The 72,089-nt window shown below is 43.1% G+C and overlaps 2 protein-coding genes across 9 annotated transcripts in view; both read right to left on the bottom strand.

Annotated features, from left to right (window-relative positions):
* The window catches only part of abo.2 (ABO blood group (transferase A, alpha 1-3-N-acetylgalactosaminyltransferase; transferase B, alpha 1-3-galactosyltransferase) gene 2), a 29,139-nt gene extending 4,242 nt beyond the window's left edge, over window positions 1-24,897 (bottom strand). The window contains 6 exon segments of one of the 2 annotated variants that reach the window (NM_001017104.2): window positions 18-53; window positions 1,019-1,084; window positions 3,564-3,632; window positions 7,216-7,288; window positions 10,568-10,708; window positions 24,480-24,494. In NM_001017104.2, coding sequence (NP_001017104.1) covers window positions 18-53; window positions 1,019-1,084; window positions 3,564-3,632; window positions 7,216-7,288; window positions 10,568-10,598 — 275 coding nt within the window. In that variant the 5' untranslated portion in view covers window positions 10,599-10,708; window positions 24,480-24,494. 2 annotated transcript variants of the gene reach the window in all.
* A 2,841-nt stretch (window positions 24,898-27,738) lies between these two features.
* abo.1 (ABO blood group (transferase A, alpha 1-3-N-acetylgalactosaminyltransferase; transferase B, alpha 1-3-galactosyltransferase) gene 1) lies at window positions 27,739-66,373 on the bottom strand. Of its 7 annotated transcripts, none has more exons than XM_012968494.3 (9): window positions 66,322-66,373; window positions 48,312-48,481; window positions 43,390-43,529; window positions 36,630-36,696; window positions 35,474-35,533; window positions 34,602-34,673; window positions 33,908-33,943; window positions 33,187-33,321; window positions 27,739-31,133 (listed from the first exon to the last, which is right to left on the bottom strand). In XM_012968494.3, the coding sequence occupies exons 3-9, from the start codon at window positions 43,397-43,399 to the stop codon at window positions 30,449-30,451; spliced, it is 1,065 nt and encodes a 354-aa protein (XP_012823948.1). In that variant the 5' UTR covers window positions 43,400-43,529; window positions 48,312-48,481; window positions 66,322-66,373; the 3' UTR covers window positions 27,739-30,448.
* Window positions 66,374-72,089: the final 5,716 nt, after the last annotated feature.

The raw sequence follows: 72,089 nt of genomic DNA, 5'->3' as shown, positions 1-72,089 counted from the left end.
AAAAAAAAACAACTCACGGGGGTTTCAACGTCTCCGGCTTGGGGTACAACATCCTGCAATAAAAAAAGAAATAAAAAGGGTAAAATGCCAACTTGACCATAACTAATATCAATAATAATCAGGGGAAGTCATGAGTTTTTGAAATATGATTAGGTTGTCACAGGACAGGACAGAGGAATGTATGACGTTGACCTAGCAGTAAAGGGTTAACACACTGAGACTGATACCCCAGGGGGGGTACTTTTTCCCCCTCTTCTGCCCAGAAGCAGAAAAACCAGGGTCATTTTCTAGTCATAGCTGACAAAACGAACAAGAAATTGGGCAACTAAGGAGCTAATTGCTTGACACCATTCTATAAATGTTGCTAGGTAACAGCCAGCTTTTATGATGATGATGACATGAATTAATTATGTTCAAATCATTGATTATATAAGAAATGACCTATATTATATTCATTATTACTTGTTTAATGATGGGTTTTATAGACTGTAAACATGTTGATGTTCTCCATCATTTCAAGGTGGGGCTGTTTGTATTGCTTGATATGGAAATAAGCCTACTGTTACCAACTGTCTGGTTTTGAACTGGATAGTCTGGTTTTTACAGGCAGGACAGGACTCTGCCTTGATAAACACAACATCCAGCCAATCAGCTTATTGTCTGATATTCCAAACTCCACCCCCCATGTCACCCAAATTGCCCCCCAGTCTGGAGGAAGCAGACTACCTGGTACCCCCAAGGAATTCAGCTGCTCAGAAGACCTGATCTGGACCTGTTTTAGTCACACAAGTTAGGCATTTAACGTGCACGTCTTTGTTACCCTTTATATACAAGTTCTCAACGTCATACTTTGCTCCGTATTGCAAGGCAGATGATCACGTTTCTTCCCATCTCTTTATTCACAAATTGAAGAAAGCAAAAGCAAAAATAAAAAAACACTTTAGACAAGGAAATTGAAGGCAGCAGCCAGATTTGAGCTGATCTCACACCCCCACAGTTCACATGAATGTTACATTACCTCTCAAGTTTCACTTCCGTTAGCTGATCCAAACGTGAAGGAATGATACTAGCCGTAGCGTTGAGACTGTTGGGAAAACAGTGGAAGAGTATATACCCTGCTGTGTTCTGAATATGAAATGACTTTGCCATCGAGTTATGGCTGGTCTGATCTCACTTGAGTGTTCTAGAACCTAGTTCTTGATCTATCAACCTGGATTGTCAGGTTAGCAATGACTAAGGACCTTCTATTTATATTATAAGCTTAGACCCAAATTTTCTGGCCATGCAATCCAAACGTGAAGGAATGATACTAGCCGTAGTGATGAGACTGTTGGGAAAACAGTGGAAGAGTATATACCCTGCTGTGTTCTAAATATGAAATGACTGGGCCATTGAGTTATAGCAGGTCCAATTAGTGCAGGCAATTCATCGTTCTAACCTGGTCTGATCTCACTTGAGTGTTCTAGAACCTAGTTCTTGATCTATCAACCTGGATTGTCACATTAGCAATGACTATAAGGACTTTTTTTTTATATTATAAGCTTACTATGCTTAGACCCAAATTTTCTGGCCATGCAATCCTCAAATATACTCTTCTGCTTGAAACCAGCAAGTCATTACTAGTGTTCTATAGGTTACATCTTGGTGCAAAGCCCATGGGTCCAGTGTCGGACTGACCCACCAGGATACCAGGAAAACTCCCGGTGGGCCCAGGTGTCAGTGGGGCCTCCTACTCACCCAACCATTTGCCTTGTATGCCTATACAATGGCCATTACTCAATTCTAGATGAGAAGAAATGGAGGAAAGGATAGATAATAGTATGTAAAAAGAAGTAATTAAGACACTCATGAAAGTGAGTGAACAGTGAAGGGGAGAGTGGGCTAAGGTCTATGGTTTCTTGGTGGGCCCTTGGCACCCCCAGTCCGACACTGTATGGGTCAGAGGGTTCTGGCTGAAAAACAAGCATACACTAGTGATAAGCGAATTTTTTCGGCAGGCATGGATTTGCAGTGAATTTCCACATTCCGCCATTGGCGAATTGTTTTGCGAAACTTCTGTGAAAATTTGCAGCGGAAAAATTAGTTGTCGCGCGTCAAATTGAGCTTTAAAAAAGCACGTGGTCACAGCAAATTGTGCGTGGTTGCGTCAAATTGAGCACAGTCGTGGCAAAACTGGGAGCGGTTGCGTAAAAAGTGTGTGTTTGTGTCAAGTTGGGCGCGGTCGCATCAAAAAGCGCGGGCGACAAAAAAAAAAAGATGCTGGCTGCCAAAAAAGACGTGGGCGACAAAAATATTCGCGCGACAAATGCGTTTCGCGAATTTTTCACGGGACAGATTCGCTCATCACTAGCATACGCATTGGGCGTGCATTGGATTTAGGTCAGCATGGACCACTGAAGCGTAGAGAACCTATCAGAGAAGGTGCAAGTTGGCAAATCCCTCACCTATTACCGTAGGCTTTAAAATTGTTGATTTATATAGGTTTATAGCTATGGCTTTTAGTGCCTTATGAGATGAAGAAATATCTGTCAATAGTAATGGTGCCAAACACAGGCACGGGCAATATAAACATGATTGTCACCCAAAAACATATTTGTAAGCATGGGACAAATGCAAAAAAGTCCCCAGTGTGCCACATCATGAATCCAATAGATAATGTAGAGCCATTCAAGCAACAAATGTATTCATTATATTTTCTTGATTCAAATTCTTTGTTTGCAGGGTGAAACCATTGTATAAGGTTATTAATAATAACACTAATGTATTGAAATAGTAAAAGGAATAATAATACACATTTGCAACCATTACACACATATACATTATACAACACAGGTATCGGACCCCGATTATCCAGAAAGTTCCAAAGTACGGAAAGGCCATCTCCCATAGACTCCATTTTAATCAAATAATTCACATTTTTAAAAATGGTTTCCTTTTTCTCTGTAATAATAAAACAGTACCTGTACTTGATCCCAACTAAGATATAATTACCCCTTATTGGGGCAGAACAGCCCTATTGGGTTTATTTAATGGTTAAATGATTCCCTTTTCTCTGTAATAATAAAACAGTACCTGTACTTGATCCCAACTAAGATATAATTACCCCTTATTGGGGGCAGAACAGCCCTGTTGGGTTTATTTAATGGTTAAATGATTCCCTTTTCTCTGTAATAATAAAACAGTACCTGTACTTGATCCCAACTAAGATATAATTACCCCTTATTGGGGGCAGAACAGCCCTATTGGGTTTATTTAATGGTTAAATGATTCCCTTTTCTCTGTAATAATAAAACAGTACCTGTACTTGATCCCAACTAAGATATAATTACCCCTTATTGGGGGCAGAACAGCCCTATTGGGTTTATTTAATGTTTAATGATTTTAGCAGACTTTAGGTAGGAGATCTGAATTACGGAAAGACCCCTTATATAGAAAACCCCAGGTCCCCCACATTCTGGATAATGGGTCCCATACCTGTATGTGGGCTTTTTTTTTTTTTTTTTTTTTAATAACACAAATAAATTGTTAGAGATCGATCTTGAAATGAACATTGTGCAACTCACCTCTTTTCTTCTCCACAGAATATGATATACCTGTACTTAGGGTACCATTCTTGCACCTTCCAGCCATACCTAAAAAGGTAAAAAAAAACTTGGTTTTGACATTATAGAAACATTGTGGTAACAGTCACCCTACTATAGTTCCAGGGGTACCCAGGGCACAAATAAGCACTCACCCCAAATCCCCCCCTAACTGGCCTTCAGGCTGGGCCCCCTTAGCCCATAACAAGGTTACAGATATATAGAAACATTGGGGTAACAGTCACCCTGCTATAGTTCCAGGGGTACCCAGGCACAAATAAGCACTCACCCCAAATCCCCCCCTAACTGGCCTTCAGGCTGGGCCCCCTTAGCCCATAACAAGGTTACAGATATATAGAAACATTGGGGTAACAGTCACCCTGCTATAGTTCCAGGGGTACCCAGGGCACAAATAAGCACTCACCCCAAATCCCCCCCTAACTGGCCTTCAGGCTGGGCCCCCTTAACTCATAACAAGGTTACAGATATATAGAAAAATTGGGGTAACAGTCACCCCGCTATAGTTCCAGGGGTACCCAGGGCACAAATAAGCACTCACCCCAAATCCCCCCCTAACTGGCCTTCAGGCTGGGCCCCCTTAGCTCATAACAAGGTTACAGATATATAGAAAAATTGGGGTAACAGTCACCCCGCTATAGTTCCAGGGGTACCCAGGGCACAAATAAGCACTCACCCCAAATCCCCCCCTAACTGGCCTTCAGGCTGGGCCCCCTTAGCCCATAACAAGGTTACAGATATATAGAAACATTGGGGTAACAGTCACCCCCGCTATAGTTCCAGGGGTACCCAGGGCACAAATAAGCACTCACCCCAAATCCCCCCCTAACTGGCCTTCAGGCTGGGCCCCCTTAGCCCATAACAAGGTTACAGATATATAGAAACATTGGGGTAACAGTCACCCCGCTATAGTTACAGGGGTACCCAGGGCACAAATAAGCACTCACCCCAAATCCCCCCTAACTGGCCTTCAGGCTGGGCCCCCTTAGCCCATAACAAGGTTACAGATATATAGAAAAATTGGGGTAACAGTCACCCCGCTATAGTTCCAGGGGTACCCAGGGCACAAATAAGCACTCACCCCAAATCCCCCCCTAACTGGCCTTCAGGCTGGGCCCCCTTAGCTCATAACAAGGTTACAGATATATAGAAAAATTGGGGTAACAGTCACCCCGCTATAGTTCCAGGGGTACCCAGGGCACAAATAAGCACTCACCCCAAATCCCCCCCTAACTGGCCTTCAGGCTGGGCCCCCTTAGCCCATAACAAGGTTACAGATATATAGAAACATTGGGGTAACAGTCACCCTGCTATAGTTCCAGGGGTACCCAGGGCACAAATAAGCACTCACCCCAAATCCCCCCCTAACTGGCCTTCAGGCTGGGCCCCCTTAGCCCATAACAAGGTTACAGATATATAGAAACATTGGGGTAACAGTCACCCCGCTATAGTTCCAGGGGTACCCAGGGCACAAATAAGCACTCACCCCAAATCCCCCCCTAACTGGCCTTCAGGCTGGGCCCCCTTAGCCTATAACAAGGTTACAGATATATAGAAACATTGGGGTAACAGTCACCCTGCTATAGTTCCAGGGGTACCCAGGGCACAAATAAGCACTCACCCCAAATCCCCCCTAACTGGCCTTCAGGCTGGGCCCCCTTAGCCCATAACAAGGTTACAGATATATAGAAACATTGGGGTAACAGTCACCCCGCTATAGTTCCAGGGGTACCCAGGGCACAAATAAGCACTCACCCCAAATCCCCCCCTAACTGGCCTTCAGGCTGGGCCCCCTTAGCCCATAACAAGGTTACAGATATATAGAAACATTGGGGTAACAGTCACCCCGCTATAGTTACAGGGGTACCCAGGGCACAAATAAGCACTCACCCCAAATCCCCCCTAACTGGCCTTCAGACTGGGCCCCCTTAGCCCATAACAAGGTTACAGATATATAGAAAAATTGGGGTAACAGTCACCCCGCTATAGTTCCAGGGGTACCCAGGGCACAAATAAGCACTCACCCCAAATCCCCCCCTAACTGGCCTTCAGGCTGGGCCCCCTTAGCTCATAACAAGGTTACAGATATATAGAAAAATTGGGGGTAACAGTCACCCCGCTATAGTTCCAGGGGTACCCAGGGCACAAATAAGCACTCACCCCAAATCCCCCCCTAACTGGCCTTCAGGCTGGGCCCCCTTAGCCCATAACAAGGTTACAGATATATAGAAACATTGGGGTAACAGTCACCCTGCTATAGTTCCAGGGGTACCCAGGGCACAAATAAGCACTCACCCCAAATCCCCCCCTAACTGGCCTTCAGGCTGGGCCCCTTAGCCCATAACAAGGTTACAGATATATAGAAACATTGGGGTAACAGTCACCCCGCTATAGTTCCAGGGGTACCCAGGGCACAAATAAGCACTCACCCCAAATCCCCCCCTAACTGGCCTTCAGGCTGGGCCCCCTTAGCCTATAACAAGGTTACAGATATATAGAAACATTGGGGTAACAGTCACCCTGCTATAGTTCCAGGGGTACCCAGGGCACAAATAAGCACTCACCCCAAATCCCCCCTAACTGGCCTTCAGGCTGGGCCCCCTTAGCCCATAACAAGGTTACAGATATATAGAACATTGGGGTAACAGTCACCCTGCTATAGTTCCAGGGGTACCCAGGGCACAAATAAGCACTCACCCCAAATCCCCCCCTAACTGGCCTTCAGGCTGGGCCCCCTTAGCCCATAACAAGGTTACAGATATATAGAAACATTGGGGTAACAGTCACCCTGCTATAGTTCCAGGGGTACCCAGGGCACAAATACACACTCACCCCAAATCCCCCCCTAACTGGCCTTCAGGCTGGGCCCCCTTAGCCCATAACAAGGTTCCATCATGGCAGAAGCACCCCCTGTGCCCATATGACAGTGTAAGGCATTAGATTTCTCTATGGCTGAGCTGCAAGAGAGGCCTGTGGATGTGGTGGAACCAGTAGGACAAGTAAAGGAATATGCCCTGAAAGCATTTACAAATTGTGAAAATGTCTGCGACTTTGAAAAACTCAGCCCCGTTCCTTTTGTTGAAAATACCTGCCTTGGGGCCAGTGAATAAGTATTGTTTAAGGTTCCACTAAACACAGTCAACCAGGCCTGGCTTTGCTTAGACAGATAAAAGATGAATTAACACAAATGAGAGCAAATAATGGACAATAAAAACCAGGATTTCTGCTTAAGAGAACACACAGCGGATGCAGAAATAAATAGAAGTCACTCCAATAGGATGTCAGCTTCTCCCTCATCACACCCTAATGCAACCATACACGGGCAGATTTAAACTGCCAACTCGGGTCCTTCAGACCAGTTAGGTAGCTTATCTACCCATGTATGGAGCCTAATGACAGGAGGCCAGATGTGAATGGGTCAAGCTTGATTTTTCTAATGGGTTGAGGACCATGTCAGCTCATTGACGCGGCCAAATGAATGCATTAGCACAATATCCCCCACACAAGGTGGCCATATTGGGGGAAAGGTTTGCTCATTTGGTGAGGTCGCCAAATCTTATTGTGTATGACCAGCTTTAGTTTATACCTCTAGAGTTGTCTTAGATGTTGTCCTTACCTGCTAAATGCAAAGAAGGCAAAAACCCCACAAATGAGTAGGATGCTCAGTTTCTTAAGAGATATCTTCTGACCTGTAACAGAAAATGAAATCAGAACTTTGGATCTAAAACATCATCAGCTCCAACACGTATTATATGTCCAGATACCAATTTACAGCCAACTACTAATATGCCCACACATTGGTCACATCATGGCAGTGGATGTGGTCTGTGTAATTATACACTGGATATGGTGTGTGCAAAGGTTCTTCATAGGATTGGACTTGCTGGGCCTCTGAGGAATCATTAAGCAGCTCAGTTTGACCTACGACGTGGGTGCCCAACTTGGGCAAAGTTCTGCTAGGCTCTGAACTGCAGTACCAAGCTTCTCAAGGTTCAATGACCAGCCATTAATCTTAGCTCTTCACAGACCAAGACCTGGGTTGGGTCTTGAAACTAAGAAGCATGGCCAAGATACATCAACATGCGCCCGACTTTTCAATAATAAAGCTGAATACTCAACTGGGGCAGGGGCTAATTGGAATGTGATAGGGACCTTAGATTGTAAGCTCACTGGGGCAGGGACTGATGGGAATGTGATAGGGACCTTACATTGTAAGCTCACTGGGGCAGGGACTGATGGGAATGTTATAGGGACCTTAGATTGTAAGCTCACTGGGGCAGGGACTGATGGGAATGTGATAGGGACCTTAGATTGTAAGCTCACTGGGGTAGGGACTGATGGGAATGTGATAGGGACCTTAGATTGTAAGCTCACTGGGGCAGGGGCTAATTGGAATGTGATAGGGACCTTAGATTGTAAGCTCACTGGGGCAGGGACTGATGGGAATGTGATAGGGACCTTAGATTGTAAGCTCACTGGGGCAGGGACTGATGGGAATGTGATAGGGACCTTAGATTGTAAGCTCACTGGGGCAGGGACTGATGGGAATGTGATAGGGACCTTAGATTGTAAGCTCCACTGGAGCAGGAACTGATGGGAATGTGATAGGGACCTTAGATTGTAAGCTCACTGGGGCAGGGGCTGATGGGAATGTGATAGGGACCTTAGATTGTAAGCTCCACTGGGGCAGGGACTGATGGGAATGTGATAGGGACCTTAGATTGTAAGCTCACTGGGGCAGGGACTGATGGGAATGTGATAGGGACCTTAGATTGTAAGCTCACTGGGGCAGGGGCTGATGGGAATGTGATAGGGACCTTAGATTGTAAGCTCCACTGGGGCAGGGACTGATGGGAATGTGATAGGGACCTTAGATTGTAAGCTCCACTGGGGCAGGGACTGATGGGAATGTGATAGGGACCTTAGACTGTAAGCTCCACTGGGGCAGGGGCTGATGGGAATGTGATAGGGACCTTAGATTGTAAGCTCCACTGGGGCAGGGACTGATGGGAATGTGATAGGGACCTTAGATTGTAAGCTCACTGGGGCAGGGGATGATGGGAATGCGATAGGGACCTTAGATTGTAAGCTCCACTGGGGCAGGGGCTGATGGGAATGTGATAGGGACCTTAGATTGTAAGCTCACTGGGGCAGGGGATGATGGGAATGTGATAGGGACCTTAGATTGTAAGCTCACTGGGGCAGGGGCTGATGGGAATGCGATAGGGACCTTAGATTGTAAGCTCACTGGGACAGGGGCTGATGGGTATGTGATAGGGACCTGACAAATTATCCTGGTTTAGATCTTTTATACTGATTTAGGCTGTGGAGAACTCAGAAATCCAAATGCGAACGTTCCTGAGTGTTTCACGTTCCAGGCAGAATCATTCATCCACACTGCTGTTCTGCCTGAACGTAACGTGGCGATGAACATCCCAGTGTCCCATGGTTCTAAAGAGTAGTGTTGAGTTGTGACCCTTATTTATTTAGCCACGTGATTAGGCAATTACACCAACGTCTCGGAGGAAAATGTAAGCATTGCCAAATGTTGCACCGTCGCTCATTCAGCATCTGTTGCAGATGATGGAAACTTAAACAGAACCCCTTGATGAAGTTGTCAACAGACAACTCTAAGAAGTTATTTTCAGTTTGTTGTTCTAGTTTGCAGTTTACTGTTCCAGAGTTCTTAATCTGTGATGAGTTGCATGTCAAACATGTGCACACACCGGAAGGGCGAGGAGGAAAAAGTTTACCTTGAAGTTGCTTTTGGTTTGGTAATACCTTTCCCCTCAAGTTATCATGTCAATCATTCCTGCTACACTAGCACTGGTGGAAGAGGATGTCGGCATGGAACTATGAGGAAGAGCAGCCCAGGGACAGCATCTGACACAAGCAACTGGAATTCTGGGGGCTGCCTAACAACCTGGCACCTCTCCAAGTGATTTTGACCTTCCTCATTCTTCAAATTTGTGTTTTGCCCCTTAGACTGGAACAGGGGCCCTGCCTCAGGCAACAGCAACTTGCCATTTAACAGAGGAAGCAACAAGACACTCCTGGTAACTCAGAACTGAAAGCCTCCCCTCAACCAGCCCCAATGCAAAAAAATGAAACACAGAGAGTCAAGGATCAACTAGCCCACCTAAGGATAGAGTACGTTCTTCAAACGTAATGAAGACTTGGGGAGGTCCCCTACAACAAGCAGTATGGGGGTATCATACATGAAGTTGGAACTGTATTTATTCAAACCCTATCAATATCAATAATTCGTTGATATCTGGCCGAGAATTTGCAGGATGGAGGACATAGTCATCTTCTGCTTTAGGACAAGGGTGGCTGACCTACTGGAGGAACCCATTCTAAGCCAGAGACTCTGCTTTTTAATAGACACAAGATACGGCACTTTATTAGAGTGCACGAGCATCTGCAATTCCAACAACTCAGGCAACATACCCACCTCCTAAGTAATAGGGTAACCAAAGATAAAAGAGACCCAGTAGCTACTAAGGGATCTTAGATCTACACTCAGCACGAGAGCGTTCACCTAAAGCCCATAAAAGAAAATAATTTTATTGACTGTCCTGAGCTTTCCTGGAGATTTCAAAACCACTGGGTTATCCAGTAGTCACCCGAATGAATCTACCAGTAGAGAATGTGGTCAGGGCCAATAACCTCCAGGAAATCGGCACACTAGACTCTACACTAGACTCTACACTAGACTCTACACTAGACTCTACACTAGACTCTACACTAGACTCTACACTAGACTCTACACTAGACTCTACACTAGACTCTACACTAGACTCTACACTAGACTCTACACTAGACTCTACACTAGACTCTACACTAGACTCTACACTAGACTCTACACTAGACTCTACACTAGACCACCGACAGTTAACGGCTTATCAGTTAATGAATTGGGACTTAAACACACTTTTGTAACAGACATCAAAGACAGGCAAGCTCACCGCAATCCCGGCCATTGGCTGTGGTGGTCATCTTGCTTTCAGAAGAGCCTATTGCAGGTCGCCAAGACACAAACGTTCAGATCTCCTTCAACAGTCAGGGGAAGTCTTTGCATACGGCACCTCGCTTTCCCAGATTAAGACCTGAGGTGAAGAAACAATAAGAAAAAATCATTTTATCTGGAGTCTAGAGTAGAAGAAATCTAATGGGATAGAATACATAGGGGGTGAGTATAGGAGTATGAGCAATAATATGCAATGGTTTTTCATGAAAATCAGACATGTAGAAGATACAACAAGCTCCATAAATTAGTAAACCTGGTATTTCCCTTGTGGACAATCATTAGTGGCCTTCACCAGAGTTTGACCAGCACGGCTCGAAAAGGCACCCAGAAAAATATTATTTGCCGATACCTAGGTTTTCAAGGTGTACAAAAAAAATTCCTACCCACTTCTCTGAGCATTTTACAGCAGGCTGAGAAATGCCCAAAATTGGCCAAAGAGTCCATCATAAGTTTTAATGGAAGCCATCTTCTCATCCCCTCAACTCAAAGTTGTTCTATATAAGTATCCATGTGGTGTTACTCTAGGTCAAAGGGATTCTGGGAACAAATTCCTTAAGGCTCTTGGGTTTATCCTATAGGCTAAAGCTCACCCACTGGGTTTTTGAAGCAAAAGCCAGGATAATAGCTGATCAGATTCCCAACTACAGACCGGTTTCGCCCTTCTTGGGGCTCATCAGTGTAGTGCAGGGTTTTCTGATCAGCTTAGGTAGAGCCAGGAGTGCACTACACTGATGAGCCCCAAGAAGGGCGAAACCGGTCTGTAGTTGGGAACCTGATCAGCTATTATCCTGGCTTTTGCTGTAAAAACCCAGCGGGTGAGCTTTAGCCTATAGGATAAACCCATGTAAATGGGTTTATTTTTCGAAGAGCCTTAAGGAATTAGTTCCCAGAATCCCTTTTGAGTTGTTATTCTCGGCAAAGACCTATGGGTGCCTGTATATAATATACGGCTCTGCCAATGCCTTCTTTTAGGGTCTACTACTAATACAGGTGGAACCAGCACCGTTATCCATAACCATATTAGAGCCATCAATTTCGTTGGTCTGTTACAAGTTATAAAACCAAAGATCTGATTGGTCGAATCTATACCATACAACCAAGCTTTTTGGTGTATTTATAGCCATAATTGCCGACTCCTTATTTACACAAGTGTGATTATATATATATATATCCTGGTACCATACAGCTGTGCAAACACGCTAACACTGTGCTAACATTAAGCATAATGAGTGACCTGCCCTTCCATCTTGCTGTATTTGTTTCTTTTAGCTTTAGCCAACAAATGACTGATGACCAATTGTAAACAGCTCCTGCCTTGTGCCTCCATAAAGAATGAAAGACGTACGTTTGTGCAGAGGACACGCTTCTTGCTCAGCTGTAAATACTAAGTTACTTTGACTTGGTGGAGGCAACTTTTATTGACTGAATGAGACCAACGCCATCTTCTTCTAGATGACGATGGTCTACGTTGGTCTATGAACTGATGCCATTGCCAAAACAATCTTTAAGGTGCATTCAAACATCCAAGTACGGGCCACAAGGGACAATTTTAGCAGATTCATTGATTAATTGACAGAACATGGACAGCAAACTCAACTTATTTAACCGAGCAATCACAAGAGTCATGCATGGCTTGTAATAATGATACTGATAACTCCAGTGAGTTGCTATTTTCTTTACAGTGGAAGAAAACATACCTTCCCTTTACTCACTATATATAGAGGGAACACACTGTCCCCTATCGTAAAATATAATATGAGAATATATTTTGTATTTCACACCAATATTCATATTGGGGTAGGTACCAGGGTAGCAAATAAGCACTCACCCCAAATCTCCCCCTAACTGGCCTTCAGGCTGGGCCCCCTTAGCCCATAACAAGGTTACAGATATATAGAAACATTGGGGTAACAGTCACTCTGCTATAGTTCCAGGGGTACCCAGGGCACAAATAAGCACTCACCCCAAATCCCCCCCTAACTGGCCTTCAGGCTGGGCCCCCTTAGCCCATAACAAGGTTACAGATATATAGAAACATTGGGGTAACAGTCACCCTGCTATAGTTCCAGGGGTTCCCAGGGCACAAATAAGCACTCACCCCAAATCCCCCCCTAATTGGCCTTCAGGCTGGGCCCCCTTAGCCCATAACAAGGTTACAGATATATAGAAACATTGGGGTAACAGTCACCCTGCTATAGTTCCAGGGGTTCCCAGGGCACAAATAAGCACTCACCCCAAATCCCCCCCTGGCTTTCAGGCTGGGCCCCCTTAGCTAAAATAAGCACTCAGTCCTAATTGACATTATAGACAAAATTATTGGAGAATACCAGACATTCTAAGCCACACTGAATCAGAGAAAGGCTTAATTGTAGAGACTGAGAGTGCCACAGAGGACCAGGATTAAGAAAGATACTTTAACCCATGATTCTTTAGGTGGCGTGGAGTTAGAGGAGCCTGGCATGGTGCCTAGATGAGGTTGATGAGTGTTCATGGCAACCCAGATCCATGTGACTGGATTGCTGACGGGCCTGAATGACTGAATTAGACAGAGTCTATCCGCCGCTTGCGTGGTCAGTTCTAAGATGAAACTTGCCAAAGGACTCATTAAGCCTCTATACCTGCACCCAACAATGTACTTTCCCTCCTTTGCTTGTGCAGCTGTTTTCACTAGGAACTTATCTTCTGCTCCAGTGCTGCGAGTTTCCATAGATAACTAATACCAACACTTCTACAAAGCTAACTGTTATCTTGCTAGGGTGATTGGCAAGCTAATTTTGACATTACATCCTAAATGGATGATCTTGAGGCTTTAGATAGTGTTTGACTTTTAACTATATATTTATATAGTGGTTAATTTTTAAACATTGCACTTTGAGACCTTCAGAAGGGTAGAGGAAGTTGGAAGACGAAAGGCCTACTGAAGACTGCTATGGAAGACCAAAGGCCTACAAAAGACTGCTATGGAGGACCAAAGACCTACAAAAAACTGCTATGGAAGACCAAAGGCCTACTGAAGACTGCTATGGAAGACCAAAGGCCTACTGAAGACTGCTATGGAAGACCAAAGGCCTACTGAAGACTGCTATGGAAGACCAAAGGCCTACTGAAGACTGCTATGGAAGACCAAAGGCCTACTGAAGACTGCTATGGAAGACCAAAGGCCTACTGAAGACTGCTATGGAAGACCAAAGGCCTACAAAAGACTGCTATGGAAGACCAAAGACCTACAAAAGACTGCTATGGGAGACCAAAGGCCTACATATGACTTTAGCCTTATACTGACCCAATATGGAGTCATAAAACACATTTTGCAATGTTCTTCTTGTGGAGGTCATAGAGAGCCTTTATCAAGAGCGATTGTCCCTAGTAGATTGCCCACTAGAGGTGGATGAGGATATCCCATCAGCTTAGTTCTCTACTAGTATAAATATGCACAAATATGCTGATAAATAAGATGCAGAATATCCAGTGCCAATATGTGCAGCTATTAGCGTTCTAATGGAAGCCACATTCCAATGTAAAAAGAACTGGGGAGCAACAGGAGCATAAAATAAGTTAATGGGGTGCCTATTATGGCTGTGGTTGGCTATTTGGTAGTCCCTATATAACCTGGCAGCCTAAAAGAGGTTCTTTTTGGCAGTTCACTTGGTTTTTATGCAACCAGAACTTGCCTCCAAGTCAGGAACTGAAAAATAAGCACCTGCTTTGAGGCACCCAAGGGGTTGGGGAACCACTGGTTGGGGATCACTGGGATAGAGTAGTAGATTGAAGTAAAGCCTAATCATGGGGCTGCAGTTGAGAAGACTGTCCTACAGGAGTGTAAGCTATAGAACAGCTCCTTCCATTCAGTTCTTTCCCAGGACATATTTATCCTGAATCTGAAACAGATACTTACAAACAGGATAACAATGGTTATGACCATGCTGGATCCTTAAACACTATACAACATGTAGATAATCCTAATAATAATAAAAATTGCTTCTGTAGCGATAAGAGAGTAAATTAAAAACCCGAAGGACTGGGTTGGCCACATATTTGTGGTATACATACACATGAACATACAAGTCATAACACATCCAGGCCTCTCTCTGAAGTATCCTTGCTTATCTATGGTCTCCAGTAACCGGACTATAAAACACTAAAGGTGCCCATACACGCAAAGATCCACTCCCTTGGCGAGGTCGCCAAGCAAGCAGATGTTCTCCCGATAACCCCACCTATGGGTGGGTGATATCGGCAAATTCGGGTTGTTTGGCCCTGGGGCCAAACAATCAAATCAAGACGACGGGTATAGGCGTCCGTCGGTTTGGGGACAACACCAACCAGCCGATGCGGTCCCGGATCTGACTAATTTTTAAACCTGCCCGTTCGAGATCTGGACGATTTCAGATGTCCATTGGGCAGGCCCATCATTAGTGCCCATACACGGGCCGATAAGCTACCGAATCGGTCTAAGGGACCCATATCGGCAGCTAGAATTGGCCCGTGTATGGGGACCTTTAGGCTGGAAGTTGAAACTCAACAACTGAGCAGGGCAACACTGGTCTTTTCCCAGGTTCCTGTTTGGGCCAGAACGATTCTACAGTCCTAGGTCTGGCCGAGCATCTCATCTCTAGCTACAATCTGAATTCCACCAAAAACACTAACTGAAACCGCCAATGACGGGCCTTCTTCATGGCCTTGCCCAAGTCTGAAGATCACTAATCTATAAGCCATTGAGATCTCCGACACAGCTGATCACCCACTCGTAGATACCTTGTGCACTTTTGGCATTTGTAAAACTGCTATCTCCTGGTTTTATTTCTATATTTCTGGTCCAACTTGTAAAGCTGCTTTTTATGGTTCCACCTCCCTCATTTTCCCCTTGGCTATTCTTCTAAACCCTGTCTTTGTTTTTTTATTCATCTACACCGTACCTCAAACAATACCAGTTCCTTCTTTGGATTCCAGGGCCAACTTGTAAAGCTGCTTTTTATGGTTCCACCTCCCTCATTTTCCCCTTGGCTATTCTTCTAAACCCTGTCTTTGTTTTTTTATTCATCTACACCGTACCTCAAACAATACCAGTTCCTTCTTTGGATTCCAGGGCCAACTTGTGTATTCAGGTGAAATCAGGGTAAGACTGGGTCACCGGGCACTGGGAAAAAACCCAGTTAGCGCTGGCCCTGGTAGGCCCAGATCTGAACCCCTGTACTAAGCACAATTCAGCAGGAACAACCCCCTAAGTTTGCTCATAGCCTGTACAGAGAGATACCATAAAACTATGGCACATAGGGATTCCCCTGTACTAAGCACAATTCAGCAGGAACAGCCCCCTAAGTTTGCCCATAGCCTGTACAGAGAGATACCATAAAACTATGGCAGCATAGGGATTCCCCTGTACTAAGCACAATTCAGCAGGAACAGCCCCCTAAGTTTGCTCATAGCCTGTACAGAGAGATACCATAAAACTATAGCAGCATAGGGATTCCCCTGTACTAAGCACAATTCAGCAGGAATAGCCCCCTAAGTTTGCTCATAGCCTGTACAGAGATACCATAAAACTATGGCACATAGGGATTCCCCTGTACTAAGCACAATTCAGCAGGAACAGCCCCCTAAGTTTGCTCATAGCCTGTACAGAGAGATACCATAAAACTATGGCACATAGGGATTCCCCTGTACTAAGCACAATTCAGCAGGAACAGCCCCCTAAGTTTGCCCATAGCCTGTACAGAGAGATACCATAAAACTATGGCAGCATAGGGATTCCCCTGTACTAAGCACAATTCAGCAGGAACAGCCCCCTAAGTTTGCTCATAGCCTGTACAGAGAGATACCATAAAACTATGGCACATAGGGATTCCCCTGTACTAAGCACAATTCAGCAGGAACAGCCCCCTAAGTTTGCTCATAGCCTGTACAGAGACATACCATAAAACTATGGCACATAGGGATTCCCCTGTACTAAGCACAATTCAGCAGGAACAGCCCCCTAAGTTTGCTCATAGCCTGTACAGAGAGATACCATAAAACTATGGCAGCATAGGGATTCCCCTGTACTAAGCACAATTCAGCAGGAACAGCCCCCTAAGTTTGCTCATAGCCTGTACAGAGAGATACCATAAAACTATGGCACATAGGGATTCCCCTGTACTAAGCACAATTCAGCAGGAACAGCCCCCTAAGTTTGCTCATAGCCTGTACAGAGAGATACCATAAAACTATGGCACATAGGGATTCCCCTGTACTAAGCACAATTCAGCAGGAACAACCCCCTAAGTTTGCTCATAGCCTGTACAGAGAGATACCATAAAACTATGGCACATAGGGATTCCCCTGTACTAAGCACAATTCAGCAGGAACAGCCTCCTAAGTTTGCTCATAGCCTGTACAGAGAGCATACAAGTATGCCAGCATAAATGTAAACATTTTATAAAGGGACATTGTGATCTACAATAGTACAAAGGGATATCACAGGGGCCCTGCATAGGAGAGAGCTATATTCAGAGCGAGACAAAAAGAACAAAAGCTTGAAAGGCAGGAGGAAACACCAAAGCAAACACTAGGGCCCCTTCTCCAACTCAATTTCATTTTATCCTAAGTGGAGGCAGTTCCAGCCCCCTCAAATGAAAACTGGTTTAACACGTATATGGGCATAGATGGAAAGCCATGAAGCATATAGGGATACCTCCTAGCTCAGCAGGATTCTGGGAAATAAGGCTTTCTGCATGACAGCGACAACCACTACGGGGAATTTCACCCTTGATACAAGATGGTTACAAATGAACCCCGATAGGGCTGTTCTGCCCCAATAAGGGGTAATTATATCTTAGTTGGGATCAAGTACAGGTACTGTTTTATTATTACAGAGAAAAGGGAATCATTTAACCATGAAATAAACCCAATAGGGCTGTTCTGCCCCAATAAGGGGTAATTATATCTTAGTTGGGATCAAGTACAGGTACTGTTTTATTATTACAGAGAAAAGGGAATCATTTAACCATTAAATAAACCCAATAGGGCTGTTCTGCCCCCAATAAGGGGTAATTATATCTTAGTTGGGATCAAGTGCAGGTACTGTTTTATTATTACAGAGAAAAGGGAATCATTTAACCAATAAATAAACCCAATAGGGCTGTTCTGCCCCCAATAAGGGGTAATTATATCTTAGTTGGGATCAAGTACAGGTACTGTTTTATTATTACAGAGAAAAGGGAATCATTTAACCATTAAATAAACCCAATAGGGCTGTTCTGCCCCCAATAAGGGGTAATTATATCTTAGTTGGGATCAAGTACAGGTACTGTTTTATTATTACAGAGAAAAGGGAATCATTTAACCATTAAATAAACCCAATAGGGCTGTTCTGCCCCCAATAAGGGGTAATTATATCTTAGTTGGGATCAAGTGCAGGTACTGTTTTATTATTACAGAGAAAAGGGAATCATTTAACCAATAAATAAACCCAATAGGGCTGTTCTGCCCCCAATAAGGGGTAATTATATCTTAGTTGGGATCAAGTACAGGTACTGTTTTATTATTACAGAGAAAAGGGAATCATTTAACCATTAAATAAACCCAATAGGGCTGTTCTGCCCCCAATAAGGGGTAATTATATCTTAGTTGGGATCAAGTACAGGTACTGTTTTATTATTACAGTTTTAAAATTCTGTATTATTTATTAAAATGGAGTCTATGGGGGACGGGCTTTCCATAATTCGGATACTGGGTTTCCGGATAAGGGATCCGATACCTTTATCTATAACTATGCCAGCAGAACGTATTGCCCTGTACTAATAAGAATTATCCAGACGTCGGCTACTCTTCGGCAAACAATACGCTCTGCGGAGCTGGTTGAAAGGACTCGCTGGCACGTCAGATGTCAGAATGACCCATTCCGTTGATACCGGAGCTTTAATGTGTTACAGTGACAAAACCTGTTGTTTGAAGAAGGGATTAGAGGCAAAGCCTTGTGGGGACACACACAACAGTTGCAGGCAAGGCATAAAACATCAAATTTTGACCCTTTCACCACCAGCAGAAATAGAACATCTCCGGCAGAATATTTCATATATGCAGTATCAGCCAATGCTGTAGCACATTTGTTTGTTATTGGAGGAACGCATAGAACATAGTGGCCCCTGATCTGCCCCATACATCCCAAGCCCACCTCCTCGATGACCTGCAACTGTCAATGCCATCTGGTAGTCAGGGTTGGGCACCCACCCTAAGACCCCCTTGCTTGGCCTTGTTCTTGCCTGGGCTACGTGCTGGGCTAAATTGGACCAATCTCATTGCTGGCCCAGGGGCCAATGCAGGCCCATCAGGAAAGGACTGCAGAAACAGGCCGATGTGGTCCCCACCTGATGGGATCTCCTATCCTGCCTAAGAGATATCTTGCTGATTTTTATTGGTTGGGCAGACCCTCTACATTGGGCAGTTGACATCCAATAAAACATTAACTTGGTCTGGAGGGGCTGGACCACATCAGCCTGTTGCTATGGTACTCTCCCAGTGGGTCTGCATTGAGATCAGTCCCATTTAGCACATCTATGGCCATCGTACAAGGTACATCAGGGCTTAAGTAAGAGCAGTGGTTCTTTGGTTTAAAGGAAAACTATACCTCCCAAACAATGTAGGTCTCTATAAAAATATACCTCATAAAACAGCTCATATGTAAAGCCCTGCTTCATCTTAGTAAACCATTTTCAAAAAATACACTCTTATTAGAATGTGCCATTGGGTAATCCTACATAGAAAACTGCCATTTTAAGTACTAGTATCATATAATTCATGGTGCAAACAAACCAAAGGCACACATGCTAGGCCCCATCAGCCAATGAATGGGCAAAGTTCTGCCTTTTGCTCCCACACTACTTCCTGTTACAGTTACAGCTGCATCACTTCCTGTCAGCTGATCTCTGAGGGAACACACAGCCCAGCACAAAATGGCTGCTCAAGGGAAAATGTGTCAAAGGGAAATATTTACTGATATATATATTCTAGTTTGGTCAAATTATTTAATGGGATATTAAATATTTGTTGGATAAGTATTCATTCTGAGGGTACCAAATCTAGGACAGCAATTAAACGTACACCCCAAATGTCTTCCTGGGCTTCATGCTGGGCTTCATGATGGATTCTATCCATCGCTCACCCTCCCCTGCCTTCAGGCCGTGCATTCCCCCCCACCCCTGTTACTAATCCAAGCTGGGGTTCAAGAGGTCCACCAGGGCTGCCACTTGGGGTCCCCCCATCCCAGTCACAAGGTCCTACTCTGACACTGACACCTCTCCCCCGCACACCATGTACACACTTGTTGCGACATTGGGGGGAGGAGCACCGGCACCCATATTTGCAGGTGGGGGGTGGGCCTGGGTCAGTGGGGGCCACAGGGCCCACCAGGTTTTTTCCGGTCCAGTCTGATCCTGGAAACCACTGACCTAGATGGAGTCAGGGTCAGACTGGGAGGTGCGGGGCCCACCGGGGCTACTGCCCCGGGGGCCCCGCACCCCCCAAGTTACCTCCCTGCCGGACGCATCCCCTACAGAGCCCCTGCTGTGCACCCCTAACTCCCACCCAACGTCCTCCCCCGAATGCGCATATGTGAACGCATCATTGAGGACATCGGCGGCCAGGGGGAGCGGCAACAGGGTCGGGTCTGCGCTGCTGGGGTACACCAGGGCCGGGGCCCACCGGGTATTTTCCCAGTGTCTCTGCGGCCCATTCCAACCCTGGATGGAGTATATGATGAGAATATTAACAGTGGAGAACCAGTTCTCGCTTTCCCAATAGGCAGACAGAACGTCAGTAACAACCACAGCCAGACTTGGAACTATGGAAGAAGACTCACCCAAGCAAAACTGCCCTCTACAAGTGCAAATGACACCACAGCTGGATAAGGGCATGCGTTTAACCCTTTTCACAGTGGCTCTTTTTATTCGGCCGGTCAGGTTTCCAACAAACATAGGTCACAGGAGAAACCCACAATGTACAGTCTACGATGGTGGCACTCACATCTGTAGATTTTACTCCCGTAAAGGGTTAAGCCCTTGTAAAAGGAGTGGCGCAGTTGCGGAGTGGTGTTTTACCCACAACACCCGATTCATCCCATTCATTTGATCTAGAGAGACCTGTGCAAGTGCCTAGCCCCAGTAACTGCGCACAGGAATGCATCGCCGCAGCTGCAGAGCCATCGACAAACCTTACGCCCTCTTAAACCTGAGAGGTGGCGCCGAGTGTGCGACCGACACCTTTCTACGCAGCCATTAATCACCTGTGCTCTTTTCATGCCATAAATGTAGTCCCCATAGAGAAGACTCAAGTCAGTTAACTCCTGCATTCCTGTGGCGGTTGAATTCACAAAAACACTGGTGAAAACGTCAGTCATTGTGCTGTACCAGTGATCCCCAACCAGTAGCTCGGGGGCAACATGTTGCTCACCAACCCCTTGGATGTTGCTCCCAGTGGCCTCAAAGCAGGTGCTTATTTTTAAATTTCTGACTTGGAACCAAGTTTTGGAGGCATAAAGATCATGGCTACTGCCAAACAGAGCCTCCTATAGGCTGCGGGCCACACTGGGCTACCAAATAACCAATCACAGCCCTTACCCCCAAAAAGGTTGGGGACCCCTGTGCTATATCTTCATAGCCCATTAAAGAGGATTAGCAGCCTATTGTCAGTGTTTTGATATAACCGTAGAATAAACAGTGCGGGCACCGGTATAAGCCGCTCCAAAGAATGTTGCTCAAGTGCCAAAATCAGCTAAAAATAGGTTGAATTGAAATGGGCTTGTCAGTAAGGTTGCCACCCTGCTGCTGTTTGACGTAGCCGGCATTTTGCAAGCTAGGGCCAGTATTAAAGATTTACCAGCAATATATTTGCCGGGCAGCAACTCTACCAATAGATCCCCCCTACCCCTGACCCTCTCTGTGCCGATTACCCCCTTTTAAGAAGAGCCCCACTCCGCCCATTTACCAGCTCAGCCTGTCCATTTCCCTGCCCTATCCATCCATTTTCCCTGCCCTATCCATCCATTTTCTCACCCTATCAATTCATTTCCCCATCTTATCCACTCATTTCCCCACCCATCTCCAAATAAGATGTCACTCGCCCGCCCCTCAACCTGAAGGATTTTAATGGCAAAGAAAGGTGGCAACCCTATTTGCCAGGCCACGGCTACGATGGAGAAAGGGGCATATTTTATATACGGGGCGGGCAAAGCTGACTGAGCGCCCTAGGCAGCTGCCTAGGCCCCGCCCTGTCTAGGTCCCCCTCCCAATGCTCTGGCGCGCTTGGGGGGTGTGCAATGCAATGGCAAAGAAGGAGGACTAGGGGTAGGCAGCAGAGGCTCCTGCCTGGTGCCCCCTAATCATTGTGCCCTAGGCAGCTGCCTCTTCTTCCGACCCCTAGTTCCGGCCCTGTTTTATATTTGTAGTTGCCCCTTGGAAAGATCTGTCACAACATCATAAGACCACACAAAGAGCTGGACTGGGCTTCCTAGAGTCACCCAGAGAACCTGAAATACAGGGCCTTCCTTCACAGCAATATGATGTAGCCAGTAGAAGACATAATAGACCTAAAGTAGAGACAAGAAAGGGCACCCACTAGAGCTTGGGCGACCTACATAGATCTTCAGGTACTCTGGCAGCCCAGTCCCACCCTGTATATAAACTTTCAGGTTAGACAGGCTGCTACTAGCTCCCCCCGCAGTTTGACCTCTACTTTCCCTTTGCCTAGCCCAAATGGGATTGGTGCCCAAGGCAATGCTACCTGGACAGGTGCCAGCCAAGGTACATATTTGGAGAAGGAATGAACCATCTGCAAAAGCTGCGGGATAAAATATTGGACATGGTGCCAGCGCAGGAGGGGTAAGAGCAGAGAGAGGAGGGTATGAGCCAAACAAAAGAAAAGAAAACAGTATTACGGCTGAGACAAATAGAGGAGGAAGGGTGGGGACCGAGGGCGAGTAAGAGCCGTGTCTAATATCACTAACATAGAAATACCCCAGAAAGGATATAACTGTGCCTCCTTGTACGTTTTACCCTGCCTTCTGTTGGCGGGCACCACTCTGGCAGCCATTTGGAAGGTACCCTTAGTGCCCAACGCCTGCCTTACAGCACACACAGCTCAGAAACTGCCCTTAAGGGGTTAAATGTGGAGAAGCAAAAGGAGCTGATTAAAAATAGACAAATATTGTCCCCTTTGTTTCGCCACCGGCATTCAGGGCGTGCTACGGGTTCTCAGTGTGCCGATTTACATACAAACGGCAGAATCATTTAATAGAATTAAATAGTAATAATGTATATGGCACAGTACAGGGTGAATAACTTACACAGGAATGTCCCTCCCTGGCAAATACTTAACTTCTATACATTAGATAATACTCATTAACCAACCCACTCCCATCATTACGGCAACAGGGAGCAGTGCCTGTGGCACCTTATGGGGCTTATAGATTCAGTCTCACCCGCATATATACATTATATGTACACACAAACACAGATAAGATACTTTATAATACTATATATAAAATACTGTACTACTGGAACATTCCAGGTGCTCTGTAACTGCATAGTAAGATATGATTCTATAGATGAGAGATAATAAAGATTATAATATGAAATACTGAATAACTGGGACATTCCAGGTGCTCTGTAACTGCATAGAAAGATATGATTCTATAGATAAAATAGATAATAGAGATTATAATATAAAATACAGACTAATTGGGGCATTTCAGGAGCTCTGTAACGGCATAGAAAGATATGATTCTATAGATAAGATAGGGAATGTTCTCTATAACTGCACAAAAATGATAATTAAATGGGTGGTTCAACATTTAATATGTTATAGAATGTCCTATTCCTAGCGACTTTGCAATTGTAACTGTACTTGATCCCAACTGAGATATAATTACCCCTAATTGGGGGCAGAACAGCTCTATTGGGTTTATTTAATGGTTAAATGATTCCCTTTTCTCTGTAATAATAAAACAGTACCTGTACTTGATCCCAACTAAGATATAATTACCCCTTATTGGGGCAGAACAGCCCTATTGGGTTTATTTAATGGTTAAATGATTCCCTTTTCTCTGTAATAATAAAACAGTACCTGTACTTGATCCCAACTAAGATATAATTACCCCTAATTGGGGGGCAGAAAAGCCCTATTGGGTTTATTTAATGGTTAAATGATTCCCTTTTCTCTGTAATAATAAAACAGTACCTGTACTTGATCCCAACTAAGATATAATTACCCCTTATTGGGGGCAGAACAGTCCTATTGGGTTTATTTAATGGTTAAATGATTCCCTTTTCTCTGTAATAATAAAACAGTACCTGTACTTGATCCCAACTAAGATATAATTACCCCTAATTGGGGGCAGAACAGCCCTATTGGGTTTATTTAATGGTTAAATGATTCCCTTTTCTCTGTAATAATAAAACAGTACCTGTACTTGATCCCAACTAAGATATAATTACCCCTTATTGGGGCAGAACAGCCCTATTGGGTTTATTTAATGGTTAAATGATTCCCTTTTCTCTGTAATAATAAAACAGTACCTGTACTTGATCCCAACTAAGATATAATTACCCCTTATTGGGGGCAGAACAACCCTATTGGGTTTATTTAATGGTTAAATAATTCCCTTTTCTCTGTAATAATAAAACAGTACCTGTACTTGATCCCAACTAAGATATAATTACCCCTTATTGGGGCAGAACAGCCCTATTGGGTTTATTTAATGGTTAAATGATTCCCTTTTCTCTGTAATAATAAAACAATACCTGTACTTGATCCCTACTATATAATTTTATACATGGATTTAAAAATAGAGAAGAAGAAGAGAAGAGACAGGTACTTACAGGTCAGTGGAGCAGCAGGAGGAGGAGGAGGAGGAGGAGAGGCTCGGTCGAAGGAACGGACTCGGCAGAATTCTATGGGTTTGTCCTGTTCAGCCTCGGTGAGAAGCTCATTACATGGGGCTGCCCACAGCTGTCATGCCTTGCACTCTCTCCCTCCCCCAGCTCCCTAGAGGAAGGCTCTGGTGTGTGTATATATATATATATATATATATATATAATTTTTTTTTTCTAATGTTATATTTTATGATTTAGGGAAAATCCTAGGGGTAGAGCTATGGGATTTCCTCTTGTGGCTCCAGCTCTCGGGGTATAAAAGTGAATAGGGCCCAGCAGAAGAGGACTGGGTGGGGCTGAGTTCCTAAGCACGTCTCTAACATTTTCCCCCTTGGATGTTCCTGAAAAATCGGATACAGGGGGGGGGGGGGATTTGCTGGTTGTTGTTAGAAATTGCATAAGAAGCTTTCAGGGGGATGCTGGGAGTTGTAGTCTGTTCTTACTACAACAGATCTGGAAAGCCACTTTATTTGTATTTCCTTGTTTTTTTTACAGAAGTGCATTGTATTAGGGTATAAATAGAAGTTGCCTCCCCTCCCTTCCCCGGCAACACTAATAGCATGTTGTGCTTATACGGAACAGATTTAGCTTTAGCAACACTGGCAGCATCTTCCCTTATTGCTGCTATTTTGCCCTACTGACTCCATCTTGCCCTACTGACTCCATCTTGCTTTACTTCTGCCTTTGTGCCCTACTGACTCCATCTTGCTTTACTTCTGCCTTTGTGCCCTACTGACTCCATCTTGCTTTACTTCTGCCTCTGTGCCCTACTGACTCCATCTTGCTTTACTTCTGCCTCTGTGCCCTACTGACTCCATCTTGCTTTACTTCTGCCTCTGTGCCCTACTGACGCCATCTTGCTTTACTTCTGCCTCTGTGCCCTACTGATGCCATCTTGCCCTACTGATGCCATCTTGCCCTACTGACTCCATCTTGCTTTACTTCTGCCTCTGTGCCCTACTGATGCCATCTTGCCCTACTGACTCCATCTTGCTTTACTTCTGCCTCTGTGCCCTACTGATGCCATCTTGCCCTACTGACTCCATCTTGCTTTACTTCTGCCTCTGTGCCCTACTGATGCCATCTTGCCCTACTGACTCCATCTTGCTTTACTTCTGCCTCTGTGCCCTACTGATGCCATCTTGCCCTACTAACACCATCTTAATTTGTTTTGCTATCTTGCCCTACTAATGTCATCATGCTTTACTGCTGCCATACTGACGCCATCTTGCTTTGCTTTTGCCATCTTGCCCTACTGTCATCATACCTTACTGCTGCCATCTTGTCCTACTGACATCATCATGCCTTACTGCTGCCATCTTGCCCAACTGATGTCATATTGCCTTAATGGTACCATTTAGCTCTAGACGCCATCTTGCCCAAGTGACATCATCATGCCTTACTGCTGCCATCTTGCCCAAGTGACATCATCATGCCTTACTGCTGCCATCTTGCCCTTACTGATATCATCATAATTATATTGCCCTGACATCTTGTCTAACTTAACACCTGGGATGACAGCACTGGTGGGCCCGACACCCCAGTCCAACACTGTCTTACTTTACTTCTGCCATCTTCCCCAACGAAAGTCATCTTGCCTTACTGCTGCCATCTTGCCCTACTGACTTCATCATGCCTTACTGCTGCCATCTTGCCCTACTGACATCATCTTGCCCTACTGTCTCCATCTTGCCCTACTGCTGCCATTTTGCCCTACTGACATCATCTTGCCTTACTGCTGCCATCTTGGCCTACTGACTTCATCATGCCTTACTGCTGCCATCTTGCCCTACTGACATCATCTTGCCCTACTGACATCATCTTGCTCTACTGTCTCCATCTTGCCCTACTGCTGCCATTTTGCCCTACTGACATCATCTTGCCTTACTGCTGCCATCTTGCTCTACTGTCTCCATCTTGCCTTACTGCTGCCATCTTGGCCTACTGACTTCATCATGCCTTACTGCTGCCATCTTGCCCTACTGGCTTCATCTTGCCCTACTGCTGCCATCTTGCCCTACTGACATCATCTTGCCTTACTGCTGCCATCTTGCCCTACTGACTTCATCATGCCTTACTGCTGCCATCTTGCCCTACTGGCTTCATCTTGCCCTACTGCTGCCATCTTGCCCTACTGACATCATCTTGCCTTACTGCTGCCATCTTGCCCTACTGACTCCATCTTGCCCTACTGATATCATCTTGCCCTACTGTCTCCATCTTGCCCTACTGCTGCCATCTTGCCCGACTGCTGCCATCTTGCCCTACTGACATCATCTTGCCTTACTGCTGCCATCTTGCCCTACTGACATCATCTTGCCTTACTGCTGCCATCTTGCCCTACTGACTTCATCATGCCTTACTGCTGCCATCTTGCCCTACTGGCTTCATCTTGCCCTACTGCTGCCATCTTGCCCTACTGACATCATCTTGCCTTACTGCTGCCATCTTGCCCTACTGACTTCATCATGCCTTACTGCTGCCATCTTGCCCTACTGGCTTCATCTTGCCCTACTGCTGCCATCTTGCCCTACTGACATCATCTTGCCTTACTGCTGCCATCTTGCCCTACTGACTTCATCATGCCTTACTGCTGCCATCTTGCCCTACTGGCTTCATCTTGCCCTACTGCTGCCATCTTGCCCTACTGACATCATCTTGCCCTACTGCTGCCATCTTGCCCTACTGATATCATCTTGCCCTACTGTCTCCATCTTGCCCTACTGCTACCATCTTGCCCGACTGCTGCCATCTTGCCCTACTGATGCCATCATGCCTTACTGTAAACAGCAATGATAATTTTATTGCCCTGGCATCTTGTCTAACTTAGCATTGTAGTTTCTTACCGCCAGTTGGGGTCTGTGCCGTCCCCCTCTATTTGGTCCCCATAAGCAGCTGAGTACGGCACCATGGAAACTCCCTGCACATACTGTAGATGGAGTCTTGCCTAATACAGCACAACTGCTAAAAGGCCTGTGCCTTAGGCACATCTGCTGGGTAGAATGGGAATTCAGCATTAGTGCAAATGGAAAGCTCTATTATGCCAGTAGCAGCAGGGGCTCCTCCCAGTGGCTGTATGTTCTTATTTTTTTCAGAATCAAATTATAATAATTTAGACGGACAAAAATAAAACATGAGACAAGAGAACAAGAGAAACTAAGCAACATGATACTCTGCCTTTGGCAAACAACAACATTAAAATATGTTTTCAATTCAATGCCTTCAAGCTTTAATAAGGCTCTGTCGTTAGAGGCTCAAGTTTCATCTGTTCATGAATATTACATTTCAGTCTTTGTTCTAGAGCTCTCTACTTTCCCGCTCACAGCTTAATAAGGACCAGTAAATACAAACAAGCCTTATAGATTGCAAGCTGTATGGGTTAGGGATCTCCTTTCTTTACTTAGCAAGTGCCACTTTATCTTTAGTGTAATATTAATAGATAGGTGGATTCTATAGGTGCCCTGCACACATATATCTAATCTTTAGTCAAGGGCAAATGACCCTATGCTGTATATGTCCACCACTGGTGGGAAGCAAAATGGTGGCCGGGTTGTAGACGCACAATAGCAATGTATTTGACACACTCAGATCATACAGGTCTGGATCCTATGGGTAGGAGGCTCATTATGGGATGTCTGCAGTGTATACCCTAAGGGTTCTTCCATAGACATCTCACTCTATGTTCTTCTGCAGTAGAAAGCAGGAGAGATTCCCTAGAACGGGACCTAAAGGTAAATGGTGCCCTCCAGGTAACATAAAGCCAACATACACTGAGGTTGCAACCCTGCCAAGGTCAACACCTTGGACGCCCCAATACTTCTGAGGAGCCACACTAGAGGTCCTCTGCTAGGACCTCTCTCAGATTTCTCTATTCAGTGCCCAAAGGACATTCTACATATCCTATTATCCTTCAGATTATCCCTAATAAACAACTTTTCCTGGAAGGAGAACCAGGAATTGTCACACAATTTGCTATTTGGAGACCTCAGGCTTTCTTCCATTACACCCCCCCCCCCCAGCACAATCGTTCAGTACAAGGTGATGAAGAATATAGGCTTTTAGGGCTTCCAAAAAGTGGGTTTCCTTGGAACTGAACAAAGTATAAATGTTCTTTTTCCTCCTATTCCTCTCTGATATCACCTCAAAGACTTCAGAGCCAGATCAAGTATTATGGGAAAGGACTACCTCGCACCTGAAGCTCCTTCATCCTACCTCCAAGCAACCAAGGATAGGCAATCCCAATAACCGGTGGTGAGCTCTTATCTAATTCTTTGATGAATCTGCCGCTATCAGGGGCGTTTATTAACGTTAATTTTTTTTCATGCTGAAAAAAAAACGTTTTTTTCGCCATTTGTTTTGCGCCAAAACTTCGATAAATCTCGAGGTCATGTAGAAGTCAATGGTAGGTGTCGTTTTTCATGAATCACGGTTTTAGTGGTTTTCGGTGGGTTTTTATGCTTCTAATTATGTGACAATTTTTTTCCAAGTTTTTTCATTTGTCCTTTTTTTTTTTTTCTATTTTCTATTTTCATAAATGATCATGGTTTTAGTATGGATGCACTGAATCCACTATTTTGGGATTTGTCTGAACCCCAAACCCTTCATGAAAGATTCAGCCAAATACAGAACCAAATCCAAATTTGTATATGCAAACAGACCCGACCCAGGCCAACTGTGTTCCTCCCCTGGCGCGTTAAACTTAAGCGTGCTCAGGGGAGGACGTGGGGGATTAGGGGGTGCAGCGGAGGTCCCTAGGGCAGCGGTTCTCAACCTGTGGGTCAGGACCTCTTTGGGGGTGAAATGGGGGGGAAAAGGGCCCAGAACTAGAGGAAGGCAACAGAAGAGGTACGTGCCTAATGCACCCACACAATTGCCCCAGGCACGTGCCTCTTCTGCCAACCCCTAGTTCCAGCCCCTGTGTGTGAGTGTGCGTGAATGAGCCAGGATGGTGCCGCCGGTGGTCCACGGTGGGAGGGGGGGTGAAAGGCATAAGAATAAGTACATGCCTTGCACACCCACACCCACACCCACACACGGGCCTCTTCTGCCTACCCCTAGTTCCGACCCTGGTCATGTTGTTTATATGTATTCACATAGAGAGTGGCTTATACTGTCAAAAAGGGGTGTGACTGTACATCATCTTAAGCCGACATTGGTACGAAATTGACCTTCCAGTTTGATGTCTGCCATTGTTCTCTCTAAACCTGGATTACACACTGCCTGCAGCAAATGCCTCGCCACTAAATAGTCATTATTGGGAATAGTCATTACTGCATTGCCTGGGGTGTGCGCATACTTGCCTACACAACGTGCATGTTTCAACATATAACCTCACAATCTCAGAACAAAAACAGGTCGGAAGATTATTCTTCGGAAAAGCTCCGCTGACAACTGTAGTATGAGTGAAAATCATAAATAAACCAACCAGCCCATTAGCTTTCATCAACGTATAATGTGTACGTGTTGCCATGTATTCTTCTTGTCCCCTGTGCATTTCATTTCTCTGACAAGCTGAATGACTGGTAAGTCGGCAGAGTGTATAAAAAGTACTTTACGTTGTATGAAATGCTACTCGTACACGGGTGTGTTTTGACATTTTCCACAATGGTGGGTGTGTGGTTGAGCCTTACCATAAGGTTTCTATGACGGTTGTGGGATTGTCTGGCCTTTACTGATTCAGTTTAACAGTGAAATACAGTATTGTGGTGCGGCGAGGCATGACATGTTTGAGAATATATGGACCATAATGCTGGAGGAATTGATCATTCGGGTCTGATAAATCCAGGGTATAACATTATAATAGTTCATGGAACTATTTGTAATGAAGCAAAACGGGTACCGTAAACTCCTTGAGAAATGATAAAAAAATATTTTTCTTTAATAATATATAATAATAACTTTGTTCACAGCAGGCATTAGTTACGGATGGCCTCGTGGTTTTTTGGAACGGCGACAAATCTCCTCCTTTTTAGGAGATCGGGGACTCCGAAACTGTTGTCCCACAGATACTCGATGGAAAGAATTTTGGTTGGCTTATGATACAGGAAATATTTGTTGAGATAACTCTCATCGTGCCAAATTGCTTCTATGTTGTGTTCTTTGTCCGTCATCATGGCATAATGGCAGAAGTCGGTCAGTTTGTAGACCTCCTCAACGGTGCCTCCAAAAAATCCTCCTGCATAATAAAAGTCCCCCTCGTCGGCAGGTATAAAGGCCTGGGACTCTGGCCGACGCTCATAGGTAAAACTTTGGCGATCAGATCCGTAGAAGCCAGGATGTAACGTGCCAAAAACATCACTTAGTATTTCCACTCCAACTTCATCACTAAATTGCATATCTACATCGACACAGACCAAGTAGTCCACCTCTTTGTTGAACCGTTGATGGCTCAAGTCCCGAATCATCTCCATTCGTCTCATGGAGACCTCCTGCCATCTTTGGTAACTCGGGACGTTCAGAATGACCAACCGCCTCCCTTCGGCAAGAGTTATATTAGGAATATCACTGGGACGATCTGTGTACACGTAGTAGTTGACTCTGTGTCCCACCATGAAGAACTTCTCAGCAGTTTCAATAAAGGTTTTTACAAACACTGTGTATCTGAAGGAATCAAAAGATACAATTAAAAACACCTACTGAAGTACTGGACAACACTACAGACATTTTGGAGCTTGTTCATTTTTCCCACAGTGTACCTGTTGTATATATATATATATATATGGACATTTTTAGGGGCGATACATTGGTTTTAGATGAAAAGCATAAGCCCAAATACCCTTTGCATGGACCTAATAGTGGATTATTATATCCCAGTAGGCCAATGGTTAGTCATTTAGAGGGTTGCCCTCTAGGGGGAATTCCCAAGTTGGTAAAATAAAGGTACATGTATTGGACCCCTTATCCGAAAACCCATTATCCAGAAAGTTCCGAATTATGGAAAGGACATCTCCCATAGACTCCATTTTAATCAAATAATTCACATTTTTAAAAATGGTTTCTGTAATAATAAAACAGTACCTGTACTTGATCCCAACTAAGATATAATTACCCCTTATTGGGGGCAGAACAGTCCTATTGGGTTTATTTAATGGTTAAATGATTCCCTTTTCTCTGTAATAATAAAACAGTACCTGTACTTGATCCCAACTAAGATATAATAACCCCTTATTGGGGGCAGAACAGCCCTATTGGGTTTATTTAATGGTTAAATGATTCCCTTTTCTCTGTAATAATAAAACAGTACCTGTACTTGATCCCAACTAAGATATAATTACCCCTTATTGGGGGCAGAACAGCCCTATTGGGTTTATTTAATGGTTAAATGATTCCCTTTTCTCTGTAATAATAAAACAGTACCTGTACTTGATCCCAACTAAGATATAATTACCCCTTATTGGGGGCAGAACAGCCCTATTGGGTTTATTTAATGGTTAAATGATTCCCTTTTCTCTGTAATAATAAAACAGTACCTGTACTTGATCCCAACTAAGATATAATTACCCCTTATTGGGGGCAGAACAGCCCTATTGGGTTTATTTCATGGTTAAATGATTCCCTTTTCTCTGTAATAATAAAACAGTACCTGTACTTGATCCCAACTAAGATATAATTAATCCTTATTGGAGCCAAAACAATCCTATTGGGTTTAATTACTGTTTAAATATTTTTTTAGCAGACTAAGGGGCACATTTACTAATCCACGAATCCGAATCACGAATGGGAAAAAATCATATCGGAAACGAAAATTTCGTAAGATCGCAAATATCAAGAAAATGCTTACAAAAAAATCGTATTAGTCACGATAATATCGTATTGGCGATCTGAAAGTCACAAAATTTTCGTACCGAACAATTGTAAACAGTGGTAAAACCTTTCCTATTTTTTCGTGCAAACGTCCGAAAAAGTTGTGCGCCATACGAAAAAGTTGTGCGCTGTACGAAAAAGTCGTGCGGACGCCCGAAAAAAATCAGCGAAAATACGCTCGGAGCATTCGTGCTTTTGTAAATGTGCCCCTTAATGTAGGAGATCCGAATTACGGATCCTTATCCAGAAAACTCCAGGTCCCAAGCATTCTGGATAACGGCTCTCATACCTGTATGTACAGTTTTAATGGCTGTTAAGGTCTAAACATGAGACAAACATAAGTTGTATTCTTTAAAATGGAGGTGAAGGTAGATCCACTGTGGACACTCAGTTGTTCCAGAACATTAGACAAAGATAAAGTCTACTAGAATATGATCTCCCTAGAGGGCCTTGCACTTTGAACAAAGGTAAAAGAGTTTAAAAGAACTCGTGTGCAAATACTAGTTGGTTCTAGCATGTGACTGCATTTGTACTGGATAAGGGTAAGACGTATTGGAAATATACAATTTCATGCTCCTCGGGGCACTCAGTTCAGTAAGGTCAACACTGGAAGGTGCTCCACCCTTTGCACGGCAGAAGCAATGTCTTCTGGCAGATGAACAAAAACACATATGTGCTTGACTATATATCTCTATGTGTCATCTTCTGCTCACAAAGAAGTGGGTGCGGCTCTTTTTTTTCTTCGAAGGTCAAATACTGCAGAGACTTTTTTGCCTCCATTAGATTTGGCACAAGCGAATCCTCTCTATGATTCTCCAGTGAGCCCGGTTGTCCACAAAACTGTACTTACTTTTTAATGGCAAACACTGTAAGGCCAATACGGACACCCCTCTGAAGGAAATGAGCGTTCAATATATCGCTGTTGTACATGCCGTTCCAAACAATCGGGGCAAACCAAGGTGTTATCGTCAGCACATCAGTTCGCCTATAAAGAGACGAGTTGTAAATGTACAGAAATAAACGATATAGGTTTAGAATACATCATCTTGTGAAGGGAAGCCTTGGCTCCTCCTTAATTCCCATTCAGTTGGGCAAAATTAACTATAAAAATACCATTAAGTGAACAGTGGGGGTGGCTAAATTGCACAATATACATTTGTTTGACCTCTCGGCTGGTCAGTCACTTAAGGTCCCCATACACGGTAAAATCCGCTCGCTTGGCGAGATCGCCAAGCGAGCGGATCTTCCCCCGATATCGCCACCTACAGGTGGGCGATATCGGGGAGCTTGAAGTTAAAAAAAAAATAATCCGACTGGATTATGTAGGCGGCAATGGGGCAGTCGGTTCGGGGACCGCATCAACGAGCCGATGCGGCCCCCGATCTGACTGAATCTTTTAACCTGGCCGATCGATATCTGGCCAATTTCAGGCCAGATATCGGTCGGCCAGCCCGCTCGTTTCTGGAGGGACCGATATCGGCAGCTTCTATCGGCCCGTGTATGGGGGCCTTTAAGCCCCAAACTGCATAAACACCTTTATATGGGCAATGGTTTATACTAAATAAACTCACGGAGGGTTGAGAGTCTCAGGCTTAGGATACAACATCCTGCAAAAGAAAAAAAAAAGCAAAGATTAGATTGTAGTTGTACAATGATAGCATTATCCATTATGTACAAAAGCATCAGGGTATATCTAAAAGTTAGTTGGAAAGGTGTAACGTGCCTCCTCCCTTTCAGATATAAAGACATCAGAAATGGAATTGGGCCAATGAGGAGCCAAGCAACTCCTTTCTTTACTTAGGGCTCTGAAAAACTGTTTGTGTTGTTAATAACAGGGTTGTCATGTGGGCGGGTTCATTTAGGTCCTACCGTTGCCTTTCCCGTTCCGCCCCTTAAGTCACCACCGGTACATTTTAATGGAAAAGGTGTCAACTTTACAGGTACCTTGGGGAGGTTGTGGGACCTAAGGGGTGGACAAGATGTCTCCCCTCTTAGAAATGAGAAAATATAGAGTAGGTGATTCCATTTATTGCCCTACTTTTGGGACTACTTAGGTCCCTGCTTCAGGCATTGTATATATAGTAAACCTGGTTACACATGGACAGATAAGCTTTACTACTTGGGCCAGTTTCAGCCAGCCTGTTCTACCATTTGCTGTGTGTAAACATTTATGGGCTGAACAAACTACGTGGTACCTCAGAATCTTTTGAGGTGACAGCAAAAAAAACAGACCTGTGCCTCACCCAACTCATAAACTAACGTTACCTCTGAAGTTTTACTTCGGCCAATTGATCCACACTTAAGCGACTGATAGAAATGTTAGCAATGGTGTTGAGGCTGGGGAGAGAGAAGGAATGGTATGTACCTCATCATACGATAAAGGTAAATTAGTAAGCTATCTTCTAGAACCTGAGTTCTTGATCTGTCAGACTGCATTATCACTTACTGTTTCATCCAAAACCAGATAAGGGGCCTAAAGCTTTGAGCAATATCTTGCCCCTTTGTGCTCATTCAATAAGTACTTGCATCCAAGGCCTTAATGTGCTCTTAAAATCTTGCCCAAAGTTCTAGAGTGCCACACCAGAAGACTCAACTCCAAGGTGGCTCCATAGCACCCTGCTTAGCCGACACTAAATAACTTGCATGTCTGAATGACTATATGCGTCCCACAGGCCTCTTCTAATAAATACAGTGGTGCCAAACACCACCATCATCCCCATCATGGAATGAGTGCACGTCTTTGCTCTCCAGAATTAGCCCATTGTGCAAAGTGCAGGGCAGGGGCAACAGTACCCCGCCAAAGAATGCATTCGTTTTAGATGAGGTTGTATCTACAGCTACTTGTTCTTGAGGTTTCCTTGAAAACGAACACAGCAATTATAGCTGTAATTCTTAACTAATTGGGTCCTGCACTGTTTAGATTGGGCAGCATTATCTGCCAATGTGTAGCCACAGATTTTTTTTTTATTCAGCCTTAACAATTTCCTTCCAGATTGCAACAATACCAGCTCATCTTCTACTGTGACTGCCCTAAAGCCAATCAACCAAAGTGGTACCTCAGGTTCCTCAGAAGGATAATTGATAAGTAACCTGTAGCAGCCTATCGCAACCACTCAAGGAACAAAGAGGATGCTCACCTTTTCGTGCCGCAGTATATGACATATTTAGGATTCCATACTTGCAGACTCCAGCCATTTCTAAAATAAATATGTTACACGAAAATATGTTGTCATTTGGTATAAAGCACAGGAACAAAGGCTTAATATCAGTATTGATAAAATAAGATATTTGCTCTCTTTAGTTGAATTCAATAGACCACGAAAGTAAAATGCCGAGTTGTTTCTGGGGGTTACTGGAGAAGAAAAACCCTGGCTAAAGTTGGCCATACAAGTTAAGATTTTTAAAAGATGTTTTCGTTATCGTAGGACCAAACTTATGCTGTAACAATCGTTTAAAAGTATGATTTGTCCCTCAATGAAAATGACCATTTCAAGCGATATCGTCTAGTTCGGTGGTTCTCAACCTTCCTAATGCCGTGACCCTTTAATACAGTTCCTCATGTTGTGGTGACCCCCAACCATAAAATTATTCCTAAAACCATCGGAAATATGGGTTTTCCGGTGGTCTTAGGTGACCCCTGTGAAAGGGTTGTTCAACCCCCAAACAGATCCCGACCCACAGGTTGAGAATCGCTGTCTAGTTGGAGCTAGGGAAACTACCTTCTTGGACAACTGGACAATGAGCAAACTTGCCTGATTGATTTTCTGAGCACTTTTAGTTGAAAAATCGCTAGATGTGTAATCGTTCGGTGCCCACTAACCTTACGATAATTTGACGCATTGGTCGAATTGCACTGAAATAGGTCGTTATGGAGAGAAAAATCATAACGTGTATGGCCTTTACTCTCTACCACAGAGTAACCAAGTTATCCTTTAGGATGATGGCACACGGGGCCTGCAAAAACCACCTGAAATTGCCCACTGCTTTCTGTCACTGAATGGAATTAAATTACCCACTACTGCCTGCCATTGATTAAATAGAATCAACTAGTCACTTTCTGTTTGGCAGCTGAACAGCCTAATGATATAAAACAATCTGTGCAACCTATCAGGATACAGGTATATGGCCCTTGTGAGTTTGAGCAACAGAATACACATACATTTTAGACTGAATAAAGACTAATCATTGAAGAACCACGTCTCTTCTTCACCTCACTGGTGTGACCTTTGTTACTGGTTGCACAGATTTTTGTCAACCTCAAGATGTGTTGTTAGGGGGTTTTAATGTTCTTACCTAAAAAATGAGTAGAACGCCATGACTCCACAAATGAGCAAGATGCTCTTCGCAAAGGTCTTCTTACCTGTAACAGAGGAGAGTGAAATGATCATTTTTAGATCTATGAGATGACTAAAGCAACTGGTTCCATTGATTTCTCCAGGGTAAGGCATTTTATATGATCTCCTAGGAAACACTCTTAAATCAGCAAAAGCATTACAATCAAACAGGAGTTTGAGAAGAAGACTGTTGCCTTTGAGTTGTTTCAGAGCACAATTGTGTTTCTACAGAAATGGTAACTTTTCCAATACAATTTGCTTCGTCTAAAGGGTTTCTTTAGTATTTAGGTAAAAGGTTTACCCTTTCTACCTAAGTTCTACCTTATGAGGGATTGTCCCTTATGGGGACAATAAAGAGGGTCAGGTATCAGCTACTGTACTGGATGTTAGTTGGCGATACACATAATTCGATGCTTCAACATGGGGCCAAACTATGTGATCTTGTTGATATATCAAGACATCTCCCCAGGGGACATTTCATATACCCTATACAGTGGAGGAATGGGCTCCCTTGACCCCAATGCATCAGCCTCCACCGGCCCCTCTCAAGCATCCAGAATTGCCGAGCTGCCCATTGGTGTTGCAGGCCACCATTTTTGTTGGCCATATCACTTCCTTTTCTACCATTGGTCTTGAAAGTTCTCAGGCAGGTGCATCCACATTGGAAGAACATGGAGGAATTCTTATGTATTGAGCTCTAAACTCACATTTTGTTTAAGTGTTTAGATGTTCGTTGCATTATGTTTTATAAAACCACATCAGTATGTGCCTGGCCCTTTAATAAAGTAGAAGTAAAGGAAATGTTGTGCTTGTTTCCAATACTATATTGGAAAAATGATAGTACTCTAGTAGTTTACTGCTATAAACCTGGGATTAAGCGTCTACAGTTGAGTTTCCTTCAATATATCCAGCAATGTCCCATGTACACCTTGTTCCTAGATAGTCTGGCAACTGGCAGAAATGGAGGCTGAACCCTAAATTTCAAGGAGGATTGGGCTGCTCCAGTTTGTATGCTACTTATATTGAAGCAATGTAACCGTAAAAGTAAAATTTCAATATCATCATGTTACTCTATCCCATTTAATTCACAATCATAAAGGAGACGTATAGGAAACTGCCATAGAGCCTCTGTTGTTTTGCAATAAATTGGCAAGTTAAGCATGTGCCTCTTGCCCTCAGTTGTACAGATGTCTATGGCAACAATTCCTTGTAATACATCAGCAAGGTGGACATCTTCTCTTAATAAGACTTCACTGTCAATATCCCCCTTGCTTGTGTACATCTCCCTCTTTCTGACAGACATCCATGCCAACATCTACTAAGCTATTGTTGTAGATGTGTGATAAATTAACAAATTGGGCACTTTCTTGTTTTCCTCTTATTCCTTGCCAACATCTGCTACTACTATTCCTTGTGATCCATTGCCAGGTAGGAACATCTTCCTCACTAGTTCCCTTTCCAAACCCACAACAACAATGTAGAGTCAATATCCCTGCAGGCCCTGTTTAATGAGATACAATTGGGCATCCTCCTCTTTCCAACAGACATCCATGCTACAGTTCCGTGAGATAAATGGACAAAATTGGGCACCTTCCTGTTTTCCTTTTATTCCTTGCCAACATCTGCTACTACAGTTCCTTGTGATCCATTGGCAGCAAGGAACATCTTCCTTACTATTTCTCTTGCCAAGCCTACAACATCCCTACAGGCCCTGTCTCTAGAGATACAACTGGGCATCCTCCTCTTTCCAACAGACATCCATACTACTGTTCCATGAGCTAAATGGACAAAATTGGACCCCTTCCTCTTTTCCTGTTATTCCTTGCCAACATCTACTACTACTATTCCTTGTGATCCATCGCTGATCAGAATATTTTCCGAACAATGTAGAGTCTATATCCCTGCAGGCCCTGTTTCTTGAGATACAATTGGGCATCCTCCTCTTTCCAACAGACATCCATGCTACCGTTCTGTGAGATAAATGGACAAAGTTGGGCACCTTCCAATTCTTCCAATATCCTGTGCCAACATCTGCATAAACTACTATGCCTTGTGATCCATTGACAATCAAAATATCTTCCTCACTGTTTCTCTTGCCAAACCTACAGCAACAATGCCTACGGCTCATTTACAATAGTGGCCAATGGGCATTAGCATGTGATTTACCTGCCATACGCCAGTAGAGCCTAATCACCTGGTATTGGAAACGTTTCGAATCCGTGCCTGGCGAAAAAATTCGCTCGTCACTAGTGTCAATGTACCCTGGTAAATGAGCCTTCCTGACTGAGATCTTTTCTTAGCCTTAAGATCTTATTTAGAAGACATAAACATGGGATGTTAATCGCTTATTTAACCCAGGTGCCTCTTTCCCATACATTATAGGGGTGAGCGGAGGCACACTAACCTTCAGGTACAAATGGAATGCTCTAATTGTGTAACATGTTACATGCTCTCTGTAATAGCCAGTGGCTGCACCCAAGGGCGTCTAGTTACATAGCAGATAACAAATATGCTCTTTAAAACACCCTTGTATTCTACAGAGCTCATTTGCTTTATTTTATGTAACTTATGCCTTTTTTTTCCAGCTTAAATGTCTACCCCGGTGGCTACACAGCAGCTTATTTATACACAAACACTACATTTTATTTGAATTACTTTTGAAACACTTTACTTTTTGGCTTTTACACTGTAAAAAAAGCCTAAGAGAGCATGTCAGCCGACTATTAAAAAGCAGAGGTGGGAAACTGGACATGCAGAAATTGTATGGACCCCAAAGGCAAATTTTCTGTAATAGGAAAACGTGCAAAAATGGTTGTAAAACAGATTCTATATGTAAACTGGCCAAACAGGAATAACATCAGAATACAAAATACATGGATTACCAAATACTTGGCCTTATCTCCAACCCTAAAAGTAGAATATGTTTCTAATTAACAATAATTACACGTATGTTAATGTTGCCGAATTATTATCAATTAATTCTATTAAATAACTATGTTTTGAAGAAGCGGCCCTTGGTGCGAATGTCAGGAATGTTTCATTGGCCGTCATTCATCGACTACAGAATCCCAACAACACCTTTGCTTGACGGTGTAAGGGTTGCAACCTGAGTTTCTATAGTGTCAAAAATCAAAAATAAATCTTCCATGTAATATATCCTCTGTTATTGTCTTTGGGGTTTTCTTTACCCTGGGTTAACTGTAACTCTTGGGCCCGGAACAAAACACTCTGGGCCACATTCACTAACATACGAATCCAAATAGCGAAATCCGATCAAACCTACAGCAACAATGCCTACGGCTCATTTACAATAGTGGCCAATGGGCATTAGCATGTGATTTACCTGCCATACGCCAGTAGAGCCTAATCGCCTGGTATTGGAAACCTAGAACTATTGGCTGATGGAAAGTCCATGGTTTCCTTGCACCAATGATCAGCACAGGCTGGTGGTGCTTTGAAGCTCCCCACAACTACTCCCAAGTGCAGAGACCACATTTGGACGCAAATATCAAATATAAATGGTGTCAATGTACGCTGGTAAATGAGCCTTCCTGACTGAGACCTTTTCTTGAAGATATAAACACGGGATGTTAATTGTATATTTAACTCAGGTGCCTCTTTCCCATACATTATAGGGGTGAGCGGAGACACCCTAACCTTCAGGTACAAATGGAACATGTGTAACTTGCGTAACATGTTACTTGTTCTCTATAATAGCCAGTGGCTGCACCCAAGGGCGTCCTTCTATATCTAACAACATCTATTACCATTTCTAACAGGTTCAGTCGCCCTGGAATGTGCCGTATCAATGCAGTAACTCTTTCAGTGCCGGTGGTGTAACATTCTGGGTGATGGCTTTGTGGTTCTACAAGGAATTACTGCCTACGAATAACCCCTCCATTAACACGTCCTCATGAAAGGATCAGTTACTACTACACACTACTACAGTTTATATAAATAAAGCTGCTATGTAGCCAAGGGTGGCAGCCACTCCAAATGAAATAGGGCTCAGTGGCACTGGTTACATAGCAGATAAAAGATAAGCTCTGTAAAACACCATTGTATTCTACAGTGCTCATTTTCTATATTTTATGTAATTTTATGAAACACTTTAGTTTTTGTCGTTACACGTCTAGATGTAAAAAAGTGGGAAACTGGACATGCAGATATTATATGGACCCAGAGGCACATTTTCTGTAATAAATAAAACCATTTGTACTAGTTGTTGGTATGAAGGTTGTAAAAAAAGATTCTATATTTACACTGGCCAAACAGGAATAACATCAGAATGCAAAATACGTTGATTACCAAATACTTGGCCTTATCTCCAACCCTAAAAGTAGAATACGTTTCTAATTAACAATAATTACATGTATGTTAATGTTGCCGAATTATTATCAATTAATTCTATTAAATAATTATAATGTTTTGAAGAAGCGGCCCTTGGTGCGAATGTCAGGAATGTTTCATTGGCCGTCATTCATCGACTACAGAATCCCAACAACCACCTTTGCTTGAAGGTTTAAGGGTTGCAACCTGAATTTCTATAGTGTCAAAAATAAAAAATAAATCATCCATCTGTTATTGTCTTTGGGGTTTTCTTTACCCTGGGTTAACTGTAACTCTTGGGCCCGGAACAAAACACTCTGGGCCACATTCACTAACATACGAATCTAAATCACGAAATCCGATCATTCCTGATGATCGCAAATGTCACAAAAATTCTTTCCGTTATGATCCAACATTTTCGTATTGAAACGATCGTTAGCGATAGTCACTAAATTTTCGTATCTGAACGATCGTAAATGGCGCAAAAAACTTTGACTTTGATCCTTCAGTGCAAGTCACGATAACAAAGCTTGAATGAATCTGAAACTTTCGTGCGAATTGTCGCAAAGTACGAAAAAGTTCAGAAAATTAACGAAAATATCGCAGAAAATATGCCAAAGTTGTAAACTTTAGAAAAAATACACATTTTTTGTAATCGGACCTTTCGTACCTTTCGAAAAATGCGCCCTAATCAAGAAACGACCCTGTTAGGGAACTGTAGTGGATATAAAGGCAGTTTGAAAAAGAGCATGATAAGACCTAGCCCAGGTTAAGGTGGCCAGACACGTTAAGATCTGCTCGCTTGGTGAGGTCGCCAAGCGAGCGGATCTTCTCCCGATATCCCCACCTACGGGTGGCCGGTATCGGGAAAATGTAGGCTAATTCAATCTTGGGGCCAAACAATCGCATTATAACGGGAGCAATGGACACAGTCGGTTCAGGAAGCACATCAACGAGCCGATGTAGTCCCCGATCCGACTAAATCTTTTAACCTGCCCGATAGATATCTGGCCGATTTCCCTTGTTACTGCCCCTACACGGGCCGATAAGCTGCAGAATCGGTCCAAGGGACTGATATCGCAGCTACAATCGGCCCGTGTATGGCCACCTTTAGGCTGGAGATGGCAGTTACAACACAAAAGCAGGTTTAAAACTTTAGTAATAGAGTTCAATTGTTTAGTTCTAAGTACACAAACCCCTATGAAAGCTTCTGCTAGCTTCAATCCATGTTTTATGGATTGACTGCTTTGCAACAGGCTACTCACAAATCCATCAGTTCTGGTGGGCAAGAATGAGGAGCCTCTAACTGCAGGCAAAGAGTTCATCAAACTAAAGAGCAAAATCTATGGTGGAAACATAAATCAATATTATAGGCTACACTCACACTTCCTCGGCACTTCACAGTCTATGATGAAGTCCGTCCAACGTCCCCTCCATCTCCACCTCTCATATTCACAGTACAAATTACAAATGAATTAAAAAAAATATATATGTTTCTAACCTTATAACAATGTAAACATATCATAACTAGAGGTGGCCATACATGGGCTGATTTCAGCTGCCAATATCGGGCCTTTAGACCAATTCAGCAGCTTATCTGCTCCTGTATTGGCACCACCAATGGGCCTACCGACTGATATCTGACCTGAAATTGCCCAGATCTCGATTGGGCAGGTTTGATTTTTCCATCATATCGGGGACACATTAGCTTCTTGATGTGGTCCCCAATCCGACAGCGCCTATGCCCACCTCTTTGCCCACCTAAAGCCAAACAATCTAAATAGCCAGATATGCCGTAGGTGGGCATATCAAGGAGAAGATCCACTCGCTTGGCGTCCTTGCTCCCTACCCGACTGATATCTGACCTGAAATTGGGCAGATCTCGATTGGGCAGGTTTGATTTTTCCATCGGATCGGGGACACATTAGCTTCTTGATGCAGTCCCCAATCCGACAGCGCCTCTGCCCTAGGGCCAAACAATCAAATTAGCCCGATATCGCCCACCATAGGTGGACATATCAGGAGAAAATCCGCTTGCTTGGCAACTTTGCAGAAATAATATTTACCCAAAGGGGAATTTTCTGTATCAGCATTTTTACAATTCTTTGGTATAACTGTAACAGATAATGTATGTACACTGGCCAGTCAAACAGGAATATCATCAGACTGCAAAATACACAGATTAACAAATACATGTATGGGTACCGGCTAAAAGGAGAAGAAACTATTGGGCCCTGACCCTATTGGGCCGTGCCATCTCTCCACACCCCTCTCCACCCCCGGCCACTCCTGCGCTGCTTACTCGCTGTAAAAAAAATAACTTTTTGGACTAACTTTGCTTACGTGACTACCCTGCCGGCACAAAAGACAACACAGAAGGGCAAGCTTACCGCACTCCATGCTATTGGCTTTCTTTATCCCGCTTCCCCAACAGCCTATCACAAGCCACGAAGCACAAAGGATGTCTTGAGCTCATCCAGCGCTGATGGGAATTCTTTACATTCAGCAATCCGCTTTCCCAAATTAAGACCTAAGACCAGGAAGAGATAAAATTAAGACATTTTTAGTGATGAGTGAATTTTTTTGCCAGATATGGATTCACTGCGAAATTCTGCATTCACCATTGGCAATTTTTTTTCGAGGGACCTTAAATTGTAAGCTCCACCGGCGCAGGGGCTGATGGGAATGTGATAGGGACCTTAAATTGTAAGCTCCATGAGGCAGGGGCTGATGGGAATGTGATAGGGACCTTAGATTGTAAGCTCACTGGGGCAGGGACTGATGGGAATGTGATAGGGACCTTAGATTGTAAGCTCACTGGGGCAGGGGCTGATGGGAATGTGATAGGGACCTTAGATTATAAGCTCACTGGGGCAGGGACTGATGGGAATGGGATAGGGACCTTAGATTGTAAGCTCACTGGGGCAGGGGCTGATGGGAATGGGATAGGGACCTTAGATTGTAAGCTCACTGGGGCAGGGACTGATGGGAATGTGATAGGGACCTTAGATTGTAAGCTCACTGGGGCAGGGGCTGATGGGAATGGGATAGGGACCTTAGATTGTAAGCTCACTGGGGCAGGGGCTGATGGGAGTGGGATAGGGACCTTAGATTGTAAGCTCACTGGGGCAGGGACTGATGTAAATGGGATAGGGACCTTAGATTGTAAGCTCACTGGGGCAGGGGCTGATGGGAATGGGATAGGGACCTTAGATTGTAAGCTCACTGGGGCAGGGACTGATGGGACTGGGAGGCAATGTTTAGTTATAATCTTTGAGTTAGGTTACCTGTCAAAAAGTATAGTGCTGCTTAATTAATTATGATAAGTGGGACGTTTAAGTTTTAGGGTGAAGACACATGGAGCTACTTAGTAGCAGCTACTTGTCACGGCTACTCAATGCCAGAAAATCCCCTGCCATAGACAATAGTGAGAATTGCCTCTGCTAAAACACACGTAGAGACCATTATCTGTAAATGATCAGCATGGTCTTTTTTAGTAGCCACAACAAGTAGCTGCTACTAGTAGCTCTGTGTGTCTTCACCCTTAAACGTACGTTTTTGACATTTAATTTCACAATGAGTTATAGACATTGCAGGGTAGTTTCTAGAGGAGAGATTACAGACAGCGGCCAGATTGAGAGAGTTGGGTGCGAGCAGTACAGGTATATTATCCAGATTTCTCTGGAACAAGGTCATTCCGGATAAGGGGTCTTTTCACAATTTGGATCTTCATACCTTAAGTCTACTAAAAAATTAATATTAATGAAATCCAATAGGATTGTTCTGCCCCAATAAGGGGTAATTATATCTTAGTTGGGATCAAGTACAGGTACTGTTTTATTATTACAGAGAAAAGGGAATCATTTAACCATTAAATAAACCCAATAGGGCTGTTCTGCCCCCAATAAGGGGTAATTATATCTTAGTTGGGATCAAGTACAGGTACTGTTTTATTATTACAGAGAAAAGGGAATCATTTAACCATTAAATAAACCCAATAGGGCTGTTCTGCTCCCAATAAGGGGTAATTATATCTTAGTTGGGATCAAGTACAGGTACTGTTTTATTATTACAGAGAAAAGGGAATCATTTAACCATTAAATAAACCCAATAGGGCTGTTCTGCCCCAATAAGGGGTAATTATATCTTAGTTGGGATCAAGTACAGGTACTGTTTTATTATTACAGAGAAAAGGGAATCATTTAACCATTAAATAAACCCAATAGGGCTGTTCTGCCCCAATAAGGGGTAATTATATCTTAGTTGGGATCAAGTACAGGTACTGTTTTATTATTACAGAGAAAAGGGAATCATTTAACCATTAAATAAACCCAATAGGGCTGTTCTGCCCCCAATAAGGGGTAATTATATCTTAGTTGGGATCAAGTACAGGTACTGTTTTATTATTACAGAGAAAAGGGAATCATTTAACCATTAAATAAACCCAATAGGGCTGTTCTGCCCCCAATAAGGGGTAATTATATCTTAGTTGGGATCAAGTACAGGTACTGTTTTATTATTACAGAGAAAAAGGAAACCATTTACAAAAATCCAAATTATTTCATTAAAATGGAGTCTATAGGAGACAGTCTTTCTGTAATTGAGAGCTTTCTGGATAATGGGTTTGGAATTTCAGTACTGCACCTGGGCAGTAACCCATAGCAACCAAACTGTGATCGTTTTTTTGTCCCAGCCATCTGCAGGTAGAACGACGACAGTTACGCATTATAATGGACAACAGACCGGTTCTACAACCTCAGCTTTAGTTCAATTAGTGCATAATAGAGTATTATCTGCTGTCCATGAAGGAGTTAAATATAGAAATGAATAGAGAGAGAGACTTTTTAAAAGAGACACCGTTTGCTTTAGAGACCAGCTTTAGAGACCAGCTTTAGCGGATAGAATATCAAAAGATTCCATTTTACCCACAATGCTGAACATAAACTAAAACGAAATACCTTGTTGAATTACACAGAAGGAACCCACCCAAATTAGCCCCAGTTTCGCTCTGCTGATGGAATAGAAACGGATCAGACCGAACAGATTACACTCTTTTAGCAGCCCATACACGTTCAGATTTTAGTCTTTTACCGACGAACGTTTAGATATGTCGTCCGTTTAAATGCAACGATCTAAAACTCACATTCAGCCTGAAACTGTAGGATAAAGCCCTAAAAACAACCAATGGGAGGAGGTTCTGAACATGGAATAGTTACAGGCACCAATCGTACGAAAGTGACTCACATTGTAGGGCCCCCGAGGTTATTGCCAGATACACAATACTGTGCGGATTTTATCCTTATCCCGCTGAAATTTTTTATATTTAACTTTATTTTATTGGTGACGAAAAATTGAGACCAACTGAAATTTTCTAACCGGTCCGACTAAATGGTACGAAAATCATCAGAAGGATAATTCAGAGCCGATGAAATTTGTACGAAACGCTTTCTTAAGAAGGAACTAAGCTGGTAAAGGGTATGGAAAGTCTCAGTTATGGGGTCTGTTTACAATGGAGAAGAGGCGCTTAAGGGGGGATATGATAACTATGTATAAATATTAGTGATGGGCGAAATGTTTCGGCAGGCATGGATTCGCGGCGAATTGTTTCGCGAAACGGATGAAAAAATTCGCCGCACGTCCAAAAATTGTCGTGACAAAATAATAGCCGCGGGCGACAAAAGAATAGTTGCGGGCGACAATTTTTTTTGCCGCACGACATTTTCGCCGTTTTTCACGGATCTTTTGAAAGATTTGCAAATTTTTCGGTGAAACGAAACAGATTCGCTCATCACTAATAAATATATATTTACCTGTAGGGTCTTCCAATGGACACAAGGACACCCACTCCATTTAGAAGAAGGGAGGTTCCGAGCTGTGGAGTTCTGGAATTCCCTCCCCGAATCGGTCGTGCTGGCTGATACATTATATAGCTTTAAGAAGGGGCTGGGTGGATTCTTAGCAAGTGAGGGAATACAGGGTTATGGGAAATAGCTCTTAGTACAAGTGAGGGAATACAGGGGTATGGGAGATAGCTCTCAGTACAAGTGAGGGAATACAGGGGTAGGGGGGATAGCTCTCAGTACAAGTGAGGGAATACAGGGGTAGGGGAGATAGCTCTCAGTACAAGTGAGGGAATACAGGGGTATGGGAGATAGCTCTCAGTACAAGTGAGGGAATACAGGGGTAGGGGGGATAGCTCTCAGTACAAGTGAGGGAATACAGGGGTATGGGAGATAGCTCTCAGTACAAGTGAGGGAATACAGGGGTAGGGGGGATAGCTCTCAGTACAAGTGAGGGAATACAGGGGTAGGGGAGATAGCTCTCAGTACAAGTGAGGGAATACAGGGGTATGGGAGATAGCTCTCAGTACAAGTGAGGGAATACAGGGGTAGGGGGGATAGCTCTCAGTACAAGTGAGGGAATACAGGGGTATGGGAGATAGCTCTTAGTACAAGTGAGGGAATACAGGGGTAGGGGAGATAGCTCTCAGTACAAGTGAGGGAATACAGGGTTATGGGAGATAGCTGTCAGTACAAGTTGCCCCAGGGACTGATCCGATTGCCATCTTGGAGTCAGAAAGGAATTTTTTCCCCTCTGCGGCAAATTGGAGAGGCTTCAGATGGGGTTTTTGCCTTCCTCTGGATCAGCTAGCAGTTAGGCAGGTTATATATAGGCATTATGGTTGAACTTGATGGACATGTGTCTTTTTTCAACCTAACTTACTATGTTACTATGTTACTATGAAACTGACAGCCGGAATTGTCTGGGGTTGCTTTATTCGTTTTCGACTCTGGGGATCGGTGAAATCATTTCATGAAAATGTGAAATCTTCAATTGTCTTTGGTTGATTGTGTTTCTTATTTCTTTTGAAAAAAAAAAACGCTCAAATTTTTGTTTGAATTCTGAGCGACAGAAAAAAAAAAAAAAATCAGAGAGTCCTGGATTTTAATGAAATGCCATTGTAATAACAAACAGTCACTTTTTCTTATATCGCTGATTGAAAAGGAGTAAATCAGCCCCGTAAATTCGTTTCTGCTCTTCAAATTCGTTGTAGTGTTTGCGTAGGAAATACCTGCTCCTGAGCGGGGAGCGTATTCATTGCAGTTACAGTTTGAAAGGAAAGAATTTCTTTTTTGTGAAAAACAAAATAAGTAAAAAATAAGATTTTGGTCGTCGCTACGCTACCGATTACTTCTAAGCACAATATATATTTGTACGTTCTGTTTGTCATTTTCCTGGCTGTTTTTTTTTTTCCCCCTTTTCTTATCTGTAAGTGAGTTCAGGTTTTATAAGAACGGTGAAAGGTACTTACATTTTTCCAAGACGAGCGGTGTGTCCGGCCGGGGGGGTGGAAGTGCTTGGCCCTGGTCGCAGGGGGAGCCGACAGGTTTGGCTGCTTCAACTGTTCTACCTTCTTTTCAGTTTTGTTTCTTAAAGAAAGGAATTCTATTGGCTGCCCTACAAGGACAGACAACAAAGAGCCTGGAATACAAGGCGTAGTTAAGAGATTTAAAAAAAAAAAAAAAAAAAAAAGCAATAATAATAGGTGTCACTTTCTGTGTATAATAATTCCAGTTACTTGTTTTAGAAATGTATGTGCCAGAATATATAGAAAGAGAGCCTGATATTTCTAGAGAAATACTTTGTTTAGAAAGGCTAGACTAATAGTTCCTGAATAGGGTTGGCCCCTGGCTGGTATTTCCCTGCTCTGGCCCCTAAAATACCAGCTAGAGCCAGGGCCAGTATTTACCTGGCTTATCTCCTCTCCCAGCTTCCTTTCTAGTCTACCCTACTCACTATTTTCCCTTGAATGCAGCCCACTGATGTCAGGGAAAAAACCCTGTGGGCCCCGGTGGCCCAGACCCGATGCCTGTTGCCGCTCCTCTGGCCCCTGGTGTCTCCTGACGCGTTTCACTTATGCGTTCTCAGGGGGAACGTGAGGAAGGGGCCACTGTAGGAGGTTAGGGGAGCACGGTGGAGCGGGTACGGAGTGCAGTGGGGGACGGGGGACGGAGCGCCCGGTAGGGGCATCTTGGGGGGTGCGGGGCACCTGGGGCGGCAGCCCAGTTGGGTCCTGCACTCCCCAGTCCGACCCTGCCCCTATTTACATCATAACTCCACCTCAATGTCACAGACCCACCCCCTGCCCTCATTTACATCATAACTCCACCCCCATGTCACAGACCCACCCCCTGCCCCCCATTTACATCATAACTCCACCCCCAATGTCACAGACCCACCCCTGCCCATATTTACATCATAACTCCACCCCCAATGTCACAGACCCACCCCCTTCCCCCCATTTACACCATAACTCCACCCCCCATGTCACAGACCCACCCACTTCCCCTATTTACATCATAACAACACCCCCAATGTCACAGATCCCCCACCTGCCCACATTTACACCATAACTCCACCTCCCATGTCACAGACCCACCCACTTCCTCTATTTACATCATAACCCCGCCCCCAATATCACAGACCCACCCCTTGCCCCCATTTACATCATAACTCCACCCCCAATGTCACAGATCCACCCCTGCCCACATTTACACTATAACCCCACCCCCATATCACAGACCCACCCCCTGCCCCCATTTACATCATAACTCCACCCCCAATGTCACAGATCCACCCCCTGCCCTTGCTGGCAAGAAGAGGCCTTAAAGGTGGGAAACCCATTTCCCACCCCTGCCCATATTTACATCATAACTCCACCCCCAATGTCACAGACCTACCCCCTTCCCCCCATTTACACCATAACTCCACCCCCCATGTCACAGACCCACCCACTTCCCCTATTTACATCATAACAACACCCCCAATGTCACAGATCCCCCACCTGCCCACATTTACACCATAACTCCACCTCCCATGTCACAGACCCACCCACTTCCTCTATTTACATCATAACCCCACCCCCAATATCACAGACCCACCCCTTGCCCCCATTTACATCATAACTCCACCCCCAATGTCACAAATCCACCCCTGCCCACATTTACACTATAACCCCACCCCCATATCACAGACCCACTCCCTGCCCCCATTTACATCATAACTCCACCCCCAATGTCACAGATCCACCCCCTGCCCTTGCTGACAAGAAGAGGCCTTAAAGGTGGGAAACCCATTTCCAAACAATGGGCTGACCCCCCCCAGGGGGACCTGAAGCAATGTTAAAGGGGGCGTAAAGGGGTTGTTCCCCTTTGAGTTAACTTTTAGTACGATGTAGAGAGTGATATTCTGGTCTTCGTTTTTCATTATTTGTCGTTTTTTAATTATTTGAATTTATGTTCAGCAGTTTTCCAGTTTGGAGTTTCAGCAGTTGTCTGGTTGCTAGGGTGCAACTTACCTTAGCAACTGTAAGATATTTACACAGAATTATAATTCCACAGCACATGAAATGTATACCTATCATTCACACATACTTGTAAGTTAATTTGGGAAAGGACTGAGCACGCCTTTTAACATATGTTCTTGCCTTTTATAGATACTTGGGGGGTAGGGACATACTGACACCAGGCATATACTCTTGAACACAAGTCTCTTGCTCTCTCTCTCTCTTCCCAGGAGGGACACACACATCTCGCTCTCTGCCCTGGAGGGACAGACAGGTCTCTCTTCCTGAGAGATGGGCACACATCCAGACACACACACACATATATGAAACATACACACATACTACATATACTTAACATTATTTTTTATATGCATTAATTGTACAGATTACTCCTGTGAGCTGTCAAGGGTATGTTTGACTGGCTGTTTGTACTTGGCATATAATTTGTAACTCCACACAATAAAGATATTTTGCTATCACCTTGGTGAGTGGTACTTTGACCATAATACTTACACAAAATTTTATAATAAATAGATGATATTCTACATTGGCGAGCCTGCCAGATTAATAGACACTGGGCTTTACATATCACACATATACCCACTTTGAAAGCTTCATAAGGGGGGATAGAGGATAGAGTGTGCTGTATGTATGAAGCTTCCAGAAGTCTGTAAGTAAAAGAACCTAGAGCGGATTTGTGTAAGTATCAGAGGCATTGACACAGGAGTGCAGCAAGGAGTATTCTGCTTTCTGTAAGTATGGAATTTGTTAATAATTTGTCAGGTAAGAGCAAATTAGAATTTAAAATTCCAAAAGACTTGTCTGATGCAAAGTTATGGTCGTATCTTTATAGTCAGTGTGTGGATGCAAATATAAAGTTAGATGAAGGAGTGTCATTTTCTAAACTAAAGCACAAAATTAACAATGTAATGTTAATGGTTAAAACATTTAACACGTTAATGTGCTCTAGTGAGAGAGACACTGAGGGGGTACAGACTATCTCTGAAACTTTGAAACAAGACAAATGTGACTCAGTTAGTTCTGAGATTTTGACAGAGATAGAAAAACATAATGTTAGACTGACAGAAATTGAGTCAGTTTTGAAACAAAGTAAAGTGACACATGTTTCTGTGATCACTAGAGAACAGAGACAGTCCCAGAGTATGCCGGATATTAATGACCCAGAGTTAGATTATCAAACGGCAAAGTTAAAATTAAAAATTGAAAAACATTTGTTAAAAATTGTTGAGACTTTTCCAAAGTTTGATAAGTGCAGGACTTTGATTGGAAATAGTCACATATTTGAGACTTACTGTTCCAAGTATGATCTCTCAGAAGCACAAAAAAATACCATGTTTAGAAGATGGCTGCCTGTTTCTATAACAAGTCGGTTGCCAGACTTAAACAGTATTGATGGTGAGTGCAATGAGTTTGAAAGAGTCAAACAGCTGTTTTTAATCATTAATGGTGAGATTCCTTCTGTAGAATTGATCAGTAGATTTAAGACATGCAAGTTGCAGGATGATGTTTTTGCATTTGCAGCAATGTTTGAAAAAGCCTACAGACTGGTCATGGAATTAACTGATACAAATCAACCAGCACCCAAGGCCATGATCAATGAATTTGTGCAAAAATGTATATTTCTTGATCCTGTAGCTATTGTGCATGCATCCAGTTGTAGTTCATTCCAAGACACAATAGTTTTTATTGAGAAATATAGACTGGAACTTCTGTCACGCAGCTCAGAATCTACTGACAAGCAGATAGGATCCTTGAGGGAAGAAGGTTTAAAGAAGACTTTTTGTAATTTTTGTAAAAACACAGGTCACATAATTCGCAAGTGCTTCCGGCTACGTCGGCATATAAAAAGAATTAATAATAATGGAGAAGGTCAGGTAAATAGGGATTCCCAAAGATGTGACTCTGGTATACAGACAAGCAACAGCTGCAATCCCAAAATGACCAGCACAACCCATAGAGGTCAGGAGAGAAGGAGCTATTCTTTGTTGTTAAAACGGTTAATAGAAATGAAATCAAAGGGTTAATGTTAATTTGACCTAAATTATTCACTAAAGGTTTGTAACATTTGTATTAAGTAACCAAAGGTTTAAGATTTGTTGTAATGCAAAGTTAATATATACATGGAAATGTGTATTGTGTTTAAATAGCCTGTCTTTCACATAAACATATATTTAAAGCAGGTCCCATATAATGTTGCCTAATATGGGCAGGGTTATCCCCAGATTAATTAAACAATACTTTATATGCTGTTACTGGAGCTGGTAAACCATGGGATAGTGTGCAAATATTGTTTATGTGGGAGAATGTATTCTAGTATGTTGCATTTTCATTTCCATGTATATTGACTGTTGAAAAAAGTATCCTAAATTAAAATTTAGTTTGCCAACCTTTACTGAATAAGACCCTATGACGGTTAAATACTGTAAGTCCTTATGATGTATGTGTATTAACAGATGCACTTAGTGTATATTTTTACTTTGTTAAAAGGGAATGGAATTTGCTAAGGTGCTAGAACAGCAATTCCTTGAGACAGCAGAACAGCTGCTGGGGGTCATTAGTATACGGGGTATATTCCCCTATGTGAGGGGGAGGGAATAGCCAACTCATAGTATGATATGGCAAAAACAAAATTATTTCTGAATTTATGTCTCTAATATGTTGAACCTTGTCCTAATGTTTTTCCTAATTTTCCCTAGGAATTATGGTTTAGTCCAAGTGGAAAAGGAAATTGTTATTTGAATTTGTTTCCTCTTTTGAAAGTGCATGGGGAAAACTGCATGTGAGATGAATAGTTTGTTACTCATGTAAACATGTAAACAGATTAACCCATTGCAATATAATAAATTAGACTGTAATTGAGTGAACCAAGGTAAGGGAATGATGTCCTTACTTATTTTAAATACTTTTGTGGTGTTCCATCTGCACGAGGATTGTAGTCACAATGTGTCACATGGTGCTTATAAGTGACTGACAGGTGCATGTAGGGATGGTGGTTGATGTGGATAAGGGGTGATTAACATAAATTAATAGTCTTCCCCCTTTGTTTGCAAAATGTTTCCTTAAGGATTAAACCCCATAGATGATATGTGGTAAATGAAGAACTAAAAGTGCACAGGAAAAAGTGTTACTGCGCAGATTAATGTATTGGCATTTTTCTAAAATGTATAAAGAATGATATCTTGCAATGATATTTTTTTAAGAGTACTCCATAGACATCTTAAAGATCTTTGATGATTATATTTTGAGATTTATCGGATAATCTGGCCAATTATACGATAAACAGTTTAAAATCAACAGAGATGAATTACAAGATGTATATGTTAATGTTTTTATTATGACCGAGTCTGGATCCATTATTAAATTTTTATTTTGTTAAATGTACGTACACATTGTTGAATGTATATTTTGTCAAGGTCATAGTGTTTTAGTGTGTCTGAATGACATGCTTGTCTCCCATTTGGCAACTGGCAACTGTTAAAGGTATTTTTGTTTCACATGCCAGGATCCCTGAGTTAGCTATAACTATGGATTATATTACAAAAGTAGTTGATACCCTGAACTGACTGACAGCAGAGATGTGTGAGAACATAAATAGTTTTACAATTTTCCTTTAGGGAATGAAAGGGTGATCCAAATCAAGTGTGGTTTTGATATGGGTCAGCTGTTATGGTGATGATATGATAATATACTCCTTTATCTTTATACATTGTAGTATAGGTTGTAAGACTTACTAACAAAGGATAATGGAATAAGGGGTAAGAATCACAGGAAGCATATGAAATTATTTTTTAAAAGGTAATAACATCTCTGAAGGGTAGTAATCTTTTGTTAATGAAGCCATAGTGTAGTAACATTAATGAAACCCACATAACGGTTAAGGTATAGTTAATTAAGATTGTTATGAAATAATGCATATTTATCATCTATATGGAGGGAAATAACTGATCTCTTAAGTCATTATGTTATACCACGAGTTATTTGTATGAAGTTTCATGTGTAAGACACAAATTTGTGAGATGTTTTGACTAAATCGTCATTAGTACCTGATATATCAAGCTCAAACTAGCAAAATAATGCAAAGAAGAGTTATTAATGTTACATTTTTTAAATTGGTAATGGGTCTGGAATATATAAAATGGTATGAAATACTTTTGTTTGCAAAACAGTTGGTTGCAGTTTTTCCATGTTTGGATTTGCGGTTTAAAGCTGCTGATGCCGTATCAACAGTAAGACAAGGCAGAAAGCACAAGTGATGCTCTCTGGCTATTATTATGATGAATTGTGGTAATAGCATAAATGAAAAATGTACTCATATGTATGATGATATATATATTATTTTATACCTCAAAGAAATAATAGTTAAAGTGAATTTAATCATGTACCTCACTTTTCAACTTTTATTGAATAGACCACTAGACCAATAGGTCTAATTTTAAATCTACCCACATTTGTGTATTCATGTGTACTTTGGATACATTTATGTATGAATGTTTAGAAGTGTCTCTATGTAACATGTTCATTGATATTGTTTCTCATCCATGGAAATGTAACATTATAGGTTTAAATTAGTTATCAATTTTGTTAAAGTGTAAAATGAGGGTTCATTTTTATAGACATGTTCCCTTTATTCCCCTTACATTACTGACAGTACTGCACCCCTACTATTATTTGGTTTGTTTATATTATTTTTTTTTGTTAAAGTAATTCAGTTTCTAGTTTTTTTGTAAATTCATCATACACTTACATAATACACAAAAGCTCACATTTATTTCTTGTTGATGTTTTTCCCAGACAGTAACAAGTTCTGCATGGAATGACATGGTAATACAGTTATTGGGTTATTATATACCTATAAATATAGGTTTAGTGACACTGATTTTTCAGTGTAGGTCAGGGATAGAGGACACATGAAGAAGATGCATCTGTCCGCAACAGGAATGGAGACAACATCACCCAAGGAAACCTGATGTAAAGGTGATGCAGTTGTAACAGAGACTGTGATTTAGGATAAAATTGAGGAGTATTTGGAAATACAAAGTGGAATTTCAGCAAAAGACAAATGGAGGATGATTGAAACTTGTCATTAACCAGTAGTGGACTGGCTACATTTTGGACTCTCTTCTAAAGAGGTTGTATCTTTGCCTGTTATTCCAGCTGGTGTTTTCCCCAAAGACTGTGTTTGCTGTTAAAGGCCTACCTAAGGGGTGTGATTAATCTGTTCTTAAGCTCAAAGTTATTTTTAAACCTGCAACAACTGTGTTACTACCCCCAGTGTTGCCCCCTGCCTGCTACAGTATCTGAAACTCAGTGACTGATATTCTTTTTCCCAAGAATACATAAGACTAAACGAGTAAAGCTTACCCAGGCTACACCTGTTCCTGACTCTGTATAGACTGTGAATGGCCAGGGCCTAAAAAGTGTGTTGGTGAATACCTGTACCAGTGTGGTTCCCTTATTCTCCATAGGGACTCGGTAGCTCACGCCTGAATGGATGTCAAGTATTATTTTGTTCTAAGCCTTGCAAGACCAGAGAATCAAAGGAAGCTCTTACAGGGAATGGATAAAGATTCCAAAAAGATGTTCCCGGCATCATTCACAGGAGAAATGTTTGCCAAGTGCTGTATAAAAGTAAGAAGTAACAAGAGATTACTAGTTAAACTGATTTCTGGGCACCTGTAATACTATGGGCTTCTGCTTAGGTACATGATGGTACTACGCTGTAAAAAGACGGGATGAAGAAGTTTCAATCAGCTACAATCAAATGCAGAGTGATAAGGAAGGTTACATGGAAAGTTTAATACTAAAACATTGGAGGACAATGACTAAAGCTAAATCCAAGAGGAAATAAAGGTCATCTGAGTTGGAAGAGACAAGTTTAGGGATAGTTAGATTAGATCTTATATCCTATTTCTGTTTACCATCTCATTACATGATAATGAATTGTTATTACATAATATTTATATCATGGACATTTCACAGGTTCCAAGAGACGTTTGAAGATCTGAGGATTTTTTCCCATGGACTTTACATCCCTGAGTTCAAAATAAAGTTATGATGTGTTGAATATAGGTTATCCATTTGAGGGGGATTTGTAAGATATTTACACAGAATTATAATTCCACAGCACATGAAATGTATACCTATCATTCACACATACTTGTAAGTTAATTTGGGAAAGGACTGAGCACGCCTTTTAACATATGTTCTTGCCTTTTATAGATACTTGGGGGGTAGGGACATACTGACACCAGGCATATACTCTTGAACACAAGTCTCTTGCTCTCTCTCTCTCTTCCCAGGAGGGACACACACATCTCGCTCTCTGCCCTGGAGGGACAGACAGGTCTCTCTTCCTGAGAGATGGGCACACATCCAGACACACACACACATATATGAAACATACACACATACTACATATACTTAACATTATTTTTTATATGCATTAATTGTACAGATTACTCCTGTGAGCTGTCAAGGGTATGTTTGACTGGCTGTTTGTACTTGGCATATAATTTGTAACTCCACACAATAAAGATATTTTGCTATCACCTTGGTGAGTGGTACTTTGACCATAATACTTACACAAAATTTTATAATAAATAGATGATATTCTACAGCAACCAAGAACTTGTTTAAATTATAGAACGATAGGAAAGGACCTGAATAATAAAATACATTTTAAAAAGTGCTAAAACCAATAAAATTGTAGCCTCACAGAGCAATAGTTTTTTGGTTGCTGGGGTCGGTGACCCCCATTTGAAAGTTGCAAAGACTTAGAAGACGACAAATAATTCAAAAACTATAAAAAATAGATAATGAAGACCAATTAAAAGTTGTTTAGAATTGTCCAATCATGGGCGAATTTTCATTAAGGCTAGGAGAGGCTTAGACAAACACATCTATCATTACTACTACAGAGATGTCGAAACTTCAGGCTGCTGCAGTCAGTTTAGTATATAAAATATGGCATTTCTACTCATATTCATTTTTAGGGTTTGGTTCTCCTTTAAAATCCTCTCTGCAAGTAGCAGTAACCCCCACGATTGTTCCGTCTCTTGCCGTCAGCATTCTCAAGGTAACGGGACAAACAACGCGCAGACTCTTTGGTAGATTTCTCTAGACAGGAGGGACGGCTGCACATAGAAAGTGTAAGGTTTTGCCTTACAAAAGTGTTTCATTTGTTTGTGGCATATTTCAGCTTTTAAAAGATTTCATGATGGTCTCTCTTTCAAATCACTGCCTGGTTGCTAATAGTGATGGGTGAAATGTTTCGCCAGGCATGGATTCAGGGCGAATTTCCGTGTTTCGGCATTGGCGGATTGTGTTACGAAACGGATGAAAACATTCGCTGCATAAAAATTCGCCACGCGTCCAAAAACTGTAGCCCGCGTCAAAAGAACAGTCACAGGCATCAAAAGAATAGCTGTGCGACAAGAGAATACCCGTGGGTGACAGAAGAATAGCTGCGTGACAAAAGAATAGCCACGGGCGACAAAAGAATAGCCACGGGCGACAAAAGAATAGCTGCGCAACAAAAGAATAGCCGCGGGCGACAAAAGAATAGCTGCGCAACAAAAGAATAGCCGCGGGCGACAAAAGAATAGCCGTGCGACAAAAGATTAGCCGAGTGACAAAAGAATAGACTCACGACAAAAAAATAGCCGCGGGCGACAAAAGAATAGCGGCGAGGGAGACAAAAGAATAGCCGCGGGAGACAAAAGAATAGCCGCGGGCAACAGAAGAATAGCCGCGGGCGACAAAAGAATAGCCACGGGCGACAAAAGAATAGCCGCGGGCGACAAAAGAATAGCCGCAGGCGACAAAAGAATAGCCGCGGGCGACAAAATAATAGCCGCGGGCGACAAAAGAATAGCCGTGCGACAAAAGATTAGCCGAGTGACAAAAGAATAGACTCACAACAAAAAAATAGCCGCAGGTGACAAAAGAATAGCGGCGGGAGACAAAAGAATAGCTGCGGGAGACAAAAGAATAGCCGCGGGCAACAGAAGAATAGCCGCGGGCAACAGAAGAATAGCCACGGGCGACAAAAGAATAGCCGCGGGCGACAAAAGAATAGCCGCGGGCGACAAAAGAATAGCCGCGGGCGACAAAAGAATAGCCGCGGGCGACAAAAGAATAGCCTCGGGCGACAAAAGAATAGCCTCGGGCGACAATTTTTTTTCGACGCTCGACATTTTCGCCGTTTTGCGAATCTTTTGAAAGATGCGCAAATTTTTCGGCGAAGCCAAACGGGACAGATTCGCTCATCACTAGTTACTAAGTTAAATTGGACCCTAGCAACCAGATAGCTGCTGAAATTCCAAACTTGAGAGCTGCTGAACAAAATGAGAAATAATTCAAAAGTAATAAAAAATTAAGACCAATTGCAAATTCAGAATAGTATTTTCTACATCATACTAAAAGTTATGGTAAAGGTGAACAAACCCCTTTAACACAGACTCGGTATCTATAATGAGGAATGCGGATGTTTCTACCTTTTTATGAAGTCGGGGCAAATTCGAGTCCAATGTCAATAAACCGGGTGTCGGCTGTTAACAAACATCAATTCCATTAAACTGCCTACAAAACAAGTACATTTTGTACAAATTTTAGGAAACACGAGCCCTCACAAACTGTAGATAAACCAAGTTGATAAGCAAATATTTTCCTTCCTATAAAACCAGCTGCTAAACCAGTTTATTGGCTTCAGAAACCGCAGGGGAAGGAAGCGCTGAAACTGGAAATGAATGAAGATGTGGGGTGTCATGGTGGCGGGGGCCATTGGGGGGTGCAGGGGCCCCTGAGGCACGAAGCTCCGGTGGGCCCTGCACCCCCCAGTCCGACCCTGGGTGCACTAAACGGGCTACTGGTTTAAAAGGAACCTTCTAGCTTACAGGGGCGGTTCACCTTCAGGATAACTTTTAGTATGTTACAGAATGGCCTATTCTTAGCAACTTTTCGATTGGTCTTTTTTATTTTGTTTTTAATTATTTGCCTTCTTCTTTTGACTCTTTGCAGCTTTCAAATGGGGGTCACTGACCCCGGCAGCCAAAAACCTATTGCTCTGTGAGGCTGCTATTTTATTGTTATTGTTCCTTTTTATTACTTACCTTTTTATTAAGTCCCTCCTCTATTCATATTCCTGCCTGGTCGCTATGTTAAATTGGACCCTAGCAACCAGATTGCTGCTGAAATTCCAAACTGGAGAGCTGATGAACGAAATGCTAAATAGTTAATAAAATAAATTCAGGTTAGCTTTTAGTATGGCATAGAATGGCCTATTCTTAGCAACTTTTCAATTGGTCTTTTATTTTTTTTTTATAGTTTTTGATTAATGTGTCTTCCTCTTCTGAATCCTTCCAGCATTAGTAGCTAAAAACTATTTCTCTGTAAGGCCACAATTTTATAATCAGTTATTTTTTTATGACTTACTGTATCTATTCAGGCCCTCCTCTATCCATCTTTTTGTCTCTCTTTTAAACCACTGCCTGGTTGCTAGGGTAAACTGAACCCTAGCAACCAGATAGCTGTTGAAATTCCTAACGGGAAAGCTGCTGAATAAAAAGCTAAGTTCTTCAAAAACAATAAAAACATGAAAACCAATTGCAAACTGTCTCAAAATAGCACTTTCTACATCGCACTTAAATGGGTTGATCACATTAGAGTTCATTTTAGTATGATATAGAGACTGATATTCTGAGAAAATCTGCAGTTATTCTGTACTTTTTATTATTGGTGGTTTTGTAATTATTTCACTTTTTCTTCTGCAGCTCTCCATTTTTGAGTTTCGGCAGCTATCTGGTTGCTAGGGTCCAAACTGCCTTAGCAACCAGGGAGTGGTTTGGATGAGAGACTGGTATATGAATAGGAGAGGGGCTAAACCGAAAGCTAAGTAATAAAAAGTAACAATAACAATAAAACAGGAGCCTCACAGAGCAATAGTTTTTGCTGCCGGGGTCAGTGACCCCCATTTGAAAGTTGAAATGAATCAGAAGAAGAAGGCAAATACACTATAAAAAATAAATAATGAAGACCAATTGAAAAGTTGCTTAGAATTGGCCATTCTATGACATACTAAAAGTTAACTCAAAGTCAATGGAGACAAGGGGAATAAATGGAACTCACCATGGCAACAGCAAAAAAAATCCCTAAATTTTCACACAATAACGGCATAAAAACCTAGGTATTCCCCGGTCCTGAGAGCTACTCACACACATATGAGGGTGTAGACGCCTGCTATGGTTTTATAATAGAATGGGGAGCCTAAGGAACCAATAACATTCTAATTGCTTGACTTGCGGGTCGCGGGTGGGTTGGGCGCTTCTTCTCACCCCGCCCCCTAGCACCCCGCCCCTTTTGTGGCATCATTGGGGGGTGGGCACCATGGGCGTCCACAGAAGGGGGCAAGAGGGGGCACTTGCCCCCCCCTGGAAAAGTAGCAAAAAAACAAAAACCTTACTCCGTTTCTGCACTTTCCCCTCAAGCCCGTTTTTGCTGTGCTCCGATTGGATCTTTCTTCTTGTGAATTCTCCAATCAGAGCACAGCTTCCTTGACAGACAGTAAAATTGACCAATCAGAGCACAGATGCACACAGGGATCGGGAGATTTTGCAAACTGGAAACAGAAATGAAGACTGAAAAGAAGCTGTAACTTTACCTAAGAACCAACTCTCAACTTTTGCTGCAGTTTTCATCCCACAGGTACTATACCCAGGTACTATACACAGGCACTATACACAGGCACTATACACAGGCACTATACCCAGGTACTATACACAGGTACTATACCCAGGTACTATACCCAGGTACTATACACAGGTACTATACACAGGTACTATACCCAGGCACTATACCCAGGCACTATACACAGGTACTATACCCAGGCACTATACACAGGTACTATATACACAGGCACTATACACAGGCACTATACCCAGGCACTATACACAGGTACTATACCCAGGTACTATACCCAGGTACTATACCCAGGCACTATACACAGGTACTATATACACAGGTACTATATACACAGGTACTATACACAGGTACTATACCCAGGCACTATACACAGGTACTATATACACAGGTACTATATACACAGGTACTATACACAGGTACTATACCCAGGTACTATACCCAGGCACTATACACAGGTACTATATACACAGGTACTATATACACAGGTACTATACACAGGTACTATACCCAGGCACTATACCCAGGCACTATACCCAGGCACTATACCCAGGCACTATACCCAGGTACTATACACAGGTACTATATACACCGGTACTATACACCGGTACTATACCCAGGCACTATACCCAGGCACTATACCCAGGCACTATACCCAGGCACTATACCCAGGCACTATACCCAGGTACTATACACAGGCACTATACCCAGGCACTATACCCAGGCACTATACCCAGGTACTATACACAGGTACTATACACAGGTACTATACAGTTCTAAAGAATCACTAGCTGACATTAAATTGTTTTTTGCCTGACCTGACAATTAAAATAATTTATAATCTATCCCCTACCCTAACACATGGAGGGTAAGTTAACTCTTTCCCTCTGAAAAAGCTCATTGTGTGTTTATATATTTGTTGTTGTTTTTTGCACTTACTATTTTTTTTTTTTTTTGTCATTGTTTTGTTCATTTATAGTAAGTTACAGTGGAACCAATGCTGTGTATCCGTGCCCGTGTTATAGTGCCAGGGCCTGAATATCTGCCATCTGTACCCACTGTGTTTCACTGTATATAATGTGCTGGGTTTGTAGATACGGACTGCGTCTCACTGTATATAATGGGGAGTCAGTACCCACTGCCTTTCTTGCTATAAAACTAACATAAACACATCTAAAGGGGTGGTTCACTTTTAAGTTAACCTTTAGTATGTTATAAAATGGCCTATTCCTAGCAACTTTGCAATTGGTCTTCCTAATTAATTTTTTTGAATAATTTGCCTTTCTCTTCTGCCTCTATATAGATTTCAAATGGGGGCCAAAAAATATTGCTCTGTGAGGCTACAATTTTATTATTATTATAATTTTGTATTACTTATTTTTCCAAGTAGGCCCCTTAACTATTCATATTCCCATCTCTTGTTTAAACCACTACCTGGTTGCTAGGGTAAATAAGACCCTAGCAACCAGATAGCTGCTGAAATACCAAATGGAGAGCTGCTGAACAAAAAGCTAAATAACTGAAAAACCATTAAAAATAAAAGTGAATTCGAATGCGAACTACCCCTTGAAGCTAACTGATCACAAACACAAATGTTTGCAGATCCCCTAACAGAAGTGCGCGTATGAATACTTTTACATCCTAAACATTTTAGGGTAAAAAAAAAAAGCACCCCCCCGCACTTTTGTACAGTATCCCTGGGAGTCAGTGGGAACGGCAAGAGGTAGTTGGGAGGTTAACTTTTTACGCCAGCAGCGAATCCACTAAGTGTCACATTAGCTTTAGGTCAGTCTGTGTATGGGCCATCATTAGCCTCCCCTAGTATCATCCTGCAAAAAAAAAATATATATTTATATATATATATATATATATTTGTCTGTTGCAGGATGATGCTAGCTTACTTGCCCCCCCTTGGAAAATTTTCTGCGGACGCCCATGGTGGGCACGTGCCTATAAATACAGGGGACATCTCACTAGATGGTGGAACATTGTCGCTGGGATTTGCTTCCTTTCAGCCTCAGGAACATTAGTGGGTTGGGCACTTACATTGGGCACTTACATTGGGCAACAGTCCTGGCTCACTCTTCATCCCCCCAAGGGGGCAGTTGCCCATCTCAAGAGGCAAGACAGAGGCTTCCACATACAGTAGACACAAAATAGGTAGAAAGTAGGGTAGCCTCCCCAGCTAGGGCCGGAATGACAAATTTACTGGCAAACTGGTACATTTGCAATACCCTATAAATCCCTCCCTTCCCTGAATTCCCCCTTATAAGTACAGTCCTGTCTATGCCCCGCCCATTTTCGCTGCCTAGGCCGCCCATTTCCCCGCCCCTGCGTGGCATCACTTCCTACTTCCTCCCCCGAAGGTGGCATCCCTAGTAAATAAAGGAATTGTAAGGAATGTCATTGCACTCTGTAGCGGATCCAGGGCCATTATCGGGGGCATCTGCCCAACGACCTGATACTTATGTGAGGCTTCTACCCCATTACATTCTTGTGATCCTGATGAATAGTTCTGTGGTAACATTGCTTTTAGTGACAGCGAGAGATCCAACAAGGGACATTTTTACCTGATGAGAGACCCTCTCCGGATACATTTGGCCACATTATGGGTCTATAAACCTAACTGCCATTTCAGCATTGATATTATCCCTTTACCTAAAGCTACATTTCCCATAAAACGCAAAATACAAATGTATTCAAGTCTATATAAAACACTCCTGCTCTAAAATTTTGCATATATCTAGTGGCATAACAAGTGCGCCATCTAGTGGTCATGTGCTATTTCTATTTAATATTTAAGACAGTACCTATAAATAAGCTAATACCCATAGCCATGTAAGCAGTTACTATAAAGAAATAAAATTACCAGGAACAGCCCCCTAAGTTTGCTCATAGCCTGTACAGAGAGATACCATAAAACTATGGCACATAGGGATTCCCCTGTACTAAGCACAATTCAGCAGGAACAGCCCCCTAAGTTTGCTCATAGCCTGTACAGAGAGATACCATAAAACTATGGCAGCATAGGGATTCCCCTGTACTAAGCACAATTCAGCAGGAACAGCCCCCTAATTTGCTCATAGCCTGTACAGAGAGATACCATAAAACTATGGCAGCATAGGGATTCCCCTGTACTAAGCACAATTCAGCAGGAACAGCCCCCTAAGTTTGCCCATAGCCTGTACAGAGAGATACCATAAAACTATGGCACATAGGGATTCCCCTGTACTAAGCACAATTCAGCAGGAACAGCCCCCTAAGTTTGCTCATAGCCTGTACAGAGAGATAACATGAAACTATGGCAGCATAGGAATTCCCCTGTACTAAGCACAATTCAGCAGGAACAGCCCCCTAAGTTTGCCCATAGCCTGTACATATGCACCAGCAGGAAGCACATATTTGCCAACGGGCACAGTAATAAGAGAACAATGTTGCTGCACAATGCCAGTAGCAGTGTAAGTGATATAATTGCTGGCACAAAAACTCAAAAAAATAAACTGTTGCCCAAAGCTACTTACACCCATTAAAATCCTGGCAGAAGAAGAAAACAGAAGATACCAAGTTTATGGGACCGGTGAGCTGTTAAAAATAGGATTATTGTTCCTTTGTGAAGGGCTCGGCTGGGAGCCACGTTGGCAACTTCTCAGAGCTCTCCACTTACCGTTATTTCTAGTGTCTGAGTAACAAGCGTATAGAATGGCTCTTCAAACAGGAAAATGATACCCACAAAATTACAAGAAATTCAATCTGCATTATAGTTACTAGTAATTATTACTGACAGCCGTGGCAAGTTAAGTAGCTACTGGTTGTAAACCCATTCCCCATGCTGTAGTGTATGTTTGGACCAATCAAAACAAGGCTCCCTTGTGGACCTAATGGGCACTTACCCCTCAGTGTGGATGTCTAGTGGTATAACTTAATCAGTGAAGGCAAAACACCCAATATATGAGTAACGCATTGTGTAAACTACTTGGAACGGCCCCACTAACTTACCCATTAGTCTATGTGTGTGTGTTACATGTTACAGGACTTGCACACTTACCTGTCAGTTCTTTTAATGCATCACGTGGTATATATGAATTACGCCCAATACTTTATATTTCCCTATGAACATTAGCTGCTAGTTACAGATATATAGAAACATTGGGGTAACAGTCACCCTGTTATAGTTCCAGGGGTACCCAGGGCACAAATAAGCACTCACCCCAAATCCCCCCCTAACTGGCCTTCAGGCTGGGCCTCCTTAGCCCATAACAAGGTTACAGATATATAGAAACATTGGGGTAACAGTCACCCCACTATAGTTCCAGGGGTACCCAGGGCACAAATAAGCACTCACCCCAAATCCCCCCCTAACTGGCCTTCAGGCTGGGCCCCCTTAGCCCATAACAAGGTTACAGATATATAGAAACATTGGGGTAACAGTCACCCCGCTATAGTTCCAGGGGTACCCAGGGCACAAATAAGCACTCACCCCAAATCCCCCCCTAACTGGCCTTCAGGCTGGGCCCCCTTAGCCCATAACAAGGTTACAGATATATAGAAACATTGGGGTAACAGTCACCCTGCTATAGTTCCAGGGGTACCCAGGGCACAAATAAGCACTCACCCCAAATCCCCCCCTAACTGGCCTTCAGGCTGGGCCCCCTTAGCCCATAACAAGGTTACAGATATATAGAAACATTGGGGTAACAGTCACCCCGCTATAGTTCCAGGGGTACCCAGGGCACAAATAAGCACTCACCCCAAATCCCCCCCTAACTGGCCTTCAGGCTGGGCCCCCTTAGCCCATAACAAGGTTACAGATATATAGAAACATTGGGGTAACAGTCACCCCGCTATAGTTCCAGGGGTACCCAGGGCACAAATAAGTACTCACCCCAAATCCCCCCCTAACTGGCCTTCAGGCTGGGCCCCCTTAGCCCATAACAAGGTTACAGATATATAGAAACATTGGGGTAACAGTCACCCTGCTATAGTTCCAGGGGTACCCAGGGCACAAATAAGCACTCACCCCAAATCCCCCCCTAACTGGCCTTCAGGCTGGGCCCCCTTAGCCCATAACAAGGTTACAGATATATAGAAACATTGGGGTAACAGTCAATATGGCAACCCACCTACAGTATATGTAGAAATACACACAGAGGAAGGTTCTGAGCAGGCAGCCTAGGTGCTCTTGTTATATTGAAATCCTGAAAGATATATGTTCCCTGTAACAACATTCACTCCATATTTTTTGTGAGAGTAAAACACTGACCAGGTTCAAGCCCTCTCCCAGCACAGAAATGATGTCATCAGCTTGAGGGAGGAGCTTCTTCAAAGGATGATAGAGGAGAAAGAAATAGGAACAAAATCAGCAGTTGGGAGGACCCAGCATTAATTGGGGGTGAAATCCATAGTTAAATAAGTTGGGTTTATTTAATGGTTAAATGATTCCCTTTTTTCTGTAATAATAAAACAGTACCTGTACTTGATCCCAACTAAGATATAATTACCCCTTATTGGGGCAGAACAGCCCTATTGGGTTTATTTAATGGTTAAATGATTCCCTTTTCTCTGTAATAATAAAACAGTACCTGTACTTGATCCCAACTAAGATATAATTACCCCTTATTGGGGCAGAACAGCCCTATTGGGTTTATTTAATGGTTAAATGATTCCCTTTTCTCTGTAATAATAAAACAGTACCTGTACTTGATCCCAACTAAGATATAATTACCCCTTATTGGGGGCAGAACAGCCCTATTGGGTTTATTTCATGGTTAAATGATTCCCTTTTCTCTGTAATAATAAAACAGTACCTGTACTTGATCCCAACTAAGATATAATTACCCCTTATTGGGGGCAGAACCATCCTATTGGGCTTAGTTACTGTTTAAATAATTTTTTTTAGCAGACTTAAGGTAGGAGATCAGAATTACAGAAAGATCCCTTATCTGGATTCTAGGTCTCATACCTGTACTTTGCAAATCTGCCCACCAATCAGAGCTTTACTTTCATTGGGAAACCTACAGTACCCTGTTAAACGTTCTTTGCTGATTGGTTGCTTTGGCTTACTGCCACAGGGCAAAACAAAATACAAAGCTGACTGAAAACAGTAAAGTATAAAGTAATGTGAAGTTTAAATTCATTATTATTTTCATATAAAAAAGATTGTTCTGTGCTTTCAAAAAGCGATATCCTTATATAGGGCTGCCACCCTGTCGGTATTTCAGCAGCCTAGTTACGGTGGCGTAACTACAGAGGAAGCAGACCCCATGGGGGGGCCAGGGAACAGGGGGTCTGCTTCCTGTATAGTGGTGGAGAACTGCCTTTTCCCAGCACCTCTCCTAATTGAGAGCAGGGAGGGAAGCGGTGGGGGGCGGGGAGTGGGCAGTCAGGGGTCCCCTCTGAAGATTAATTTGCAGGGGGGGAACATTAGGTATAACATGGCCAGCCTGTAATACAAATTTACCGGAAATGTACTTGCTGCTATTTTTATAATACCCTCCTGTCCTACCACTGATCTACCCCAGTTCCTGCTCAGTTTTATCTTTTCTACCCCAATGATCCAGAATCTGCCCCACAATTCGCTTCTTTAACACCATCGCTGTGCCCCTCCTATGTCACCAATGCCTCCAAGCACAACCAGCTGGCATTCCTCTAGTAAAAAGGTGGTGAACCTACCCTCATAATAAGTGATCAGCAATTTTTTTCGCCACAGACGCCACAAAAAAAGTTGCACAGTAGCCATGAAAAAATGCCCTTTGACGCATTTTGCAAATTGTTGTGTTTTGTGAATTTTGCGGCGACACAAAATGGGACAGGTTCCGCCCTACACTACTCATAGGGGCACTTTTACTAACCCACGAATCCGAATCCGAATTGGAAAAATTCCGATTGGAAAACGAACATTTTGCGATTTTTTCGGCTCCTTTACGACTTTTCGGAAATTGTCGCGGCTTTTTCGTTACCAATACGATTTGCGCGAAAAAACGCAAGTTTTTCGTAGCCATTCCGAAAGTTGCGCAAAATCTGGCGATTTTTTCGTAGCGTTAAAACTTGCGCGAAAAGTCGCGTCTTTTTCGTAGCGTTAAAACTTAAAAGGGGCGACGTTTCGCGCAAGTTTTAACGCTATGAAAAAATCGCGACTTTTCGCGCAAGTTTTAACGCTACGAAAAAATCGCCAGATTTTGCGCAACTTTCGGAATGGCTACGAAAAACTCGCGTTTTTTCGCGCAAATCGTATTGGTAACGAAAAAGTCGCGACAATTTTCCGAAAAAATCGCAAAATACCGATCATTACGAAAAAAACGCAATCTGACGCATTCGGCCCGTTCGTGGGTTAGTAAATGTGCCCCATAATGTCAACGGTAAATAATATGCAATCTCCCACCCTTAAGGTGGCCATACACGTTAAGATCTGCTCGCTTGGCGAGGTCGCCAAACGAGCGGATCTCCTTCCGATATCCCCACCTACGGGTGGGCAATATCAGGTGTATGTAGGCTAATTCGGTCTTTGGCCCTGGGGCCAAACGATCAAATTATAACGCTGCTAACAGGCGCAGTCGGTTCGTGGACCACATCAACGAGCCAATGAGGTCCCTGATCCGACTACATTTTTTAACCTGCCCAATCGATATCTGGCCAATTTCAGGCCAGATATTGGTTGGGCAGGCCCGTTGTTTGTGCCCCCGCACGGGCCGATAAGTTGCCAAAACGGTCTAATGGACAGATATCAGCAGCTACAATCGGCCCGTGTATGGCCACTTTTATGTGTAAAGGTGGCCATACACGGGCCGACTATAGCTGCCGATTCGGCAGCTAATCGGCCCGTGTATGGGGAGAGCAGAGCGGCCTGGCCGACCGATATCTGGCCTGAAATTGGCCAGATCTCGATCGGCCAGGTTAGAAAATCTGGTCGGATCGGGGACCGCATCGGCTCGTTGATGCGGTCCCTGATCCGACTGCCCCATTGCCGCCCACATAATCCGATCGTCTGGCCCCAGGGCCAAACGATCGGATTATTATTTTTTTTACCTAAATGGTCCCCGATATCGCCCACCCGTAGGTGGGGATATCGGGGGAAGATCCGCTTGCTTGGCGACATCGCCAAGCGAGCGGATCTGCTCGTGTATGGCCACCTTAAGTGTCTACCGTCAGTTAACCCTTCCTGTGCCTGCTTATTCTGCAGAATAAAGCTACTTCTATTTAGGTCTCTGTAGAATGCTACAACCAGTGGCCCTTGTGACACCATTGTGGGCCCCTAGTCATGACAATACGAACTGGTCATATGCATTGGTCATAATACTATCCTATTGTACTTATTAAGGGGAACAATATGGATGACTTGACACCCCTGTGCTGTTTCTCTAGCATGCTGAGGTAGTGGTATGGGACAATTAGCTATGGCCACTGTTAATTTGCTGTGTGCTCTATATGGCAATAATTGTCTGTGTATAAATTCCCAAGAGGAGAGACTTGCACAAGTACACACAAATGACAAAATCAATTTAACATTTATTTTCAGTTCATTTTCACAGTGACTACAGTGAAACACTGACAGAAATAGCTGTTTAAAGGGTGCACCACTGAGGAAGGAAGACTGAAGGAAACCATTTTACAGAGCAATATCACTTCCTGGTTTGTGTTGACGTGGCAGCAGATCACACCATTTACTTCCTGGTTGGAGGGGGCTGCAAAGTAAAATGGCAGCCTGACACAATAACCTTAATATGTAACATAATGGCAAGATGGCTGACATAGTGTTAGTCATTTTGATCATCGAATTTAGAGAACTAGCAAGCACAGTGGGACAGTTTTAGGTCCTCTTTTAAGTTAAATCACACCCTGTTTACACTTAGGGCTTCCATTTGTTTCCTGAAACCACACAAATATAAAGAGACGTAAAGGTCAGGTGAGATAAAGAGACTTAAAGGTCAAGTGATGCCCGAGACTGCATTGTTAATAGGTTACTCAGCTGCCGTTATTCAGTTTCTGTGACTCTCCAGTCAAAAGAGGGAAAAGTCTAAGCAAACATAAGCACAACTGCTGCTTAGGAAGTCATTCCATGCCTTTACTTTGCAATGGAAACCACTAACCAGATAGTTTGATGATGATGATGGTGTTTCATACAAAAAGAACATTCCTTTTCTGTGTTTGCATTTATACTTAGGAGCCGCAGCTGCTGTACTGTTTACGTTAGCAGACACTGAATTAAAATAGCCCCATAGATAACAACTGCGGCCATCTGGCAACATGGCAGCACCAACTTCAACTTATAAGTCCATGTACACGATAAGTCCCCGTCCCCCCTGACCCTGACTGCGCCACTATATTTGAAGGTAGGGGCGGGGGGACTACAGTACAGCAGACCCAGGTCCGACCCTCCCTGTTCCCTGGGCTGTATACATAGTTTCAAAATGCTTTCAAAACTGAGTGATGGCCAATTGTCAATTAGGCAGATGGGGAGAGACATATATATATTTAAAAAAAAAATTATATATATGAAAATTGCAAAGAAAATAGCTGTACTCGCTTAGTAGAGAGTACCTGGGTGCACACTGCAAAAGAGTAAATATCTCTGTATGTCTATATACATCTCACAGGACTTAAATAGAAGTGTGACACAATAAATTACCACTTCTATTAAAGTCCTGTGAGTGCAGAATCTATCTTTATGGTCTATGGCAGTGCTGTCCAACTTCTACGGTGCCGAGGGCCGGAATTTCTCTAGCATACATGGTGGAGGGCCGCTAATGGAAGCCAGTTTTGACCACTCCCCTTTTTGAAACCACACCCACTTCAAACCACACCTATTTTATCACAATGGTGGTAACACAGCAAAATCCCAAATGCTTGGTCCTTACTGTGGGGATATCAACCATCATTCATATGTGAAAGAATTATGTCATATTAAGATATACCCTTAAATTCCATATGCCTCCTCCTCCCCTGTGGATAGCAGAGCAACCCCCAGTACATAATTACACACCTTAGGGACCATTTAATGGCTATTTCCAACTGCTAACAAACTCCCACAACAAACCCCTGCCAGGTTCACCTCCCACAAGCAGCATAGAGCAAGCAGAGTATGGCACACACAGACAGCACTCTGCCTGTCCTATGCTGTCTGTGTGTGCCATACTCTGCCTGTCCTACCCTGCCTATGTGTGCCATACTCTGCCTTCTCTATGCTGCCTCTGTGTACCATACTCTGCCTGCCCTACCCTGACTGTGTGTGCCATACTCTGCCTGCCCTACCCTTCCTATGTGTGCCATACCCTCCCTGACCTATGCTGCCTGTGTGTGCCATTCTCTACCTGCCCTATGCTGGCTGTATGTGCCATACTCTGCCTACAGTACCTATGTCTGAGGTGTGAAGAAGTGAACAATGGGAGTGATTACAGCCTGAGCCTGAGGTGTGAACACTGCAGGGGGTGAACCATGCAGGTATTAAAAGGTGTGAAAAACACAAGGGATTACATGTTTAAACAATACAGAGGGATTACAGCCTGAATCTGAGGTGAGAACCATGCAGGGGGCCAGTTAATCTCAGTTCTGATACCATTTAATGCTTACTCAAAGGTAAGCCATCAAAGCAGCCAGACAGGTGGGGGGCAGCTATACTGCACCCAGGCACATTGGCTCCAGAATACGTGAGTGAAATGGCCTGGGTGCAGTCCGAAATTGAAGATATCCAAGACGTAGTGAAGGTCTGCACAACTCAAAACAAGGGCCTTTTTCAAAGTGTAAGTACAAACACAAACAGGCCTAATATACGTGCAGTGGCGGGGAAAAAAACAGTGATAAAATAAACAGAATAATCGCTAACAGAAGTATCCATTTACCTGCAAGCCAAGGCGTGACAAGGGAAGCCGTGTATACGATCCATTTACTTAAAACACTGAAAGTGTGTCTGATTAAATAAGTCACCAAAGATGTGTCAGACAGGAGGAAAAGAAGAAAACCGCAACCACATCCTGTGCTCAGAACCATTTCTAACCCTACGTCTGGAACCGATGCGCTGTCAATCGAAACATTGCT

The sequence above is a fragment of the Xenopus tropicalis genome, chromosome 8 (genome assembly GCF_000004195.4).
Source record: "Xenopus tropicalis strain Nigerian chromosome 8, UCB_Xtro_10.0, whole genome shotgun sequence".
Taxonomy (NCBI): Eukaryota; Metazoa; Chordata; class Amphibia; order Anura; family Pipidae; genus Xenopus; species Xenopus tropicalis.
The sequence above is the reverse complement of the archived record's forward strand: the minus strand, read 5'-3'. Positions and strand labels throughout refer to the sequence as shown.

Excerpts from the sequence above, each read along its gene's own strand:
- abo.1 (XM_012968494.3), bottom strand. Across the intron at positions 33,322-33,907 it reads CCTGAGACTCTCAACCCTCC|GCGAACTGATGTGCTGACGA; the intron begins GTGAGTTTATTT and ends GTCTCTTTATAG. Across the intron at positions 31,134-33,186 it reads ACAGTGTTTGCCATTAAAAA|ATACACAGTGTTTGTAAAAA; the intron begins GTAAGTACAGTT and ends TGATTCCTTCAG.